General features: G+C 35.4%; 1 long non-coding RNA gene across 3 annotated transcripts; it reads left to right on the top strand.

The window, feature by feature from the left end:
- Window positions 1-26,888: 26,888 nt before the first annotated feature.
- Window positions 26,889-59,138, top strand: LOC105465078 (uncharacterized). 3 transcript variants are annotated; one of them, XR_011611308.1, is made up of 4 exons: window positions 26,889-27,180; window positions 28,470-28,541; window positions 50,296-50,372; window positions 59,039-59,138. It is a non-coding gene; the product is annotated as an uncharacterized lncRNA (long non-coding RNA). The 3 variants fall into 3 exon arrangements; XR_977267.3 differs by lacking the exon at window positions 59,039-59,138 and adding an exon at window positions 53,379-53,557; XR_011611307.1 differs by lacking the exons at window positions 50,296-50,372; window positions 59,039-59,138 and adding an exon at window positions 28,903-29,482.
- The last annotated feature ends 12,951 nt before the right edge of the window (window positions 59,139-72,089 follow it).

Raw genomic sequence — 72,089 nt, 5'->3', positions numbered from 1 at the left:
TTTTTATTTCATGTAGATAAGTGTCCAGGAGTTGAATTACTGGGTCATATGGTTAGTATATATTTAATTTTATTAGAAACTTCCAAACAGCTTTCAAAGAGTTTATAACAATTTGCATTCCCACCAGTAATGTATGAGGATTCTAGTTTTTCTGCATCCACATCAGGAACTGGTAATGTCAGTGTTTTATTTTTTTTTTTTAAATCTATTCAAATAGGTATGTAGTAGTATCTCATTATAATTTTAATTTGCCTTTCCCTAATTACTAATGATCTTGAACACGTTTTCATGTGCATATTTGCCATATGTTTATTTTCATTTGCGAAGTATTTGTTCAGAGTTTTGACCATTTATATTGGATTGTTTGTTCTCTTACTGAGTTTTGAGAGTTCTTTGTATATTCTGGATACAAGTACTTTATCAGATACATAATTTACATAGATTTTTTCTTGGTTTGTGGTTTGTTGTTTTATTATAAGCACCTTCAGAGAGAAGAAATTTTTAATTTTGATAAAGTTCCATTTGTTAACTTTTCTTATAATATTTTATGCTTTTGATATTTCATTTGTTTTCCCATGTGTGTTTTCTCTGATTTCAGGTTTTACTTTTAAGTCTGTCATCCATTTGGATTTAATTTTTGCATATGGTGTGAGGTAGGAAAGGAAGTTTATATTTTTTTGCATGTGTATATCCAGTTTTTTCAACACAATTTTAAAAAAAGATTATCCTTTTTCTAATAATTACTTTTGCATTTTTGTCAAAATCAATTGTCAAAAATCAGTTGAGACTGGGCGTGGTGATTTATGTCTGTAATCCCAGCACTTTGGGAGGCCAAGGCGGGCAGATCACTTGAGGTCAGGAGTTCGAGACCAGCCTGGACAACATGGTAAAACCCCATCTTTACTAATAATACAAAAATTAGCTGGGTGTGGTGGCGAGCATCTGTAATTCCAGCTGCTTGGGAAGCTGAGGCAGGAGAATTGCTTGAACCTGGGAGGCAGAGGTTGCAGTGAGCCGAGATCATGCCACTGCATTCCTGCCTGGGAGACAGAGTGAGACTCCATCTCAAAGAAAAACAAACAAACAAACAAACAAAGAATTGAACTATGTATTCGTGGTTCTATTTCTTTTTTTTTTTTTTTTTGAGACGGAGTCTCGCTCTACCGCCCAGGCTGGAGTGCAGTGGCCGGATCTCAGCTCACTGCAAGCTCCGCCTCCCGGGTTCCCGCCATTCTCCTGCCTCAGCCTCCCGAGCAGTTGGGACTACAGGCGCCTGCCACCGCGCCCGGCTAGTTTTTTGTATTTTTTAGTAGAGACGGGGTTTCACCCTGTTAACCAGGATGGTCTCGATCTCCTGACCTCGTGATCCGCCCGTCTCGGCCTCCCAAAGTGCTGGGATTACAGGCTTGAGCCACCGCGCCCGGCCTCGTGGTTCTATTTCTGAAGTCTTTTTTTGTTGCAAATATATGTAGTATATCGCTTTATAGTCTTGATATCAGGTAGTATAAGTCTTCAAATATTATTCTTTTTTCAAAATTGTTTTGGTCTTTCTAATTCCCTGGCTTTCCATATAAATTTCAGAATTAATGTGTTGATTTCTATAAAGAAATCTTGCTGGGATTTTGATTGGAAATGTATTGAATCTATATTGAGTCCAAAATCTATATTAGATCTATCAGTTTGAATAAGCTTATATTTAAAGAATATTGAATCTTAACAACTTTATGTCTTCCAGTCTATGAGCATGGTATATTTTTCTATTTGTTTTGGTATTCTTTTTTTTTTTTTTTAAGATATAGAAGAGAGATGACTTGATTCAAGTTAACTATTCTTCTGCTTTCTTGAATCCGGTTTGTAAGTTTTCTTTCTGCTTCTCTCCCAAGTCGAACACTCACAGGATAAAATTTCCATTTCTTGCTCTGCTTTATGCTTCAAGGTATATAAGAACATAATCTTTTTAAGTAGTTTACAAAAGGCAGGCATCTAAAGGCATTCTGTAATTTTTCCTACCATTGGTTTTGTAATTTTCAGCATATAGTCCATATTTAGTTGGATTTATGTCTAATTAATGTAAATGATACTGTTTTAGTTGAATTTGCAATTGTTCATTGCTACTATATATAAGATACGGTTTTTTTCATATTGACTTTGTATTCTTTGTGCTTGTTAGTTCTAGTAGTGTTTTAGTGGATTCCTTAGGATTTTCTACATGATAATCCTATTGCTCATGAATAGTGGCAGTTTTATTTTGAATTTTCCAATATGGATGCCTTTTATTTCTTTTTGTTGCCTTCTTACCTACTGAAGCTACGACCTTCAGTATGATTTTGAATAGGATGAGTGAGAGCAGAACATCCTTATTTTGGTTCTGGTCTTAGGGAAAAATCATTCAGTGTTTCACCAGTAAGTATAATGTTGGCTGTAGGTTTCTTGTAAATGTACTTTATTAAGTTAAGGATATGATATCATATATATAGGAGCAATATTAAAACATGTTTGGTAAAGAAACCAAAAAATGTCAAAAGAGTGGTTGGCTCTGGGGAGGACTGGAGAAGGAATGGAATTAGAGGAAAATATTAACGAATTTCAGATTTGTGTTTAATATTTTATTTACAAAATATCCACAGAAAATATGTTTAGTCTTTACGTTTATTAATTCTAAGTTTTGAGCTTATACATATTTGTAGTTTTACCCTCCTTTTCTCTAAATATTAGAAATATGTCACAAGGAAAGTCTTGCTGCAATGTATGAACATCTTAACAAAAATTTCATTAACCTTTAGACTTCATGGTTGTATTAGTGAATTGCAGAAATCCAAATATTTATATAATTCAAAATTTAACTATTAAAATTAAGTTTTACCCAATATTTGTCTATTTATCACTCTATCCATCTACCTTCCATACATCCACTTCAGCAAGAGACTTATTTTTTATGATATGCTTCAAATGATCAGAAAATCAGAGAATAATATAACAAATCTGCACAATGACTTAATGTTGACTTTTTAATCCCCCTCATAACATTTTTTTAGTTTTTATATATATATTTATAAATATATAAATATATATATTTATATATAAAAATATATATTTATATATTTATAAATATATATACATATTTATATATATTTAATTTTTAATATATCTTTATTTTTATATTTAAAAAATATTCATTCCTATTTAATTATATCTTCCAGCTTGCTTTTGCTAAAAGGAAAGCTATTGAATTTTAAATGCTTATTTTATAATGATCCCTTTTAATAATTTTAATACTTTCTAGTTGTTTTTCTTTTTTGGGGTCAACAGTAATAGTAACCAAAAATATATCATTTAGTTTTCTTCTTTTCAAAATGTGTATCTCATCATTGTCCTCATCTAATTAGTTGGGCTGGAACTACAAGGACAATGTCAATGTACTGAGCATCTGTTTTTCCCCTGGTGTTAAAAGGATTTAATTCAGTGTGTCATTGTCAGGTATACTGGGTTGAGGTAGGCATCTTTATTATGTTAAACAAGGATCCTCCCTTTGCTAGTTTAGTAAGAAGCTTGCGTTTTATCAAACTTTTAAAAGTGTGTGCCATAGTTAGCTAAAAATACAATGCCTTTTAGCACTTATCCATACAATTATATGGTTTTTCTTCTCTTACCAGAGATTAATTGTATTGATATATTTCCCACTCTTGGATTCTAGAAGTGACCTACTTGGTCACTGAGTATTTTTCTCTTAACACACTTAAAACACTTTGCTACGAGGGTTTTTTCCTCTCATTTTCAATGATACATTTAGTTGTACTGCACAGTGTTTTTTATTGTTGTTTGCTTTACTTTTTTGTTAGGTTGTGATATCAAGGTGTTCTTGATTGTCACTTTTAAAAAAACTATTCATATGGAACAATTATGTTCATATTTAATATTAGACTCTAAAAATTACATTTAGACAATACATCAGCACTTTTTCTATGGCTGCTTTATTGCCACAATTGTAGAGTTGAGTAGTTGTGATGAAGACAGTATGAAACTCAAAGTCTTTAATATTTACTCTCTGGTCCTTTATAGAAAAAGTTTGCTAGCTCTTGGCTTAGAGTATCAGCCACGCAAGAAACACATGGGAACTCCAGTGATCTTTTTTGATGTCCCCCTATCTTGCCATCTCCTAACTTATCCAATTCCCTCAAAGCTGTTATATCAATATTGATGACTTTATCTTTGATTGGCTAATTTTGTATTAAGTATTGATCAAAGAAAAACGGTCTAACAATTATTTCATCAACTATTTTCTAACTGACTTTAATATTATTGTCATACTAAGTATCACTGTGTTGAATCCTCCAAATTTTCATCATGATAGTTATTGTAATCATTATTTCAGCCAAGATTTATTTGATTTTCTAACATGTTTTTGTGCAGCATTGTATGCACTCTCCCTTGCAGGCTCTTAATTCCCTCTTATTGACAGTAAACTTTTCAGCAGGAGAAATAAATGCCAAAACACAACATGTGAAAGGAAGGCAAACACTTTCAATCTAGAATCCACCATTAGTTTTTTCCATGTCTTTCCCTCCCATTTTCTTCATACTTATATGACACTTTGGCTGGGTTTGTGGTAGCATAATGACATCCCAAGTATGTCTATGCCCTAATCTCTGAAACCTGTGAATATGTTATCTTACATGGAAAAAGGAACTTTGCAGATGTGATTAAGGCTATGAACCTTGAGATAGGAAAATTATCCCAGATTACCCAGGCGGGCCCAATCTAATCAAATGAGTCCTTAAAAGCTGAGAACCTTTCCTGGCTACGGTCAGAGGAAGTATATATGAAAAAAGGGTTAAAGAAATACGTTATTGCTGGCTTTAAAGATAGAGAGAGAGAGCCAAGGTGGCTGACTAGATACAGCCAGGAAGACCTTCACCCACGAGAGAAACTAGGCCCTCAAGTAGATCAGCATACTCGGAACAGATGTTCAGAAAGAAGGCTTTGAGAGTGGACAGAGGGAGGACACAGATCTGGACTAAAAGAGGAAGAAGTTGGAAACTCTGGACAGAGTGACCCAGTGTCAGGATCCATTTCTTGGCCCTGAGCAGCTCCTAGGGAAGGGGTGAATGAAATAAGTGTGGCGCGGTTCATGGACCTCTGGGGTCCTAGCTGCAGGACACCCCACAATACCCAAAGACATCTGAGCTGGCAAGGAGGACTACCTAGAGAGTTGGCAGAGACAGAAGTCTAGCCTGTGTGGAGCCTTGATTGTTTGGTGTGGGAACGGCTGCACTGGAGCATGGCCATGGTTACCTCTTCCCCAAGGTTCACCATAATCCCCAGGTGGCTATAGCCTTTGCTGGCTGCCAGACCTGGATAGTGCAGGGCTGTCTTGCTTGTGGGACAGGGTAAGTCTGATCTGAGTGTCCTCTATTCTCCACATCTGCCAGCCCCTCCTAGGTTTCCTGCCTTGCTGCACCTGCTTGCCACTGGCCACTCCTCTAGCTCTTTCATCAGCAGACCCCATCTAACCTTCAGAGTGCTTTTGCAGATGGATCCCTGCCAATGTACACCAGCCTGCAGCCACCCGCAGCCAGTGCATATCTGCATGCAGCCTTCCCCCACTGGGAAGCACCTGCATGCAGCCTTCTCCTGCTGGTGTGCAGCTGCCCACAGCCTGCTTCAGTCACTTTGGTGAAGTGACACTAGTGCTTTTGCATGCAAAGACCTACTGCAGCTCCTGCTGGCACACATGTGTATGCATGAACTCAACACCACCATCCACCCAGAGCACTTTTGCCAGCAGCCCCCATTAGAGGGCTGTTGCCAGTAAACTGGGAATACCTCAGCCCCTCCAATGCAGCAGGTGCTTAACCTGAAAAAGCCAGAGAGCAAAGCTGCAGACCTGGTTCCAGCCTCCCAGGCTTAGAGCACATAGCCCAGGAGTGCTGAGCTGAACCTTGGCCCCTGAAAGCATCCAGAATGAAGCCAATTGACTAAACCCAACTTGTACCACAGTCAAACCTTCAAGGGCATCAAAGAATATAAAAGCAAAAGGCCCCATCCAAAAGACATAAACTTCAAAGATTAAAGGAGCATCAACCCACACAGATGAGAAAGAACCAGTGCAAGAACTCTGACAACTCTAAAAACCAGAGTGTTTTCTTTACTCCAAATGACTGCACTAGTTCCCCAGCAATTGCTTCTAACCAGACTAAAATGGCTGAAATGATAGACATCGAGTTCATAATCTGGATGGCAAGGAAGCTCACTGACATACAGGAGAAGGTTGAAACCTAATCCAAGGACCACAGTAAAATGGCCTAACAGCTGAAAGATGACATAGTCATTTTGAAAAAGAACCAAATTGAACTTCTGGAAATTGAATAAAATCTTCAAGAAATATGGGATTATGTAAAGAAACCAAACTTATGACTCATTGGCACTCCTGAAAGAGATGGAGAGAAAGCAAGCAATGTGGAAAATGTGTTTTAGAATATTGTCCACAAAAATTTCCTCAACCTCACTAGAGAGGTTGACATGCAAATTCATAAAATTCAGGGAACCTCTGCCAGATACTTCACAAGTTGACTCATCCCCAAGACACATAGTCATCAGATTCTCCGAAGTCAACATGAAATAAAAAATCTTAAAGGCAGCAAGAGAGAAGGGGTAGGTCATATAAAAAAGGAACACTGTCAACTTAACAGCAAACTTTTCAGCAGGAACCGTACAAATCAGAATAGATTGGGGTCTACATTCTACCCACCCAGGGTAGAATTTCCACCCAGGAGTTCCATGTCTGGCCAAACCAAGCTTCATAAGTGAAAGAGAAATAGAATCCTTTTTCAGACCAGCAAATACTAAGGAATTCATTACCACGGGAGCTGCCTTATAAAAGGTCCTTAAGGGAGTGCTAAACATAGAAATGAAGGACCAATACCTGCCACCACAAAAATTCACTTAAGTTCATAGCCCACTGACATTATAAAGCAACTATACAATCAAATCTTCGTAAAAACTAACTATTAATAAGAACACAATGACACGATCAAATCCTAACATGTCAATATTAACTTTGAATGTAAGTGGGCTAAGTGCCTCACTTAAAAGACACAGTGGCAAGCTGGATAAAGAAGCAATACCCAACTGTATGCTGTCTTCCAGAGTCACATCTCATATGCAATGACATCCATAGGCTCAAAGTGAAGAGATGGAGAAAGATCTATCAAGCAAACAGAAAAGGAAAAAAGCAAGGGTTGCTATCCTTATTTTAGGCAAAACAGACTTTAAACCGACAATGATCAAAAAGGACAAAGAAGGGCATTACATATTGATAAAGGGTTCAATTCAACAAGAAGACTTAACAATCCTAAATATATATGCACCCAATACTGAAGCACCCAGATTCATAAAACAAATTTCTATAGACCTTGAAGAGACACATAACCACAAAATAATAGTGGAAATTTCAACACAAATTGATAGTATTGGACAAATCATTGAGACAGAAAACTTACAAAGATATTCAGTACCTAAATTTGATATTTCACCAAATGGCCCTGAGAGACATCTACAAAATACTTCACCCAACAGCAGAATATATATATATATTTTCATCTGCACACAGATGAAAACATACTCCAAGGTTGACCACATGCTCTGCTATAAAGCAATTCTCAACAAATTTAAAAAAAAGTCATACTAATCACACTCTCAGACCACAGTGCAATAAAATTAAAAATTCATGCCAAGAAGTTCTCTCAAAAACCATACAATTACATGGAAATTTAACAACCTGTTCCTGGATGATTTTGAGTAAAGAATGAATTGAAGGCAAAAATAAAAAAAAATTCATTGAAATTCATGAAAACAAAGATAAATATACCAGAATCTCCAGGACACAGCTAAAATAGTGTTAAGACAAAAGTTTATAGTGCTAAAAGCCTGCATCAAGAAGTTAGAAAGATCTCAAATTAACGATCTAACAGCACATCTAGAAGTACTTGAAAAATAAGAGCAAACCAACCCCAAAGGTAGCAGAAAAAGAAATAACCAAAATCAAAGCCAAACTGAAGAAAATTGAGATGCAGAGATTCATGAAAAAAGTCAATGAAACCCAAAATTTGTTCTTTGAAAGAATTAATAAGATTGATAGACTCATGGCTAGATTAACAAAAAAAAAGAATTCAAATAAACGTAATCAGAAATGACAAAGGGAGCATTACCACAAATCCCACAGAAATACAAAAAACCCTCAGAGACTATTATGAACATCTCCATGCACACAAACTAGGAAACCTACAATAAATGAACAAATTCCTGGAAACACAACCTTCCAAGATTGAACCAAGAAGAAAGTGAAATCCTGAACAGACGAATAACAAGTTCTGAAATTGAATTAGTAATAAAAACCCTACCAATCAGAAAAATCCCTGGACTAGACACACTCACAACTGAATTTTAGCAGATATATAAAGAAGAGAGGGTGCCTGTGCTGGGGTTAAATTATTCCAAAAAATCAAGGAGGAGGGACTCCTCCCTAACTTATTCTATGAGGCCAATATCATTCTAATACCAAATCTGACAGAGACACATGAAAAAGGAAAATTTCAGGCCAATATCCCTGATGAATATAGATGCAATATTCTCAACAAAATAATATCAAATTGAACCCAGCAGCACACATTAAAAAGCTAATTCACATGCAAATCAAAGCCACAATGAGATACCATCTCATGCCAGTCAGAATGGCGATTACTAAAAAGACAGGAAACAATAGATGCTGGTGAGGCTATGGAGAAATAGGAATGCTTTTACACTGTTGGTGGTAATGTAAATTAGTTCAATCATTGTGGAAGACATTATGTATGGTAATTCCTCAAGGATCTAGAACCAGAAATACCATTTGACCCAGCAATTCCATTTATGGGTATGTATGCAAAGGAATATAAATCATTCTACTATAAAAACACTTGCATACGTATGTTTATTGGAGTATTATTTACAGTAGCAAAACATGGAACCAACCCAAATGCCCATCAATGACAGACTGGATAAAGAAAATGTGGTACATATACCACATGGAATACTATGCAACTATGAAAAGAAAAAGTCAGGAAACAATAGATCATGTCCTTTGCAGGGACATGGATGAAACTGGAAGTAATCATCTTCACCAACTAACACAGGAACAGAAAACCAAACACCTCATGTTCTCACTCATAATTGGGAGTTGAACATTGAGAACACATGGACATGGAGAGGGGAACAACATACACCAGGGCCTGTTATAGGGTCGGGAGTGAGGGGAGGGAACTTAGAGGACAGGTCAATAGGTGCAGCAAACCACCATGGCACATGTATACGTATGAAACAAACCTGCATGTTCTGAAAGAGGGAGGGAGGAAGGGAAGGAGGGAGGGAGGGAAGAAGGAAGGAAAGAAGGAAGGAAGGAAGGAAGGGAGGGAGGGAGGGAAGGAAGGAAGGAGAAAGAGAGAGAGAGAAAGAAAGAAAGAAAGAAAGAAAGAAAGAAAGAAAGAAGAAAGAAAATAAGCCAATACTTTCAAAAAAAAAAAAAAGATACTTGGCCTGAGGGATTGCGTGATCCATGTCTCTTGTGATGTGGCACCCAATATGTCAATCAATATGATTTAGATCTGGATGGTGAGTTGGCAGCATGTTTGAAATCTCATAAAGATTGGTCTGCTTGCCTTAATTGTATGATGTCAATGAATTAAATTTCATAAAATGTTTATTAAGCAAGTGACTGGCTTTTTAGATCTTCTGTTATCAAGGCTTGGAAGTGGACATGACTGAGATATAGAATGTAGCTCTGAGGCAAATCAAAAGTAAAGCATTATGTCCCACATTGTAAATTTGTAGGAATTGCTGTAATATTTTTTTTCTAATTGTTTCTGACTATGTCCATTTGTAACCTGGTTATTGATTAACACATTTTTGGATATGTTCAATTTTTTAAGAATCACCCGAACTTTATACTTACTGAATGATATTTTACTTTATGCTTTGGAATCAGCACCAAGTATGTAATGAATTATTTTTTTCAGGCATTAAGTCCTTTTTTTTTGTAACATACATTATTAAAAAATACTCTTAAAGTAGAAAGAAAGGCTAATTCCCTAAGATTAACTAGGCTTTATTGCTACTTCAGCATATGCAAATCAATACATGTGATTCACCACATAAACGGAAATAAAAACAAAAGCCACAGGATCATCTCAATAGATGCAGAAAGGGCTTTAGATAAGATTCAACACCCTTCATGTTAAAAACGCTCAACAAACTAGTCATTGAAGGGACATGCCACAAAATGATTAGCGCCACCTCTGACAAACCTACAGCCAGCAACATACTGAATGAGCAAAAGCTGGAATCATTCCGCCTGAAAACCAGAAAAAGACAAGGATGCCCACTGTCACCGTTTCTATTCAACATCATACTGGAAGTCCTAAACAGAGCCATCAGGCAATAAAAAGAAATAAAAGGCATCCAAATAGGAAGAGTGGAAATCAAACTCTCTCTCTTTGCAGATGATATGAGTCTATATGTAGAAAACATCATAGACTCTGTTCAAAGGTTCCTAGAATTGATAAACAACTTCAGTAAAATTTCAGAACACAGAATTAACGTACAAAAATTGGTAGCATTTCTATATACCAGCAATGTCTAACCTGAGAGCCAAATCTAAAACCCAATCTCACTCACAAAAGCCACAAAAAAAAAAAAAAACCTAAGAATACAGCTAACCAGGGATGTGAAAGATCTCTACAATGAGAACTACAAAACACTGCTGAAAGAAATCAGAGACTACAAAATACACGAAACAATATTCTATGCTTATGGATAGCAAAAATCAATATTGTTGAAATGGCCATACTACCCAAAGCAGTTAATAGATTTAATACTATTCCTATCAAAGTGCCAATGTTATTTTTCACAGAATTAGAAGAAAATGATTCTATAATTCGTTTGGAAACAAACAAACCAATAAACAAAATCCCAAATAGCCAAAGCAATCCTAAATTAAAAGAACAAAGCCAGAGGCATCACACTACTTAACTTCAAATTATACTACAAGACTACAGTAACCACAGCAGCAGATACTGGTACAAAAACAGACCCATAGACCAATGGAGCAGGTTAGAGAACCAAGAGATAAAGCCACATGCCTAAAACCATCTGATCTTTGACAAAGTTGACAATAGGGAAAGGACTCTCTATTCAATAAGTGGTACTGGGGAAACTGACTAGCCATGAATATTGAAACTGATTCCCTTTCTTTCACCATATACAAAAATCAACTCAAGAGGAATTAAAGATTTAACTATAAGACCTAAAACTATAAAAACTTTGGAAGACAATCTAGGACATACCATTGTGGACATAGGTATTGGCAAATATTTCATGACAAAGTCTCCAAAAGCAATTGCAATGAAAACAAAAGTAGACAAGTGGGACCTAAGTAAACTAAAGAGCTTCTGCACAGCAAAGGAAACTTTCAGCAGAGTAAATAGACAACCTACAGTATGGAAGAATATATTTGCAAACTATGCATGCAAAAAAGACCTAATATCCAGAAATGATAAGAAATCTCTAAGGAACTTAAATTTATAAGCAAAAAACAACCCTATTAAAAAGTGGGTAAATGACATGAAGAGATACTTCTCAAAGGAAGACATACAAGTGGCCAACAAGCGTATGAAAAAATGCTCAACCAGTCAGAATGGCTATTATTTAAAAAGTCAGAAAACAACAGACGTTCAGACATTTGCGAGGTTACAGAGCAAAGGAAATACTTACACACTGCTGGTGGGAATGTAAATTAGTTCCGCCACTGTGGAAAGTAGTTTTGAGATTTCTCAAAGAACTTAAAACAGAACTACTATTTGACCCAGCAATTCTATACTGGATATATACCCAAAGGAATACAAATCATTCTACCAAAAGGCACATGCTCTTGTATGTTCGTCACAACACTATTCACAATAGCGAAGACATAGAATCAACCTAGATGCTGAACAGTGGACTGAATAAAGAAATGTGGCACATATACAACGTGGAATACTACTACACAGCCACAAAAGAATGAAATCATGTCCTTTGCAGCAACATGAATGCAGCTTGAGGCCATTATCCTAAGTAAATTATCACAGAAACAGAAAACCAAATACCACACACTCTCACTTACAAGTGGGAGCTAAACATTGAGTGCATGTGGACACAAACGGGAGCCTACCTGAAGGTGGAGGGTGAAACGAGGGTGAGGGTCAAAAACTACCTATCAGATACTATACTCACTACCTGGGTGAAGAAATCATTTGTATATCAAACCCCAGTGACATGCAACTTACCAATGTAACAAATCTGCACATGTACCCAACTGAACCAAAAATAAATTAAAAAAAAAAAAGAAAAAAAAAAACAAATATGGGACGTTCTCACTTATAAGTAGGAGCCAAATCTTGGGTACATGGTTGGGGACAGATGTTAGGGACTCCAAAAGGAAGGAGGGAGGAGTACAAGGCCTGAAAAATTTCCTACTGGGTGGTATGTTTGCAGTCTGGATGACAGGATCAATAGAAGACCAAACCTAGCATCATGTAATATCCCCTTGCAACAAACATGCACGTGTACCCCACCCCAAATCTAAAATAAAATTGAAACTGAAAAAATAGAGATGGAGGAAGGGGGTCAGAGCCAAAAACTTCAAGATAATACATTTGTGTTATTTGAAACCACAAAGTTTGTGGTAATTTGTTAAGGCGGCAGTAGAAAACTAATATAAAAAGTCTATAGAGTATATCCTTGTTTTGGGGCACTTACTGTTGCTTCTAAGAAATTTACTGTCATTCTGATTTTGTTTAGCATTTTTATGTGTTTGGACCATGGTTGATTGGGGGTGTGTTTCATCTCAGTCACTGATATGAATACCTTGATATTAAATGTATCTTTGTTATTAATTTCTTGGTAACAGTATTTTTTTCATTGTGATTATAGAATATCGTTTTCACAAATTTTACTTTAAAAATGTTAGGGGTTGTCTATGGTCTAAAATATGATGAAATAATTTTGTATATAATTCATAAAACATAATAAATAACATGTAATCTCTGTAATTTACGATATTCTGTATACAATTTAACATCTTAAAACTGACATTGTTTAAATTATCTTGATCAATTTGTATAGCCTACCTGATCTCTGAAACCTATTAGATGATCAATTCTTTCATTATTATTATATAATTTTTAAGTTTCTGTGTGTGTATATAAATAGCTTTTATATTGTTTGATGGCATTATTTATCAAGTAAGGGTTGGTTGTTTTATCTTCAATATGTTTTTGCAATTTATTATTTTCTGCTTTTATCTTCATTAATTCTTTTTACTGTCTAGTTTTTGATTTCCTTTGATGTATGTTTTCTAGTTTTACAGTGGGCTGTTTCCTTAATTTTTAAATGTTTTGTATTTAATAATTAAAGTACATATTCCTATGCATTTTTCTCTGAAGTGTCTTTGCCTTTATCTTACAGTTTATATGTTCACATTTTCACTGAATTCTAAAGATTAAAATTACTTTCAGCTAATTTTTTAGAAGTTTTTTTTCTATTTTTAAGAAATTAGATTTATAATTTTATATTTAATTTTTTGTTCATTGCACTGTAATAGGAGAATATGGCCTGTCTGCCTTTTTGAATTTAGTGGGATTTTGCTATACATCTTAGTATGTAGACAATTTGTAAAAAATATCCAATATATACTTTAAAACTGTATTTTATGTTAGTTTGTTTTAGAATTATCAATATTTTAATCTGTCAGACTTTTGTGATCAATTAAATCTTGTTTAATTGTCAAGTTCCCACTTGATTTGACGATTTTGGAAAGAAAGATATTGTAAAATATTTCTTTATGATTAAACCTCTATAAGTTTTTCTTTTGATCCATTTATTTCACAGCAGAAACAATAGCTTTAAATAAATATAGAAACCTTATATGGCTTTCCATTTTTCTTAGAATAAAACATTAACTTGTTTCTGTTATCTTACCCAGCATCCTTTAATCTGCAGCAAACACTGAGCTAACTTCTTACTCAGAGTCTTTGCACATGACACTCTCATTTTCTGGAACACGTCTACCTCCTCACCTTCCACCCTACACTTTGTTTTTGGCATCTTGCTTCTCTATCTCCTTCTCATCTTACAGTTTCAGGTGCTTAAGTGTTTCTCCATCATATAAGCCCTCCTAGAACTAAAATGGGCTCTTGCTTAAAACAGAGCAATTTTCAACTAATTTTTTTTTCTCCACTAGATACTGGCCTCAGCTGCTTTGAACGCAGAGGTTCCTCTGAGACTTTTGGGGATATCTATCTATCTATCTATCTATCTATCTATCTATCTGTCTGTCTGTCTGTCTGTCTATCTATCTATCTATCTATCTATCTATCTATCTATCTATCTATCTATCTATCTGTCATCTATCTATCAAGAAGTAAAAACCTCTCAGGAAGCTGTCCTTTATCATTAAATTTCAGCTCTTGGAAATGATGTGCTTCTTTGCGATTTTAATCATAGTTTCATCATGTCTTCCACAAAATCCTAAAATTTACTTCTGTTTTGATGGCCCACTTGATAGTTTGACAGTGCGGCTAGATAATTATTATTTTGTAGCTATTTTCCTTTCATCTTATTAAGAGGTAAGGAGGCAAGAGGGGTAAATATATAAGGAGAATTTGTTATATAGAAATTCAGATTTTAAAGTGAAAAAATTCAAAGGAATGGGTATTGAATGACATGTTGGCAAATGGTTTTTAGACTATTTTGAGTAAACACATTTAAATTTGATACACTTATGTATTATAATCTGTTTCTTATTAGTCAACACTCTTGTTTAGTTGGAATAAATTTACTTGTTAATAAGAGATCATACTTTTTATATTTTGTACTTGCATTTCCTTGGCCCTTAAAAATAGGAAAAAATGTTCAAATGTATCCATAAGATAAATGCCAATTAAAATTACACTGCGTTATTACTTCTCCCCTATCAGGTTGGCAAAAACCCAAAAGTTTGACAACTGTTGGCAAGGCTGTGAGAAAATAGGCACTCTTATATATTGCTGGTGATAATACAAAATGGTACAACCCCCATGGAAGAAAATTTGGCAATATCTAAAAAAACTCATGAGCATTTACCCTTTGACCCAGAAAACTAATTACTAGGAATCTATTCCAAAGATATTCAGGAAAAATATGAAAAGACGTTCACAAGACTATTTACTAGAGAACCATTTATAATAGTAAAAACTAGAAAGAACCCAAATGCTCATCAATGGAGGATTGATTGAACTACTGTACACAATGGAAATATGTAGCTATAAACAGAAATGAGGAATATTTTTATATATACATATGGAATAATTATTAGTACAGGTTTTTAAGTGAAAAGGAAAAGCATGTTGTGGAAAACAATGAATGATTATCTATAGGGCCAAAAGAAGAAATAAAGAACAAAAATATTTAAGATAAACAATTTGTATATTGTGTTTCTTTACATATTTGATTTTTTAATCATGGATGTGTTTTACATAAATATTAAAAATTAAAGTAAAGAATACAAACAGTTAAAAACAAAATTAAAATGAGACAAATGAATCTAATTCTGTATTGAATTCATGGCATAATCTCCCAGAAACTAATCATTCCAAGGGATTTTAAAATATAACAAACTGGCTGAACTTTCTTAATGGGTTATATGCTAAAGACCAAAATAATGCAGAAAAAAATAAACTGTTTTTGGTAATCTGCTGTTAGTGGTATTATTGTGTAACTGTTGCATGTGTATAGTAGGATAAAGCAAATAAGCACACTAATGTCATTAGGAATTAAAATTTTTCATAAGAGAGGAATAGATAAAAAATTAAGGAAGTTGAATCTGAAATTATACATTGGAGTTAGAAATATCAGTATTATGTCATAATGTATTTTTTGACGAAACAATCAAACAAACAAAAAACATGTTTCATAGATTTGTCTACTGAAAAGCCTAGAAACAATAACAAACTTGATAGTAATGAACACCCACAATTGCCAAATTGTGGCCTCTAAGTACCATTTCTCAGTAAAACAAATCAAGGCTCCTTGAATACATGGCTGAATTCAGGTCTGAAGCAGAAAATATGCAAGATAAACTGGAATACTGTGTCAAGCCATAGAGCAAGGATACTGTAAAAAACTACAGTGGTCAACAGGACCCCAGAGCCAACCTGAAGAAGCTCTCATTGGCCAAAGAAAATTCAATGTAAGCAGTAATTAGGTTAACTGCAATGAGTTGGATACATGAAATATGTTTAAATGCATGAATACATAATAATAATTTTTAAAAATCTTACCAATTACCTTTGAGATTGCTAAGGAATGAGTTGAAGCATTTTTGATTTTGCCTTTCCTATGTAAAGTAGACTTTCCTGTATTTTTTATTTTATTAAATTGCCTTCTTTTCATGTTTGTATTCCAACTAATAAGTGAAAAGTAATATAATATCATAATTTTTCAACCCTAAATGAAATAAATGGATTTAGGCATTAAGTATAAATGGATACTATCATCACAAAAATAGATATAAGCAGGAATTGTGAGCCTCCCAGAAAAAGATTTTACCTACAAAGTAATCTCTCAAAATACATAAATAGATAAATAAAATTACGAGCATGTAGAAAAACGTTAGCAGTCCTGAAACATCTTATCCTTAGAGAAAGCCCTGCTTGCAAGGTGGGTTGATTCTTGACTGGTGTCTGGACGCTGAATTTCAAGGGAGTTACCATCATTACCTACTAAGAATGCTTACTGTGCTTAAACTGTTTAAACAAACAATGTGGTTTATGGTGAACCCTGCTTTCTTTATGGAAGTCTTGAATTGTATATACCAGGCAGAGGGTGCCTCCATGACAATCCTCAATGGTATACAACATTTTACATGTGCTGTCATTTGCTGCTAAGTGAGTACTGTGTTATCCCACTAGGAGAGGGCTCTTGCAAGTTTGCACCTGATTTCCTCTGGATTTTGTCCCAGATACCTTTTCCCTTTGCTGATTTTTCTTTGTATTATTTCTCTGTAATAAATGATGACCATGAGTATGGCTGTATGTTGAGTCCCGTGAGTTTTAGTGAATTACTGAAACTAGAGACCCCAACGCTAAGGCTCTCTACCTTACCACCAGTTTATAAGAATTACATGGAATAGCCGGGCGTGGTGGCTCACGCCTGTAATCCCAGCACTTTGGGAGGCCGAGGCAGGCGGATCACGAGGTCAGGAGATCGAGACCATCCTGGCTAACACAATGAAACCCCGTCTCTACTAAAAATACAAAAAATTAGCCGGGTGCTGTGGCGGGCGCCTGTAGTCCCAGCTACTCGGGGGGCTGAGGCAGGAGAATGGCGTGAACCCGGGAGGCGGAGCTTGCAGTGAGCCGAGATCGCGCTACTGCACTCCAGCCTGGGCGACAGAGCGAGACTCCGTCTCAAAAAAAAAAAAAAAAAAAAGAAATACATGGAATAGAGCAACATATAAATAATACTACAGAGATGCAATCAGCAGAGTCCAGAGTGTGAAAAGTTCTGTAGTATCTTTAACAAATAACTGGCAAGACAAACAAAAGAGGGAAAAAAATCCTATCAATTAAGAGTCTTCTGAAATATTTAAAGATAAAATGTAACAATGTGTGAGACTGGTTTTAATGTAATCTAGCAATGGTAGTAGAAGGGAGAAGAGAGTGGAATTATAGAGGAAACAAGATTAGTCATGAGTTGACTTTTGTTAAAATTTAGTGATGGGTTACACAGATTTATTGTGCTTTATAATACATTTTAATGATATTATTATGTAAGACATTGTAATTAAAGTTGAATTTAATAATTTTTAAATTAAATAAAAATTTGAAATTATATTTGCTAATATTTTAAAATACTCTTGCATATATGTTTATATGAGGTTTTCTCCAATATCCTTTTATCATTGACTGCTTTCAAAATTAAATTTATGTTTTCTTTATATTTTCTCTATGCTAAATTTATGTTTTCTTTGTATTTTCTCTACATGCTAAGAAAAATATATATTAAAAGAATGATCTGTTTCATGAAGATAAAAATAATCCACGAATAATTTAAGCCAAAGTCTTTTTAAGTAGACAATTCTTTAACATTTGTTTTTATTTTTAATTTCTGAGTTACCATGATACTTCTTTGTAACTATGTAGTAATGGCTTATATTTTTACAGAAAATGTCCATTTCAGAAAATTCTGATTTGGGGAAAATGTACAATGGTCTCATATAATTAACATTAATTAATAGTCTCATATAGTTTTTTTAGTGTGAATGTGAATATATATGTGTATGTGTAAATATAAATATTAATATTATTCATAATTTATAATATATTTATGATTATATATTTACATCATAAATAATATGATACATATTATATACATTATAAAAATGTACATTCTGTGTATATAAATATAAATGTATATATTCATTTTATATGCCCTTTGTCATTTGTAATTATTCCATCTTCCCTCCCATACTCAAATAAACCTAAGATTCTGGACCTTAGCTACAGAAAGTGGAATATAGCATTATATGAAAAAAAATAGGTTATGGGAGGGAAACTGAAATTGAAACACATCCATACCAAGGGATCAATGGAATTCTTTTATAGCGAAGCTGAAAGACCTCGGCATATGGACAGAAAACATGTTTGAAGCTATAAGGTGGACAATGGGGCTACCAAATCAAAGCAAGGGTGCTCCAAAGGCAGAATAAGAGGAGAGATTTCTTAAGCTGCTTAAGCATAGCCTCAGCTGACTCCAATACAAGAAATCATCCCAAAGCTTTTGTTTCTGTGATTTCCTCAGTTTTTCTGTTTTAGATTTCATTTATTTTTGATTTGATATTTACTATTTCCTTTCTCTTCATTTCCTTAGGACTTCTGGAAGTATTGTTTCTAAATTCTTGAAATAAAGTTTAATTCATTTAATTTTTGATTCCTTTTTTTAATAAAAGTTGTGCATAAGATGTGAATTTACTTTTGATGCAGCTTTAGTTCTACTCCAAAAACTTAGATATATAAATAATCCTAATATCATAATTCTTCTAAATTGTTATTTTTTAAAATTAAAGGTGTAAATAAAATAACAACTAAATTTATAATTTATTTTCTCCTTGATCTGCAGTTAGGCAAATGCATTTAAAGTTTTCAGTGTTTGATTTCCAAAACCATTTTTAAACTTATATTTATCTTCTTACAATTAAAAAAAAATTGATTTCTTCAAATGGAAGATGAAAATCGTATGTGTTGCTTTGTCTACTTTATTAGTTCCCAATACATTATCCATCCCCTCTTTGTCATCTTCATCTTTGTTATGTTGATCCCCTCTTTTTCTTTTTAACAAGTATTTCTTTATAATTTTTGTCTCTTATGTTTAATTTTTAGGTCCATTTATCACAATTATTTAGGCTAGCATTTCCCAATTCGTGACTCCCCCAAAACACTCTATTTTATAATATATTAATAAGTGTTTTGAAAAAAAATCTTTGATGGTAAGGGAAGCCTGTCAATGAGGCTTGCCTGAGGTAAGCACAATTATATTGACATCTTTATTTTAAAAGAGATTTTAAAGAGAGATTAATATAATCATAAATATTGTGGCTTGTCTTCAGGAAGTTGCATTATGCAAACTTTCTCAAAATTGTTTGACTATGGAGTCAATTTGTCCTAGAATATTTTTTAACATTCCATGAAGTTGATGTTTTTGTAACAGAACAACATTGCTTTGGGCTTATTTCTAGATTTTTAACTAATATCGATGCTCACTGCCAGTCAAACTTCCAATTTCTTTCTCACTATTCAGTTTTTAGTTTTGATTTATCTCCTGGTGATGTGGAGCAAATTTTTATATTTCTCTGTGTGAAAAATTACAAAATGGTATATTCTCTGATACATGGATAATCTTAAAACAGCATTCACATACTAACAATAATAACGACAACTTGCTTGGGTATAAAAATCCTTGAGTCATCATAACTGTTTTCTTTCAAGGTACTACAAATGTTTATTTTCTTTTAGCATTCTGAGACCAATTTAGCTGTTGTTCCTCTGATATGAGTCTAGCCTTACACTAAGGAATCAAGCATTTCACTAGAATATGTTTTGATAAGTATCTATTTTTTCCTAAGTCATGGTGAGCCTCTTCCATGTCTAGATTCAGCATTTTTTTGGATGAGAGATGCTTTCTTCTGCACCTTGATTACTTAACTTTGGATTTCCTCTTATTTTTATTATTTATAGCTCATATGTTTATTCTTTTTCCATAGTTTTCTTTCTCTCGTGATTTACAATACTTTATCTTTTTCTTCAGCATACTAAAGGTACTTTTTTTATGTTTGTTCTACACACTGATAATTCAATTTTTTTGCAGTTTCAGGCTGGCTCTTCCGGTGCTTCTGAGATTTACTGAGATTTAGCTACCACAGTTTTATTTTGGGGCAATTGCTTCCTATAATGTTTTTTCTCTTCTTGTTTTAATCTTTGTTTATTATTTAATCTTATCTCATGTATAATTTATCTCAGTATGGCAGGTCCTACTTGTATAGAGATAATGTTCTTTTACATGCTGGGACACTTTTCCCCTTCTTTTTTGTTAATTTTAAGTTTCGTATTTGTTTTCTGGCTCACCCTTGAATGAAGAAATGTGTTGCTTCCTGTGGTGAACCAATCAGAATAGGTAGATTTTTTTTTTCTAATTCCCTTTTAATCTATTCCTGGTCAAATTCTTAGTACTGATCCTTCAAATATTCTTATTTGTTTAATAAAAAGCCCATCATAGAATTTTAGAGCAGAAAATAACTATACAAATCATCTAGCCCACTTCTCCTTCTTCTATAGATAAGTTCCTGAGATCCAGGAAGGATAATTGCTTAAGTTCTCTAGCCTTAGCAATGGTAGAACAAAACACTAGAATGTAGGTCAGGTACCTTTGTACTATATCAACTGCCTCACACAAGATTTTTGTTTTCTTATATTTTTATTTTCTATGATTTATTGAAAAGCTTTAAAAGCTGAGATTGAGAAAGAAAACTAGCTTTTTTCTCCCTAAGGGTGATTAAATTAGTACTGAATATTAAAAACCACCCTTGTAAATTGTTGGCTTAATCTTCTGATGTGTTTAAAAAAAAAACAGAACGCAAACTACATGAGATTACATACTTATTATTATTATTATATTTTAAGTTCTAGGGTACATGTGTAGAACATGCATGTTTGTTACATAGCTATACATGTACCATGGTGATTTGCTGCACCCATCAACCCATCATCTACATTAGGTATTTCTCCTAATGCTATCCCTCCCCTAGCCTCCCACACACCGACAGACCCTGGTGTGTGATGTTCCCCTCCCTGTGTCCATGTGTTCTCATTGTTTAATTCCCGCTTGCGAGTGAGAATGTGCAGTGTTTGGTTTTCTGTTCTTGCGTTACTTTGATAATACCATTTATATCAGTGAACAAATTGAGGATATAACTTATTTATCTAGGATGAATATGTAAAAACTTCCCCATGTAATCTCTGAATTTTAAACATAGACACCTAAATAATTTCTCTCAAACCCAACATTTCTACTAGACTCTCTCCTGCTGATCACATGCTGATCCTTCCCATAGACCTTCACTACTCTCTGGTTCACTGCTAACCGTTCTATTGGGATAAGTAAAAAGTTCGTGAATGAATCTTTTGGGTCACTTTTTATTAGTCAGTATACATTTAATATTTCCATAGTTTCTTGGAAGATTTTTGTTCCTGAAAAACTTCCATAAACTAGTAACTCTCTCTTAAAAAAAAATTCTAAAGGATTGATAACTATTATTTTATTTTGTATCTGTTTTTATTTTGTTAAGTTTCCAGAATTATTCGACCTTCACTTATTTGCCTTGTTTTTTCTGAAAAGCTTTTGTACATATATTTAATACTTTCTACAATTATTTGATTAGATAATGGAGTAAGCAACTTCTAAAATTTCTTGTGAGTTGTCACCGAAAAAGAGCCATAGATAATAATATTGTTTATAGAATACAATTTTTAATTTGGAACTGGACATATGCTAAGTGAACCAAACTGGAAGTCAATCCTTAGGAGTTGTAAACTCAAAAACAAAAACATAACAGCTTATTACCTATATACTTACTTCCCTTTTACCTGTCTCATGATACTGAACAAATTATGTAGCTGGTCATATAGGGAAGCTAAGTTGGTCAAAGTGACCACAATGTGACTACTAACTTGTTTGCTGCTTGCCGTTGATCCTGTATTCCTCAGCTGCAACCCAACCCACTGTGTGCAAATCATCCATTTGGCTCATCACAATGCCCATGGGCCTTGGGAGGCAAGGGAAACCTGTACAAGACGGTAGAATGATGACATGCTTTCTGTTTGCTGAGTGTGAGTAATAAACTGTCTTGCTCTGGTGTAGTAAGTCTTGTTGTCTACTTCTGGCATCTATGGAGTGGTAGCAGGTTCACTCCTTGCCATCCTTTGTGAGGCTGGAGTTTTTCCCTGACAAAGAGGTTAAAGCTTCTGAATGTATGTCTGTTATTTTAACTTGAGATAACTTGAAAATACTTCAAAAAGAAGTGAAAGATTGCAGTCCTTGGTGAGATATAAAGGATTGTATAACAATAATGCATACATCTTAATGTACTTTTCATCAATGAAATTAGTGAATCCATTCATGTATGCTATACAAGAGTATGACCAATGAAGTCTGGCTGGTCACAATGCTGACAGGGTCTCTATATTGGATCACTTGAGTCTGGGGTCTGGACCTCAGCCTTGGAATTTCGTGAAATGAATGTTGTCATATGCTGAAAATGAGGTAGCCTCTCATGGATGAAGTTAGTCTAATAAAGGTCATGTTTAAATCAGAAATACAGTTTATTAATTTTTTTTTTTTTTTTTTTTTTTTAGACGGAGTCTCACGCTGTTGCCCAGGCTGGAGTGCAGTGGCGCGATCTCGGCTCACTGCAAGCTCCGCCTCCCGGGTTCCCGCCATTCTCCTGCCTCAGCCTCCTGAGTAGCTGGGACTACAGGCGCCCGCCACCGCGCCCGGCTGATTTTTTTTTTGTATTTTTAGTAGAGACGGGGTTTCACTGTGGTCTCGATCTCCTGACCTTGTGATCCGCCCGCCTCGGCCTCCCAAAGTGCTGGGATTACAGGCTTGAGCCACCGCGCCCGGCCAGTTTATTAATTTTTAATGAGAGATACTCTTTCTAGATAAAATAATGGAAGTATTCACTAAGCAAGAAAAGCTCCCTCCGCCTTATCAAGAAGCAAATTCATAATCAAAAGACTGCTTTGTATGATCAGAATCAGAGTCGAGACCGATGGTAATAAGTGAGGCTTGATGAAGCAGCCCTGTCTTTCTTCTCCAGTGCTGTGGTTACTCTGGTTCTTATACATTATTGACTGGCACATTGCCAACTTTCAAATTTCTGGTTCCTATTCTACACTTCTAATGCCTTCTATTCCTGTTTACCTGATACATTGTTTTTCTTGAATGTGTTATTATAACAGATTTAGCTATTTTCCCATGAATGTATTTTTTGAAAGAACCTGACCAGAAAAATATTTCCAGGTCTCACCCTCACCTGTAGAGGTCTTCAGGCTTTTTAAGATGACTTTGTAAACCCAATCTAACATTTGTTTGTTTATTTCATTGTATAATGATCAGTTTTCAAGGTAACCTAATGCCAAATAATACAGTATATACCTATGATTGAGTATATGCATAATGTCCCAACTTAATGTTAGGTATATCTGTTTACAATCACATATAAATGGTCCAGAGTTTATTTATGTATTTAACAAATATGTATTTTGCATCTACTGTGTGATTAATGCTTTTATAAGTGCTGGTGATATAGTGATTAGACAGTCAAGGTTTCCACCTTCATGTAACACTTCACATTATAGTGACAGTTTTTTTTTTTTTTGAGATGGAGTCTCATTCTGTCACCCAGGCTAGAGTGCAGTGGTGCGATATTGACTCACTGCAACTTTCGCCTCTCAAGTAGCTGGGACTGCAGGTGCGTGCCACCACAACTGGCTAATTTTTGTATTTTTAGTAGAGACTGGGTTTCACCATATTGGCCAGGCTGCTCTCCCAACTTCTGACCTCAGGTGATCTGCCCACCTCAACCTCCCACAGTGCTAGGATTACAGGTGTGAGCCACCTCGCCTGGTCTATAGTGACAGTTACCGAGTATGAACATACATTTGGCTCTTGAACAACACAGTTTTGCACTTCATGAGTCCACTTATACATGGATTTTTTTCAATACAAATTGCTTTGAGTGTACTTGCCTTTCCTGTCTCCCCTTCTACCTCCTCCATCTCTTCCACCTCCACCACTCTGAGACAGCAAGACCAATCCCTCCTCTTCCTACTCCTCTTCAGTCTACTCAACGTGAAGATGATGAGGATGAAAACCTTTATGATGATCCATGTTCACTTAACGAATAGTAAATATATTTTCTCTACCTTATGATTTTCTTAATAATATTTTTCTTTTCTCTAGCTTACTTTACTGTAAGAATACAGTATATAATACATATAATATATGAAATCTGTTTTAGTTGACTGCTTATGTTATCAGTTAGGCTTCCAGTCAACAGTAGGTTATTAGTTTCTAAGTTTTGGGGGAGTCAAAAGTTATATGTGGATTTTCAACCTACTGTGTGGGGGGAGGGGGGAGGGGGCTAGCTCCCTGACCCTCATCTTTGTTTGAGGCTGAATCATATATTTATAGCATAATTTCAGATAGTAATAAGCTTAGGAAGAAAAATGAAGCCAAGTAAAAACTGAAGAAAGATAAAGGTGGCTATTTTAGATGGTATCATGACAGTGTAAATGGTTCTTGGAGCACTAAAGACTACAATGGGAATGTCATTAAACAAACAGATGTATTTGCAAATTCTCTTATATCCAATTTGATCATAAAAACATTGTAATAACTGTAATGTAAATATGCAACATCAGTCAGCAAATCTTGTATTCACTTATCTTTGTGATACAGACATTACTATTGATTGGTTATAAAAAGAAAATATAAAAATGTTTATTCAAAGGCAGTCAATATGTAAATACTTTGAAGGCACTGTTAATGGGACTGATACTTGAATGTGTGATTAAATGGAGTGGATGCTATAGAAATTCAGACAATGTTCAGAAATTCTCAAACTTCAGTTAGTATATTAGTCTTTTGTTCTTTCATAAGCCACAAAAAGCATGCAGCATACGGTAATGTGTCGAGAATTTTTTAAAAAATCCTATTTATGTGTATAAGTTCACATAAGATGTATCTTCCTTTGCGTATTATATAATAATGCTAAAATATGAGGTCATTTAAGGATTTGCCAAACATGGTAAAAGAAATATATTTGCAGTTTTTACATTAGGATACAATTATGCTTTGGAAAAGTACTATTGCCTAAATACATCTTGAAAATATGCTTTTGAGAAGGAATGAATAGCACACAAATTCTGATTTCTTTTAAGTCATCTTGAAAAACAGACTACAGACACGAGCTGAGCTTTAATAAAATGCTAATTAGGAGTGCATGCTACAATTTGAATGGTGGCTATATAAAATGTACAGAAATAACAGTAGAGGACGGGTGTCTGGCTTTGGGGAACTACCTGTGATATCTAGGTGCTACTCCTTTGATGGCATGACTCTAAAACCTCTAGTGCTGCCAGGGACTTTGATATTATCTATTCAAACTCTCAATTTGCAGAAGAGGAACTAAGGTGTAGCATGGGTAAATGACTTGTTCAAATCCCGTAGCAAGCTGGCCATTACTGGTGATTTGGTGCCACACCTTTTGTCCCATGCTGCCTCTCATCCCTCATCCCCTCCCATTCGATTTTCCACCATTTTGTTGAACTTCACAGCACAAAGGCTTAGAAAGAAAGTGCAATTCACAGGTGTAAATTATCCTTTTGTTTGCTAGTTCCTCCAGCGAAATACTTTGAAGAAGAAAACGATGACAGTAAAATGAAAAATGAGGTTTAGGAATTTTATTTATCCATCTTTTTCTTATGTTTCTGCCATAAGAAATTTTAAAAATTCATAAACGTGAATAAGATGATATCAGACATAGAGACTGGAAATACCCCATGTTCTTACTTATAGATTGGAGCTAAACGCTGAGTACACATGGACTTAAAGAAGGAAGCAACAGACACAGGGGCCTACTTGAAGATGGAGGGAGGGAGGAGGCAGAGGATCGAAAAACTACCTATCAAGTACTACGCTTACTACCTAGGTGATTAAATAATCTCTACACCAAGCTTCTGTGACATACAATTTACCTATATAACAAACCTGCACATGTACCCTCAACCTAAAATAAGAGTTAAAAAACAAAAAAAGAAATAGAGGTTGGGAGGAGAGGATTGGGGCAGTGTTGGTCAGACAAGGAAGAAAAGGTGAAAAGGGGTCTGCCGGACCCTGAGGTTGATCATAGTTCGTTGCCCACTAATTCTCTCTCTGGGAGTTTATTTTTCTTTTCTGAATTTGAAAAGGAAAATATTAACCATTCTGGGTCTTCCTTTCCTTATCTGTAGGATGAAGAGGGTTGACTAACCTCTGAAGTCCTTTCTAGTCTCACTAATCAAGGACTGGATATGTACTCAGCCTTTTGGAAATGTTATTGGAAGATACACAGAATACTGGTTTTTTTTGTTTGTTTTGGAGACAATGTCTCACTCTGTTGCCCAGGTTGGAATGCAGTGATGCAATCAAGGCTTAGTATAGCCTCAACCTCTTGGGCTCAAACGATACTCCCACTTCAGCCTCCCAAGTTGCTGGGACTACAGGCATTCGCCATCATGCCCAACTAATTTTTGTCTATTTTGTAGAGACAGGGTTTCACCATGATGCCCAGGCTGTGTGTCTAACTTCTGGACTCAAGCAATCTTCCTGTCTCAGCCTCTCAAACTGCTGGGATTAGAGGCGTGAGCCACTGCCCACAGCCCACACATAATTCTTGACTGAGCCTCTATCAATGCTGTCTATGTACAACTGGAAAGTATTGATGTCTGTGTCCAAGTAGATATAAAGCTATCCTTGCTGGTCAGTTAATAAGTCAGTTAATTTGGAATTACAGTCAACTATTGATTAGCCAGAGTAGTAAGTGGAGGGGGAGTGGGTACAGTGAGAGACAGCATAGATGACCACAAATCCTATGTGAAACAAGCCCTTGTTTTCAATTATCAGTACAGCATGGTGGTTAGTAGCATGCAGTTAGTCTTGTGTTTAAAACCCAAATCTACACTTCCTAGCTGTGTGACTCTTATCAATGCCTGTAAGGGCTTACATTATATATATTTTTTCTTACTATATCTGTGACTTAATGTCTTGCCTCATCCTCCTGTTCTCACTTTTTTCTCTTGCTCTGCTGTGGTCAGGCCAAGCATGCTCTCATCTCAGGGGGTTTGCATAGGCTGCTTCTCCCTGGACAGCCCTTCCTCCTTCCCTGGACAGATAACTGCATGAAGCATCACTCTTCTCTTTCCAATTTTCTTCATATGTCACCTTTTTAGGGAAACTATCCTGGCTATGCTAAAGATAATGACAGAAATCCAACTATTTGTATTCTTACCTTACTTAATGTTTCTTTATAGTTACTTCCTGAGATATTATTAATACATATGTATTTTTGTTTGTTTGTCTTTTGTCTGTTCACGTAAGGAAGTAAACTCTTTGATGACATCCTTGTGTCTATTTTTACCATTTCCATATCACCAGGGTCTAAAACAATGCCTTCACACAGTAACTGTTCAGTACATATTTGTTGAGTAAATGCATGCTACCCAGTGGAAGAGCTGGTAACAGAAATGGTTACATGTTTCTCCTCTGGGAAGAAAGACTGGTGATAATGGAGGAGGGCAGGGCCCTTACTTCCCATCTGTTACGTTTGTTTTTACCCTGTGCATATTACACTCGTTATAAATTATTTTGAAGAGATTATGGCTGGATCCTGGTCTAAAATATGCCACCACACTATGCACATTTAATCTGTATTTAATTTCATTTCTTCCACTTCAATCTACTTTGCTTCTGATCATAAATGGAAATGAGCCAGCAGAAAGGAGATGGCATCTATCCACCCTGTATGTGTGTGGGAGTTCACTGTTCTGGAACCTGAACGCCATGAACCCTCACTAATGACCATAGATATGAACCTAGGAAAATACTTGTAAATGAATTAATTGAAATGATACACATTAAAAATGTTGCTAATGTGAATGTGAATGCAAATACAAGTAGATACAATCAATTTAAGTGAATGCACCAGACCATTCACGTGGCCACAATTTCTCAAGCCCCACTAACTTCAAATATTTTCTGTATCTGGCTAGCTTTATTTATGTCTCTTCAGCGGTTTGCCTTAGTGTGGAAGAACCGTATTAGAAGAAAAGACTGATGACATGGTGAGCAACACTGGAGGTGGGGGTTGGAGTATAACATGTGACAAATTAACTTCTCCCTGATTGTTATCTCTGGCAGGTGTTTTGTCTTCCAATATGAAGTATGTAAAAAAATATTCAGATCTGCACTCTGTTTGGTTGTATGATATTAGAGACATGAAAAACAGACAACCAATTAAAGAACACCTTTACACAAGGGCACGGAAGCATTTATATCAGTGAAAAAGAGAAAAATGCCTTTGCTTTTCTCCCCCCCGCCCCCGTTACCACCTCCCCCACCCCCAACAGACACACACACCTCTCCCTCACACATCTAATTCACACACACACACCCATGCACACACATCCCAATTTCTCACCCCAGGGCTTGGATGATCAATGCTCAGACTCGGCCTTGCTCCTGCTGAAGTCACAAGTGAGTTCTAACAAACCCCCCTCTAAGACTGCCTCCTATCGCCTGCTCTTCAGGACATGAGGAACACATCCACTGAAAACCATGTTTTCTTTGCATCCTAACTAAAACAGCATTAAAGGGGGAAATGGGAATTCAGCTCTGCCAGCTACAGTATCTCTCCTATCAGTTCACCAATAAGGCCTGGTAGGGACCTGCCGAGCCTCTGGATAAATTGTATTTTCCAAGGGTTAATTAAGCTGTCTTGAGCTTCTGCATGAAGAGGAACAAACTGGCACTTGCAGCGCTTTCTGAAACCTGCTGTCGACATTACAGTCCCTGCTGCTTTTAGCTATATCGATCCGATGCCTGACCTGTGAAATCCTTGATGGCTGCTAACACTAGAAGCTTACTGGAGCTTTCCAAGGGAGCTTCGGGACAGCTTGTGTAGTCAGGTACAATTACCTATCCCTCCAGGAGAGCCAATTAGTTCACAAAGAGCTGGAGCAGAACAAATGTTTTGTATGTGATTTAGAATCCTAAAAAAGAAAAGGAAAAAAAGAGAAAAAAAGGCTTTGTTCTGTCTGATTCTTTTGTTCCTAATTTTATGATTATTGTTCGATTCACAGTGGTCCTCACATTTCCTCACATGTTTCTGAAAGAATGTTAAGAACATGATAAACCAGATTTACAGTCTTCTCTCTTTAAACTATGAAAATTGCCTTGTGCTATTTAAGACCCAGTTTCTGGACTAATTGTATGAACTCAAAGATAGAAAACCCAAGTTTGTTCTACTTTCTGCGTTTCAGAAACTTTTCTTCTAAATGATACAATAAATTTTAGTCATAGTGAATTGCTCCCAAAAAATAGGATGAATGGCAATGACTCCTGCCTCTTAGTTTTGCAGGTAGAATGTAAAAATAAGAGATTCCTAGATAGAAATACGCTACACATATCCAGGCCTATATTAACATTAGCAAGATTGGTTTTTAAGTACAGCTAAACTTTACAGACTGTCAACTAATACTGTAGTGGCCTTTGAATACAAGCAATGACACAACTGATCTACATCTGTATGCCCTGAGTCCAAGACTGTTTCCCCAATAATAAATATCAGTGTTACTGAGATATTCACATTCCCTTGACCATTTTCCTTTTTGACCAATGATATTAATTTATGAACTAACCATAGGATGTGGTCTGTTCATTGAATACATTAAAAAATTTTATTCTGAATACTATCTAAATCATGCAGGGATCAATAATTAGCTCTTAAAACATAATGGAGCAGTAGAATTAACTGCACATGAAATTTAATGTACTCAAATATCGAATAAACATCAAAATGAGGGAAAAATAAAAATCAGTTATTATTTTTAATGATAGAAAACAAAAAACATGGTTTTGAATCTTCCAGTAAATACAATCACATATATGTGATATATATCATATGATACATATGTGTGTGTATATATGCACATACACACATATATGCATATAACTGTGTGGTAGCTATCAAACTAACTGGGACCAGATGCCTCGGTACCAGCTTAGAAGAGGCTTCTATTTCTTTTTCTGGAAAGAAGTACAATGAAGCTGTTAAAAAGGTTTCATTATATTTTAAGTAATCTAAGTAAAAGTAGTTTCTTGACCTAAATTAGAGTCACAAGTTCAAAGACATTAAAAACAAAACATAACAAAAATATCAGTCAGTTGTGTCTTACTTTAGCTCCTCTTAGTAAAATCTGATTTTATTAATTTATAATAAAATGATAATTGCACAAGGAGAAGTAAGGACCTAATATGGACCTGAGGTAGGGGAACTAGAGGCCTCCATACATGGGGGTAGAAGGCAGGAACCCAGATGTATGTCAATGCCTGAGTGCCTGAGATCCTCCTGTGTCCTGAGAAGGTCTGATGTTTGTCTCATGGACACAGTCAGTGTCAGTGAAAGTAGATTCACTTTGCCTCAACCTCTCTATATGAGGGAATAACTGCACAGCCTCAGTCTTTTGTTGTTCTATTTGTAAAATGGATGGGGAATTTGGCAGCAATGATAGTCTACTGTTTCAAATGCTTTCCTCTCTCCCTTGTTAATGTCAGGTAGTGTTGAGAAGACTCCAGTTAGGGTGAGATAGTTCATTCCATTTGTGGTTTTATATATATATATAATATATTATTTATATATAAATACATAAATTTATATAATATATAGTATATATGTCTACATATACTTTTAAATATATATGTATATATGTCCACATATACTTTTGTTGGTTAGAAAATACATGTTTTGAAAATGAGATCAAAAACATAAGATTTTAATTCCTCTGGAGTCCTCAGTTTATTGCATGATCACTGATCACAGCCTTATCCAATCTAGGTGATTTTTACATGTTACAAGTTATGCTCTGAGAAAGCATGGGGTAGGTAATGCAAATCCTTCACTATCACTGGAAACGCAATCTAACGCTGGTTTCAGTAGTATGACCCTGAAATATGAGCTACATGGTACTTATTTATTTTTCAAAATGTATCTTTTTACAAGAGATAATTTAAAGCACCAATGAGAATTATTTGAGTTAGTAAAAATTTAGTAAATTCTTCCTCAATGTATAAATAGGTCTTCTGAATAGATTATAGCTTTTGTTCTACTTCAATTATAAGAGATTATCATCAAAAGTGAGCCTGGAACCTGCAGATATGAATTAAAGACCATCAATAAACCTTCCTATTTTTTTTTCTCACCTCCTCTATTGAGTCTTGTAGTAAGAGGGAAAATAGTTTCCTAAGGATTCAAGTTGAAAGCTTTCAATCTGTTTAACAGTATAAAGTACATGATCATCTGATTTTTGTAAATTGTAAGAGGACTTAGAGCTACGTGCTGAAGATACAAATGAGATCCCAAACTATATTTGCATGTTTGAAATATAAATGTCCATGATATTTAATACAGTGGCAGACATTTTAAAACTGTGTTTTAATAAGGAAGTAGCAAGTTAGTGAAACCTGGAGACTCTTCTGAAAGCTTCATTTCTAAAATATCAAGAATATTCTTCCTATTGAAAAATTGCTGCTGATATTTGTACAATGCCTACTTTCTTCTCCAAATAAGGCATAAATAATCCATGCTTTTGCCCTCCGAGACATGCCTATAATTCTAACTAAGTATGGTTCTTCATATGAAGACCTAAAGAAGAGAAAGAATGGATTCCCCAAACTTAATATATGTAGTGTTCAAATGAGAAAGTGAATAAAGCCTCAAATCCAAACATAGAAAAAGAGAATTAAAGAACCACATAGAGGGGAGAGTGCTTGTACAAGTCTAAATGTTTACTGCTTCACAGTCCATTAGGACTGGAAGAAGGCTTAGTGCAAAACGAATGAATACTATTATTTTATTTTATATTTTATAGTATTTTTCAGATAGGGTCTCACTCTGTTACTTAGGCTGGAATGCAGTCTCATGATCACAGGTAACAGCAGCCTCTAACTTCTGGGCTCAAGCAATCCTCCTGCCTCAGCCTCCCAAGTAACTAGTACTACAGGCATGCATTACCATACCCAGCAAATTTTTTATTTTTTCTTTTGTAGAGGTGGAGCCTTGCTATGTTGCCCAGGCTGGTTTTGAATTCCTGGCCTCAAGCAATCCTCCGTCCTTGGCCTCCCAAAGCAGCATTAGCCACCTCACCTGGCCCGAATACTATTTTAAATGCTGCAGGGTGCTTATTTCTTTTATAAATCTATTGTTATACGTTGAACATATTGGAATGTATTTATTATTAACAGTGAAAATAGGACACTTTTAGTTTCAAGTTAATTTCTACATTAATCCAAATTCATCTCTAATGCAATCTTCCTAATGGTGAAAAACTCACCAAAAGGATATCTGTCCTTATACCCAAAATAAAATTTTTACTTTTTGCTAAATTATAGTCATAGTATTTCTAATGTGCAAAAATTCTCATTGCTAATCTCTCACAGTAAACTTTTTTTTTTTTAAATTTAATTCTCAGTTCTGGAGGATACATGTGCAGGATGTGTGGGTTTTTTCCATAGGTAAACGTGTATGGTGGTGGTTTGCTGCACCTATCAACCCATGAACTGGGTATTAAGCCTTGCATTTTTTTAAATAGAGATTTTTTTTGATAATTTGTAGTCTGGTAGTCTATGGGAAAATTAACTGTTTTATTCTGTTGTGCCTCCGGTTGTTCAGCACTTTCAGATTTTGCTGTCAATTATATTCCATCTGCATTATATCTTCCAAAATTCAGCAAATCTGATAATACTTTTTAATGTTTTCTAATGTAACTCCTGATCTACTCTCATTTTTATATTTTGCTAACATTATCAATGGGATTTAGGGAGTGGGTAGAGATACATTTATGTGTTTGCATATATTTAGATTTATGTGTTTGCATATATTTATAGAAATTTCACATTTGACACATCTTTATATTCTGGATATATAGGCCTCTTATAATATACATCATTATTTTTCATGGTGTCAAAGATTGCATTATGTAGTGTTTAAGACTCTATGATGGTATTAAATTAATCTTGTTCAAATAATTTTAATTGAAGTTTACTTTGTTCAGGAGACAATGTTGAGATGATGCTCTTCATTTCTTTCCTCATATCTTCTATCCTATTCTAGGCCATAAGATGTTCTTCACCAATTCTTATAGGCTGTCTCTCTTACCCCATGTCCCAGTTTTGGTAAATATACCATAAACATTATTTAATAGTTCATGATATCTATGCTTTATACTTAATTGGGGGAAAATATCAAGTTAATTTAACATCTCTAATAATCCACATAATTTCCAGACATAAACAATGCACAGTTTCTTTTTCCTGTGAGATTCTATCTTTCCATGTTGCTGACTTCTGTGTAAAAATTGGTGGCACTATCAGTAGGCAATGTCTTACCTTTTCTCCCCGACTAGTGATAATAAATTCACCCTTACATACTGAGAATTACCTTTCAAGTTCCATCAGGCTCATGATTTTAAAATGTACGGGTGAGCCTGGGTGTATGCATACTATGATTAGGAAATTGACCCTATAATCTAGTATCATCATCGACATCATCATATAGCAACACTCTGAACTTGGTAACACTAAGTGCAAAGATGAGAGAAACCTTATACTTTTAGTGTATTTAGTTTTAGGAACTTTTTTATTTCCTAAAAGATGTAACTTAGCTTAAGAAAAAAATTTACTACATATTGAAAATTCAGCTTTTGCAGAATAGAAGAAAGAAAACATTAGACTGGTAGGAGTCAAGAAACAATGTGTTGAGTTGAGTCTGGTGCTAATTGAATGGTTTTGAGGAGGGCAGTTAGCCTATCTGGACCTTTGTTGCCTCATATTTAATCTGAAGGGGTTGGATGAGGTGATATTTACTTCTCCTTGCATACAATTTCCACTGTATAGAACTCAGTGTGAATAGAATCAAATCCATAATGAGGTCATATGGATTACTTTCTTCAGTGGCTTAAGATTTCTAGATGATTTGGGGAAAAATACGTATTGCATAATACTTCTTGTCTAGTGTTGAAAAGCCCACTAAATGCAAGTCTATGACGCGAAGCCCTCAAATTAGTAAGAAGTAAATAAAAGATGGAAGAAATATAAATATGTAGAGTCAAATAGTAAATTTACCAAGGGGCTACAGTGTTCTAAACACTGAAACAAGTGCTGGAATGTTGGGAGGACATGGTGGTGCGATGGGGGAGAATATAACATGGGAAAAGAAGTTTTGCCATGGAAAGACCGAATTCAAGCTGTTATCTTAAGTAATATTATCTGTTGTTAACTCTTTTTGTGATACTATTTTATTCAGTTTTTTTGAATAACCTTTTTACTTATAAAAATTTCAGATAATATAATAATATCAGTTGCTGTTAATTTCTTTGTAATGCACAAAGGATGGAATATAGAGTCAGAAGGACTTTTTTTTCCCCTCTCTTCATTCTGGGCCTCTTAGTGGAAATATCTTCCTCTGATAGCATGGCCATGAATATGTTACTCTTCATAGCTCACTTTAAAAAAATCTATAAATGAGAATTATATTTAACTTTCCTACATCACAGAAATAGTGTGAAAACAAGTAAATGACTGTATGTAAAAGATGAATATGGGAACTATAATAAATACCTTAATATGCAGAAAAGTGTTTAAGTATGTAACTGCAGTTCTAATATTTTTTCACAATTTAATAACAATTGCCATTTTTTGTGGGATATATGCAAAGTGATTACCCTTTTTTCATTACTGGAACTACCTAGTTCATTCCTGGGCTAATGAATCAAAAGAAAAATGCCCTATCAATAGTTAGAATCTGTATTATAGACATGAAACAATGAGGAAAGTGGTGGCAAATCCATCACAAAGATATGTTAAGACAAATGCTCAAAATGAGCTTAGATGGAGAAAAAGTGCATTACAATCAAGACAAAAGTAACAGCACCAATTCCAACAAATCAGATAAGAGCAAAAGTTATCTCTGTTTCTCCTTTATAAGCAGGTCAAAGCTGGCAACAGAGATGGGAAAATAAATTTTCTGGATCATCATCTTCTGAAGTTTTGAAAAAAGGAATATTCTGCTCCCTCTTCTCCTCCTCACCTTTTTGTCTTTAAGACTTCTAAACTCTGAGTTGCTTGGATATAATTTGCATGAAGTTATCATGGCCACACATCAGTCTGTTCTTGGGGAATGTAACAGACACGCATCATTCCATGACATCTGACAAGAAGCTCAGAAAATGAAGTTGGTGAAGGTATCATTGTCTTCTAAATCAAGGCCCAAATTGTCAGAAAAAGTGAAGGTGGCACATCCACAGTGAAATCCATGGCCAACTTTAGGCTTCAGTGGAGATGGCCCTGGCTTTCACCCAGAAGTCCTAGATTGGGTTGCAATTAACAATGCAATATTTAACATCACTCTATGTTTTTTTCATTTTCAGTTTCCTTATCTGTAGTAAAGATTAACACCTACTCTCTCTGTCACCTTAGGTTATTCTGAGAGGCAAATGAGATCATGAATCTGAGAATACTTACATAAATGTTACTTTAATTCACTTTTATGTATGTATCCTTGCTTTATGAACAATGTTTCTTCCAGGTAAGGATGTGTATGTTCAGGATATATACCTAGTAAAATTCCTGGTGCAGAGTATTTGTTAAATGTTTGTTAAATCTGAGTGAACTCAAAGCAACTTGGAAAAACCAGAGTTTGGAAGAAATAACAATGAAGCGAACCAAAATGTTAATTCCCTCTTTCATTTTTGTTATCTCCTTTCTTTCTTCTCTTTAATTTCTATTGAGATCTCTAAAAATGTGGAAGGTTTTACTTTTCAAAGGAGAAGCCATTGCATTTCCCTTCCCTTATGGGTATTATCAATTTCTCTCTGCCTTTATACAGGCAACCTTGGAGGTATTGTGGGTTTGTTTCCAGACCACCAAAATAAAGTGAGTCACACTAATTTTTGGTTTCCCAGTACATGTAAAAGTTATGTTTACATTATACTGTGTCTATTAAGTGTGCAATAGAATTATGTGTCTCTCTATATCTATATATATATGAATTAAGGTATAAATACATAGATACATATGTCTTAATTGAAAAATACTTGCTGAGTGTAGTGGTTCACATCAGTAATCTCAGCTACTCAGGAGGCTGTGCGGGAAGATCTCTTGAGGCTAGGAGTGCAACACCAGCTTGAGCAACATAGTGAGACCTCATCTCTTAAAAAAAAAAAAAAAGAAAGAAAGAAAAAAAAAGAAAAGAAAAAACTTATCTGGGCATGGTGGTATGCTTCTATAGTTTTAAGTACTTGGGAGGCTGATGTGGAAGGATTGCTTGAGCCCGGGAGTCTGAGGCTGCCATGAGCTATGATTGCCCCACTGCACTCCATCCTGGGCAACAGACAGAGACCACAACTCAGAAAAAAAATACTTTATTGCTTAAAAATGCTATCATCTGAGCCTTCAGCAAGTCATAATTGTTTTTCTGGTAGAGGGTCTTGCCTCAATGTGCATGACTGCTGATGATGACAGTGATAGTGTTGAAGATTAGTGTGTCTGTAGCAATTTCTTCAAATGAGACAAAGTTTGCAGCATCAATTGACTCTTCCTTTCATGAAAGATTTCTCTATGGCTTGTGAAGCAGTTTGATAGCATTTTACCTCTGGTAGAACTTTTTTCAAAATTAGAGTCAATCCTCTCACATCCTGCTGCTGCTTTATAAAATAAGTTTATGTGATATTCTAAATCCTTTGTTGTCATTTCAACAGTATTCACAGTATCTTCACTAGGAGTAGATACTATCTCAAGAAACCACTTTCTTTGCTCATCTACATGAAGCAATTCTTCATTTGCTCGATCATGAGATTGCAGCAATTCAGTCACATCTTCAGGCTGCACTTTAATTCTAGTTCTCTTGCTATTTCCACCACATCTGCCGTTACTTTCTCCACTGAAGTCTTAACCACCTCAAAGTCATTAATGAGGATTGGATCAACTTTTTCTAAAACTCATGTTAATATTGATATTTATTTTTACCTCTTCCCATGAATCACCAATGTTTGTTTATTTATTTATGTATTTAAGATGGAGTCTTGCTCTGTCACCAGGCTGGAATACATGGAGTGCAGTGGCGCAATCTTGGCTCACTACAACCTTCACCTCCCGGGTTCAAGTGATTTCCCTGCTTCAGCCTCCCGAGTAGCTGGGACTACAGGCACACACCACCACACCTGGCTAATTTTTTGTATTTTGGTAGAGATGGGATTTCACCATGTTGACCAGGATGGTCTTGATTTCCTGACCTCGTGATCCACCCGCCTTGGCCTCCCAAAGTGCGTGGATTTCAGGCATGAGCCACCACACCCAGCCAGATCACCAGTGTTCTTAAAGGCATCTAGAATGGAGAATCCTTTACAGAGGTTTTAAATTTATTTTCCCCAGATTCATCTGAAGAATCACTATCTATGACAGCTGTAGCATTAAGAAATGTATTTCTTAAATAATGACTTGAAATTTGAAATTACTCCTAGATCCATGAGCAGCAGAATGAATGTTATGTTAGCAGGCATGAAGACAACATTAATCTCCTTGTACATCTCCATTGAGTTCTTGGGTGACAAGGTGGATTGTCAATGAGCAGTAATATTGTGAAAGGAATCTTTTTCTCTAAGCAGTGGGTCTCAATAGTGGGCTTAAAATGTTCAGTGAACCACGCTGTAAAGAGCTGAGCTGACATCCAGACTGTTGTTCCATTTATAGAGCAGAGACAAAGCATATTCAGCATAATTCTTAAGGGCCCCAAGATTTGCTGAATGGTAAGTGAGCATTGGCTCTGACTTAAAATCACCAACGGCATTAGTCCATAACAAGAGTCATCTTGTACTTTGAAGTTTTGAAGCCAGGAATTGACCTTTTCTCTTTAGCTATGGAAGTCCTAGATGGCATTGTTTTTCAACAGAAGGCTGTTTTATCTACACTGAAAATCTATTGTTTATTGTAGCATCCTATATCAATAATGTTAGCTTTATCTGGATAATTTGCTATAACTTCCACATCAGCACTTGCTACTTCATCTTGCACTTTTATGTTAAACAGATGACTTCTTTCCTTAAATCTCATGAACTAACCTCTTCTAGGTTCAGATGTTTCTTCTACAGCTTCCTCACCTCTCTCAACATTCGTAGAATTGAAGAGAGTTCAGGTATTGCTCTTGATTAGGCTTTGGTAAGGGGATGTTGTGGCTAGTTTGATTTTCTATCCAGACCACTCAAACTTTCTTCTTAGCAATAAGATTGTTTCACATTCTTATCATTTGTGTGTTCACTGGAGTAGCACTTTTTAAATTTATTTCAAGAACTTTTCCTTTGCATTCACATCTTGGCTAACTGGTGCAAGAGGCCTAGCTTTCAATCTATCTGGGCTTTTGATATGCCTTCCTCATTAAGTTTAATCATTTCTAGCTTTTGATTTAAAGTGACAGACACATAACTCTTCCTTTCACTTGAAAGCTTAGAGGCCATTGTGGGGTTATTAATTGGCATAATTTCAATATTATTGCGTCTCAAGGAACAGAGAAGTCCAAGGAGGGGGAGAGAAATAGGAGAATGGCCAGTTGGTGGAGCATTAAAAACACACAACATTTATCAATTAAGTTTGCCACTTTATATAGGCGTGGTCCATGGTGTCCCAAAACAATTACAATAATGACCCTGATCACAGATCACCATAACAGACATAATGATAATAAAAAAGTTTGAAGTATTGTGACCATGACCAAAATGTGATACAGAGACAAATGAGGACATGCTGTTGGAAAAATGGCCCTAATAGACTTACTCTATGCAGGCTTGCCACAAAGCTTCAATTCATAAAAAACATAATAAAATGAAGTGCAATAAAACAGGATATGCCTGAATGTAACTTTTAAGCATTATCAGAGCCCTTCTATTTTTGCAGAAAATTGTTCTTGACACTACAATTCTTCCAGCTATTTTGAAATCCTTTTTTCTTCCTAAGAAATCTCAATTTATTGATTGTCTAGTTTAAAAGAACTACTTCTATTCCCGCCACCCCCCACCCCCACCACCACTCCCAACTTAATGTTTTGCAATTTTACGTTCATAATTTTACTCTACCCCAACTATTCTCAGTAGGGTCACCAATGAATTCCTTCTAGATAAATTCACAGCCCCTTTTCTAGCTTTACCTTAGTGGTACTTTCTACTGCATTTTACTTCATCAGCTTTCCTTTCTTCCTTGCTACCCTTTTCCACTTAACTTCAATGACACCATAATATCTTGCTTCTCAGACCTTTCAAAATACTCATTTTGTGTCTCTTTTTCAGGTTCTTTCTGCCTCTTTTCCCATTAATGGCTATTTTGGGGTTGCTCAACTATGCTTTCTCCTACTTCTCTCTGATCCTCACCTTACCCAGAAAGCTTATGTGGGCTTTATTATTACCACTACACAGATGGTATCCAAATCTTTCTTCTCTCTAAGAATGTTTCTTATTCTGATCAATGTGTCACTTAAATTTTTTTTTGCCAGCATTTAAAACCCACAAGTTAAGATATTTTATTCATTGGAGAGGAATAACTAGAGGCCATCTAAGGACCAGAAACAAGAAAAGCTCCTTTGAATTAACTGTCATATTATCAGGAACTAAATGTACATGCCTGCAGAACTGGATACAGCTAAAAATTTTCTTGAAGGCCACTGTTTAGCTTTGAAGATAAACAGAAATGGAAATTTAAATGCACTTGCCTTTCTTTCCTTCCTGCAAATGGCTTATAAATGGTATTGCACATCGTAGACACTGATGTGTTCAACTAAATAAATATAGCAACAGTTAATGAGGACAGAAATAAAATGTTAATTAGAAGTACTATATGGTGAAAAGCAGACTTTCCTAACTCCAGATCTCTACTTACATCACATTTCAGTGGTGGACATTTGACCAAGTAGTAACAAGATTAAGTAAGACAAAATCAGTTTGGTCAGTTTAAAAAGAGTAAGTATAGGGCTTTGAGTATAAAACATCCTTGCATAAATGATAATATTTTAAGTCTAGTTTGGGAACTTAAACCTTATGACCTCATTTGAGCATGGCTTTGGACACTAGAATTATGAGTTTGTGATGGGTCAGAATTTCTCTGAGAATACATTTTTCAGGAGAGAGTACTTAGAGGCTCAGCAATGCTTATTTATAAATCTGGTTTAACAGAATAGGAAAATATACTAAATGTGGAGAAATTGCTGAAGAGAAAGAGAGAGAAAAGGAAAAGTGTATAGGAATGTTATGAGAATGATACAATTTGAGCCCATCTCATTTGAATAATATAGAAGGGACTGACTTGACTCTCAATGCCAGTGAAAAATTTTGTTAGACTACCAGCATACAGGGCTATACCGGAAAGTGTGAGTCAGGCAACAGGTACACAACTGATACAATAGATATGTTTGCATCCTGAGATATATTTGCTGCCTGCTCTGGTAGGATCTGTGTTGAACTGAGTTACTAAATGATTTATATGTAGGAAGAAATTGAAAACTGTTCACAGTACCCTCTGGGTGGCTCTGTAGCCCAGGAGATGAGTAATTAATAAATGAAAGCATTTTCCACTCCCAGTGGTCTGCCATGTGTCAAGCTGGGCTATTGGAAAGACCAGGGGGGAAATTACCCTTAAGTTTCTGAGGTTAAGATGATTTCATGAAACATGTTCCTAGAGTATCTGTGTTATTGATTTTATATACACATTGTGTTCGCATGTGCATGTGTAAATTTAAAAAATTATTTGGTGCCCAACAACATATTACATACTAATACTAATCCAGGAATACTAATGTATTCCTGAAGGGAATCATTCTACAGAGTTGCATTTTTAAAATTTCTAGACCCACTTCTACTTGGTTCTTCAGAAAATCATGACCTCTTTAACTCTGGTTGTAGTTACTTACATATTAGACCATCTGTTTTTGTTTACTTAATAAATGTCAGTTCTCTGGCATTGATGAAGTAATGAGTTTTGGAAAGCTGCTGATACACGTTAAATTTTTGAAGAATTTACTTTAACTAACTGAGATTCTTTACTATGGGAACTTTTCTCATCATTGTGTAGATTGGTGCTCATCAGTGAAGTATAATCAAAATGGACCAAAAAAATTTTTTTGGCATATCTTCTGCTCTTCATGAAGACTTCTTCATGAAGATCAGACACTATTATTTGCAAATTTCCTCTGCCTCATCGATCAGTATACCAGGCTATAGTAAACTGGAGTTGATTAAATCTCTCGTGCATCCTCACTTCTATCACACACATATGATCTTGCCTTTGATATCATTACTGTAGTAAGCTAGCAAACGTCCAGAAAACTCATAAATTTGGTTGAACAGAAAGTACTGATGTTAGATTTCAGAATATAATTTAGAATTCTCTGTTTTTTTAATCAAGTCTACAATAATTTTAATTGTTTGATGTCTTCTTGAATATCCTAAAATACTGAATCTCAAATTTGACCTATGAAATACCAATTGATTGATAATCAGGATTCTTTTAATGGGGGAAGCCAAATCGATAAATGGAATTTCTTTCTCTTGTTCTGGTAGTAAATGACAATGCAATGTAATCTTAAAGACTCTTTAAATGTACTAACTCCCATCTTTTATTTAGTAAACTGCAAAGTTACTAAAATTTGTACTTTAATAGTACAAATTTCATATTTAATATTAAGGGTTTGAATCAGAATTGTACTAAGAGATCTTTTTGCTGCATAATACGTGCAATTGTTACAAATGCTCGTGGCATGTAAACACTTATAAAAAGTTGAAATTTCCAAAAATAACAGAAGAGACAGTTGTCCTGAGTTGTTCATGGCTTCTCATAGCTGATTTTTTATTTTTAAATTACTTAATAATAAAACATAGTTTTATTATAATCACTGTGTTTTGGTGAAAGTTGTCTGGTTAACTCTAGATTTTGTAGTGATACATATTGTAATCAGTATTTTAGACCTATATCTAGACTTTAAGACATATATGTGTTAGATTTTGGATATAAATAAATTATTCCTCTTCTAATGCAAATGTATGTATAACCTTGCAAAATATATAGATAATACTTGCTTGTAGAATGATACTTCTTTGTTAATACCGAATTCTATTCGGTAGTGGACCTTAGGGTCTTTTGCTCCTCTTAAGTTGGTCTAAATATATTAAGAACTACTATTTTAAATCATTCATTATAATAACTTGTATCACTTTGTCAAATCACTATTTACATGTCTTACTTAAGTTGCTTCTTTCTATTTTATACTAACCTTTCTCCTCCTGTGATATTGATGAATAGTTATAGCTATGGATGCAACCAGCAAGGAATAATTTTGGTGCTAGTAAGCCTACATATTGCTGAGTTTTCATTTAATATCACATTAAGGCAAAATTTCTGTAATTGGTAGTTCAGGAGCAACAATATGTACCTTGGCTACATTAGTGCTATTCCATCTTACATTAAACAATATACCAAGTGTGATCGAGTAAGGAGGCCATGTAAAGGTCTGAGTGTATCTTAGATCAGACAATCTGGCTAAACATAACCTCCATGTGGCCAAGATATTTGGCAGTACAAAACATTGCTTGTAAGTGGGGCATAATGTAAATTACTTTGTTGCTTGGTTGCTGAATTATCCTGAAATTATTGTTTATCATATCCTATTGTATTGTAAGTAGACCATATTATGTCCTTTAGTTTATAAATATCTTCAACATTATTTTTAATTCATATGATTGCATTGAAGTGATATCACTAAGAGGGACCTTGAAGACCATCTAATTGTTTATTTCTCAAACTTGGCTTTGTCCTCCTGTCTGGTATAGGAGGTGCTTAGGTTACTCAAAGCTAAAGTATTTTTGAAACATTATATTCTAAGATATAGCATTCAATAAATGATTTTTAATAAGGCGTTTAAAACATTATTTTGGAGTCAAACAACAGTTCTATGTTACGTTTCGTGTAAAATTCATATTATCTTTTTAGATCACACATGTTATTTCAAAAACATTCCTATGTGTGTAGATTGTGTTTGAAGATCCTGTTAGTTTCCTGTTTCTATCATAACAAATATCCATAAATATGGAGACTTAAAACAGTGCTCATTTCTTCCTCACAGTTCTGTAGGTTGGATGTCTGGAGTGGCTCTAATATTTCTCTGTCCGAGTTTCATGAGCAGAGTGCCATTCAGGTGTTGACTGTTTGATCTCTTACCAGGAGGCCACCAGAAGAATCTGTTTCCAGGTCACTTAGGTTGTTGGTAGAATTTACTTCTTTTCAGTCGTAGAAGTCTTTGCTTGTATAGGCTGCCTGTATTCCTTCTTGTGCTTAGCCATAAACCCCTGCTTGGCCCTGACTCTTTCAGCAATGATGAATCAATTTTTTTTTTTCTTTACAGCTGAAATATTTTTTGACTTCCCCTTTTGCTATATCTCACCTGCTTCTTCTCTAGCTGGAGAAACGTCCAGGAACTTTTAAGGGCACATATGATTGATTTGGCTCACTTAAATAATGCAGGATACTCACCTTATCTTAAGGTTCCTAAACATAATTACATCTGCAAAGGCTGTTTTGACATATGAAGTGACATGATAGGTTCCAGGGATTAGGACATAGACATCTTTGGGGGACCATTATTCAGCCTACCACAGGAATCACTCTGACTCTTAGTGGGAGAGCTTGTGAGGCACTGATATTTTAATGTTAAAGATAAGGGAAGTCAGGACCAGAGAAAGTGAAGTAACATGATGGAGGGCTAGAGTTTATAGTTTACACAACTTTTTTGTTTTTTTTTTTGAGACAAGCTCTCACTTTGTCATCCAGGCTGGAGTGCAGTGATGCAATCATGGCTCACTACGGTTTTGACTTCCTGGGCCTCAGTGATCCTCCCACTTCAGCCTCCTGAGTTGTTGGGACTATAGGCATGCGCCATCACACCTGGTTAAGTTATTCTATTTTTTTTTTTTTTTTTTTTTTTTTTTTTTTGTAGAGATGTGGTCTCTGTATGTTGCCTAAGCTGGCCTCAAACTCCTGAGTTCAAGTAATTCTCCTGCCTAGGCCTCTCAAACTACAGAGATTACAAATGTGAGCCACCGTGCCCAGCCTATACACCCATTTAATGATAGTTCTGCAATTAGAACTTTGTGATTTTGAATTGCAGCATAACAATCTTTTCTACCAAAAGCATGCTGTCATTCAATTTAATAAAATATTTGTAGTCTGTGAAGCAATAGCATTTAGATTTTGTCCATACTATGCTAAATGAAAAATCAAAAAAGCAAAATAACTGCAATTGTAAATATCTAATTATATTCAGTTGTTTAATGAGAAAAATATTATGATATTCATCAATATTTTCCCTTATTCCTCTAGATTATTTAGATTCAATCTGCTGAACCTGAGAATTTACTAAAGTAAGTCATACTCTGAAAAGGAGAATTTTAGTTGGTGTTATCCAAAAAGAAGTGTCCAAATGTTAAACCCCTTATGATTTGTTGAATGTCCAAATGTTAAACCCCTTATGATTTGTTGAAAGTTCAGCGTTGATACTTATCATAACTGTGCTTAAATTAAAAAAATCTCCGTGGCAGTTATTTATATTATCTTATAAATGCTATTGTACAACTGTGGCATGCAATCTCATACTTCACAAGTATAGCAGTACACTTAGGTGAATCTATAAAACTTTATACTGGTACATCAAATTAACCTTATATCACTGTGCTCAAGTGAAGCATGTCTTGAATTTTTCAATAATTCTTCAGTGCATGGAAGGAAACTAACTAACTCTAGGAACTATTTGGGAGACAGAGATGTTCAATCCCTGAAGGAAAAAAAAATTTGCCTCAGATGGGCTTTCACAAAATACAAATAAGCTGATCCTCTGGCTTTTCTTGTTTTTCCTTCTTCCCTTAGGCTTTCCTCCTTTTTCTCCTATTCATACCTTGGTTCTGCTCTGTTTGCTTCTCAGTTATTTTTCCTAAAACCCTTGCTTTTTCCTCCTAATTCTTACAAGGAATCAACAATGAGACTGGTTAACTACAAGAGTATATACAGCAGGCTGGGCGCAGTGGCTCATGCCGATAATCCCAGCACTTTGGGAGACTGAGGCGGGTGGATCACAAGGTCAGGAGATCGAGACCCTCCCGGACAACATGGTGAAACTCCGTCTCTACTGAAAATACAAAAATTAGCTGGGCTTGGTGGTACATGCCTGTAATCCCAGCTACTCGGGAGGTTGAGGCTGGAGAATGGCTTGAACCAGGGAGTTGGAGGTTGCAGTGAGCTGAGATCGTGCCACTGCACTCCAGCCTGGTGACAGAGCAAGACTCTGTCTCGGGGGGAAAAAAAAAATATATATATATATATATATATATATATATATGAAATATAAAATATATATATATTTCACCCTTCTCTTTAGATTGGAGTCATGTGACTAGATCTATCCAATGGGCTATAAGCGGAAGTGATTATGTGTCACTTCTAGGTCATGGCAGTTAAATCCAATGTGCCTCTTGCATCTCTCTCTTTTCCTACTGTACCATGATGGTTCTGATGTTCATGACCAATTCAGAAATTGAATAGCAGTTGGCAGAAGTGGTATAATGTCATCACAAAAATGTAAAATATGTCCTATTGACTTATGGCTGGAGAAACAGACAATGAGAAAGCAGATATTGTAGGCAGGAAAACATGGCAGATTTTGATCTACAGTGACCAACAAATTATTTGATAAAACAGTCATCAGCAGTAATTTGGGAAGCAGACCCTGGCTAAGCAGGCAGCTCCAAGTGAAGGGATTGGAAAAGAAAACATCAGTAGTGTATCTTAGTTACTATTGACTGTGTGTGGTAAGTTGTTATAAAAATTAGATTAGCCGAGGAAAAATCTGTCTAATTTGTGAAAGGAATAAAAGAAAATACAGGGTTTGGAAATGTGGGGTTTTGCTCAGTTAGAAAAGCCTATTGCTTCTAGAACCCAATCAGAAACAGTGTTAATAAAGGTTACGAGGATCAAATAAAAGCTACCAGCTAGGGGCAAAAATAAAAATAACTTTGAGCCTTCCCTTTCAGTAATAAAAGTCTCAAAAAAGCTGTCATTTTATTGAAAGAGAGTATATTGGTTTTTTATTGCTGTGCAATTAATTACCACAAACTTATTGGCTTAAACTACATACATAATTTTATGGTATATATATTACATCTCAATAAAGCTGTTAAAATAAAAATATTTATTTATTTTTCTGATAGTTTCTATGAGTCAGGATCTGGCCATGACTTAGCTTGATCTTTTGTTCAAAGCTGCAATCAAGATGTCAGCTGGGGCTATGGTCTCTGATGCTTGGAGTTCTCTTCCATACTCGTGTAGTGTTGGTATAATTCATTTCTTTGCATCTGTTGAATTCATAGCAACTTGCTTCTTCAGGACCAGCAGTAAAGAGACATTCTATGCTGTTCCAAGTGTCTGATCCACAGACTTTCTTTTAAAGGGCTCATCTGATTAGGTGAGATCTAACCAGGATAATCTCCCCTTTGATTAACTCAAATTCAGCTGATTAGGCATCATAATTACATTTACAAAAATTTCTTCAGCTTTCACATATAACATAACTTTATGTCAGTAATGACATCTATTGCATTCACTCACTGTCAATTACATGTACACCAGGAGTTGGTAATCTTCGGGGTCATCTTAGAATTCTATCACAGAGGAATAAGGTGGGGTGGAGAGAAAGAGAAAGCTAGAATGATGACAAAGTACATCAGAGAATAGTATTTTGAAATTAAGTTTGGATGTAAAAACTGACAGGCACATGTGACTGGATGTAAATAGATTACATGTCTAGTAAATTCTTAAGGAAAATGTATTGGCAATAAAATAATGACTTCATATATATTTTGTAAAACTATTTTAAATTTAAAATGACCATGAGCACATATCTCTCAGAAGCAAAATGTGTGCAGCCACCAAGGAGGGCCTCTTGGCCCTGATTCTATGAAAAATGAAGAACTTTCTCAGGGGCCATGGAAAACAACGGGAAAAAGATCTCCTTTTAGAGTAGAATCAGAGTTTAATTAAGGAAACTCCTCACCACCAGAGTAGAAGGCTTTTTAGACCAGTGACTACTGTACTTTTTCCATTTGTTATAGACAGAATGGTGTCCTCTCAAAATTCATATATTCAAGCCCTAATCTCTAGTACTCAGAATGTGACAGTGTTTGAATATAGGGTGATTAAGTTAAACTGAGGCTGTTAAGGAGGGCCCTAATCCAATCTGACAAGTGTTCTTAGAAGAAGAAAAAAATTAGGACACACAGAAACCAGGCATGAGTGAGCAGAGAAAAACCATGAAAACAGTGAAAGGTGGTCCCCTGCAAGCTAAGGATAGAGGCCATCCAAAGAAACCAAACTGCTGACACCCTAATCTTGGACTTCTAGTCTCTAAAACTTCAAGAAAATACATTTCTGTTATTTAAGCCACTCAGTCTGTGGCATTTTGTTATGTCAGCCATCACAAATTAATACACCTTGCTTCCATTTTTTTTCATTCAAAAATAACTTCAAATTTTATTTTAGATTCAGAGAATGCATATGCAGGTTTGTTATTAACACTTGGGTATATTACATGATGCTGAGGTTTGGGGTATGGATCCCATCACCCAGGTAGTGAGCATAGTACCAAATAGATACTTTTTCAACTCACACTCCCCTCTCTCCCTCACCCATCTAGTAGTCTCTATTGTCTGTTGTTCCAATCTTTATGTCTATGTGTATTTAATGTATTCAATGTTTAGCTCCCATTTATAAGTAAGAACACACAGTATTTGGTTTTCTTTTCCTGAGATAATTCTCTTAGGATAATGGCCTCCAGTTACATCTGTGTTGATGCATAGGACACGATTTCATTATTTTTTACAGCTGCGTAGTATTCAACGGTGTAAATGTACCACATTTTCTTCATCCAATCCATGGATGATGGGCACCCAGACTGATTCCATGTCTTCGCTATTATGAATAGTGCTGCAATGAACATATGAGTGCATGTGTCTTTTTGGTAGAACAGTCTCTTTTCCTTTGGGTATACACCTGGTGATAAGATTACTGGGTTGAATGGTAGCTGTTTTAGCTCTTTGAGAAATATTCATACTGCTTTCCACAGTGGCTGAACTGATTTACATTCCCACCAACAGTGCATAAGGATTCCCTTTTCTCCATAGCCCTGCTGGTGTATGCTATTTTTTGACTTTTTAATAATAACCATTCTGACTGGAGTGAGATGGTATCTCATTGTGATTTTGATTTGCGTTTCACTAATGACTAGTGTTGTTAAGCATTTTTTCATGTTTGTTGGCCACTGGTATATCATCCTTTGAAAAGTGTCTCTTTATGTTCTTTGCCCGTTTTTTAATGGAGTTATTTGGTTTTTCCTTGTTGATTTGTTTAACTTCCTTATAGATTCTGGGTATTAGGCCTTTTTTTAGATGCATAGTTTGTGAATATTTTCTCCCACTCTGTAGGTTGTCTGTTTACTCTGTTGATAGTTCTTTTGCTGTGTAGAACCTCTTTAATTTAATTAGGTCCTACTTTTCAACTTTTGTTTTTGTTGCAATTGCTTCTGGGGACTTAGCCAAAAATTTGTTGCCAAGGCCATTGTCAAGAAGGAAATATCCTAGGTTTTCTTCCAGGACTTTCATAGTTTGAGGTCTTACATAAAAATCTTTAATCCATCTTGAGTTCATTTTTGTATATGGTGAAAAGAAGGGGTCCAGTTTCATTGTTCTGCATATGGTTAGTCAGTTATCCCAGCACCAGCACCACTTATTGAATAGAAGGTCCTTTTTCCATTGCCTGCTTTTGTCAGCTTTGTTGAAGATCAGATAGTGGTAGATGTGCAGCTTTATTTCTGGGTTCTATATTTTGTTCCTTTGGTCTGTGTATCTGTTTCTATACCAGTACTATGCTGTTTTAGTTACTGTAACCTTATAGTACAGTTAGAAGTGGGGCAGTGTGATGCCTCTGGCTTTGTCCTTTTTGCTTAGGCTTGCATTGGCTATTTGGGCTCTTTTTTTTGGTTTCATTTTAATTTTAGAATATTTTTCTCTAATTCTGTGAAAAATGACATTGGTAGTTTAATATGAATAACATTGAATCTATAAATTGCTTTAGGCAGTGTGGTCGTTTTAATGATATTGATTCTTCCAATTTGTGAGCATGAAATGTTTGTTTCCTTTATTTATGTAATCCATGATATTTTTCAGCAGTATTTTATAGTTCTCATAGAGATCTTTTACTTCCATGGTTAACTGTATTCCTAGATATTTTATTTTCTTTGTGGCTCTTGTAAATGGGGCTGTGTTTTTGATTTGGCTCTCAGCTTAAACATTACTGGTTTATAGAAATGTTAGATTTGTGTACATTGATTGTATATCCTAAAACTTCATTGAAGTTGCTTATCAGTCATAGGAGCCTTTTGGCTGACTTTGTGGATTTTTCTAAGTATATAATCATAGCATAAGGCAAGAGAGATGGTCTGACTTATTCTTTTCCTTTTTGGATGCCCTTTCTTTTTTTTTCTTTTGTTTTTCTTGCCTGATTGCTCTCTCTATGACTTCCTAATTACTACTGTGTTGAATAGGAGTGATGAGATTGGTGACACCCTGATCTTGGACTTCTACTCTCCTCTGGCATCCTTGTCTTATTATCCTGTTCCTATGTCTGTTCTTGTGTGTGATGTGGGTATTAGGGTTTGAATGATAAAGATTTTTATTTTCTTCCATTACATAGGTCTCCCAATGAAGAAAAACCACATCTGGACCAGATGCAGAGATTATTACATCACCCTGGAACTCCTAGACTTTGAGGTAGATGAAGGATTTCATGTAATGCCTCCCTTGGAGAGGCATTGAGTATATTCTGTGTGTGGGAAAAAGGAAGAAAATGCATATTGAAGACAAGAAGTGTGGATTGTGACAATGATTACAAAAGAAGAGCCAGTTTTCTATGTTCTTTATGTTTCCTAACCAAAATCTTGTTGCTCTGAAAGGTCATTTTATTATTCTCAAATATTATCTCTTCCCATATGAGAGAATTAGACATTCCTGCCCATTGCCAAGAGCTTGCAGTCCTTTCTTGTTGAGGAGTATACATCCATGTCCATGTGACTAGCTTTTAACAATGAAGTATAAGTAGAAATGATGGGGTCAATTTTGAGCAGAAGTTTAAAAAGCCAATTTTTAAATATTAATTTATTTTGAATCCATGAAGAGGACTAGGTTGTAGGAAAGATATTTCAAGTAGAGTAAATAGCATGATGAGAATTTGAAATATATTTCTCAGCAAACTTTACAGGTATGGTGAACAGAACTGACTGGCAGGAAAGAGTAATTATGCTCTGCTTTATATTTTCTCAGAAAAATAGCTATTATGTGCCAGACCTTATACTGGTATATATGGTGACAGTTGATGGACTCGACCTAGGCAAGAGCCATTTACATAAGAGATTTGAAAAGGGGTAATGAATGGTGCTATCATTGGGAAATCTTGATGATGGAAATTTAAGGAGGCGCATACATACTTATATTCTGATTATACATATAACTCAGGATCTAAAGCATATCAAAGATAAATTATAGCCAACTTAATACAAGATTTTTTTCAAGTTAAAAATTATGGGTCTTTTATTGACCTACTTGATATTTCTTTATTTGAAAATTTTGTATGTGAATTGGTGAATTCACATTATGCTTGTTTTCCATGTAAATACTGATCAGTTATTTCCAGAGTATTCCCATTCTGTCACTGGCTTGTTTGACCTTGAGCAAGTTTCTGAACCCATGCTGAGTCTCTGTTTCCTCCTATATAAATTCGCTTTAACAACAGAGTCTAATTTACAAGATTCTTTCTAGAAATAAATTGCTAGAATAAATGCATGGAAAACACTTTGCACTGCGCCTGGTACACTGTAGGGATTATTCCTGCGCCACGTTTTTCTTCTTTCTCCTCTTTGTTCGCCTTCTTGAAGAAAAAGGGAACAAGGAGGACGACTGTTTGACTGTTTTGCCATTTCACTTGTTTACCTGATGCATGAATTAATGAATTAATATTTTTCCTTTTTTTTTTTTTTTGAGACAGAGTCTCGCTCTGTTGCCCAGGCTGGAACGCAGTGGCGCAATCTCAACTCACTGCAAGCTCAGCCTCCCGGGTTCACGCCAGTCTCCTGCCTCAGCCTCCCGAGTAGCTGAGTAACTGGGACTATAGGCGCCCGCCACCACGCCTGGTAATTTTTTTGTATTTTTAGTAGAGATGGGGTTTCACCGTGTTACCCAGGATGATTTCGATATTCTGACCTCGTGATCCACCCGTCTCGGCCTCCCAAAGTGCTAGGATTACAGGCGTGAGCCACTGCGCCCAGCCATGTTTTTACTTTTAAAAAATTATTTTCTATCCTAATACTTCTAAGAATTTCCTGGGTTTCTTTGTTTTACATTCTTTGTCCATCCATAGCTAAAGTGCTCTCTTAAATGGTCCCTCAGACCCCCAGTGTGTAACACCCTCCTCCCCCCCCACACATAATTAATTATTGTTTATCTGTTGGTAACAATTGGAATAAGGGATATAATGCTGAGAAATAAGGAAAGAGAAACATTGAGTTCATAACCCCACACATGGCTGTAGCTGTACACACCTCCAAAATGTGGATGTCATGAAGCAGGAAGATGTGAGTATTAACATTGGCAAAGATTCCCTATTACCCTTATAATATTGATTTTCTTCAAGCTCAAAAAGGTTTTTGTTTTGTTTGTTTGTTTTTGTTTTTCATTTAGATCAACTGTCAGCAAACTACACTCTGGCCCACTGCCTGTCCTTGTAAATAAAATTTTCTTGAACACAGATACACCCATTTCATTTACGAATTGTCTATGGCTGCTGTTTTGCTACAATGGCAGAATTGAATTGTTGCAACAGACACCATATGGCCTGCCAAGCATAAAATGTTTGCTGTCTGACGGTTTACAGAAAGACTTTGCTGACCTCTGTTTCGGAGGAATGACACTGTGCGTGTAGAACATTATTATTTCTTTAACCTCTAGGGCAAGCTATGCCTTACCCTTTCCTCGGCCAAAAGACTAAGTCTAGTTGGAAAAAGGAAAAAAGTCTGCTCCTTATGCTTCCTTCCCTTTTGTTGTCTGGTGATTTCAAGTTTATCATACCCTTGACCTTCAAGTAGCTGACTTTAAGTCACAGTCTTATGTCCATCTTCTTCACTATACCTAGTAAATGACAATGTATCAGTAGCAAACTTTGTCCTTATGGAAGTGCCAGAAGCTCCATTATCATTAGGTAATCACGTGACAACTTCTAGGTCCCCTTTCTAGAGCCTCAAGAGAGAAACAAGACGTTCCATTCCCTGATTTTGAAACAGCCTCACTTGTAAATATAAAGTCTACTCATTACCATAAACTTTTCTCATACAGTTGCCTGGAATAAAAATTGACAAATATACTATGCTATTTGCCATAAAATTAGCAAGTAATGAAGTTCAATTGGATACTTTTGCTTGAAATTTTGCTTCTTAGATATGTGCCTAGTGGTGTGGTTTGCTGGGTTGATCATGTCTCGTATACCTTCTTGGATATTTAATGATAAATAATAGGCCAGTAAGCAGTATTCAAGCATTCAGTTTGATAGCTTCAGAATGACTAGCTACTATATGCAGTGGGATTATAAAAATGGATTCAGGGGTTTGCTTCAGTTTATTGAAAAGCTGTAAAGTGTCCTTGAAACACTGTGGATTTTAATTGCTTATAATGCCTATATAAAATGATCATATGAAAAGTGAATTTGATATTTTCCCTTTTCCATGCAAGTAACAATTGAAAAATATATATGGAGAGAAAAAAACCTAAGGCATTGTCAGAAGTGCTGCATTCCACTTTATGAACCCTGAAGTAATGGATCTACAAGAGGTATATGCAGGAGCCTGTTATTGACTGTGAAGACATTCTGCATTGGTTGACTGTGAACTGAAGTATCATTTTCTCTCTCATCCTGGCACCTGGATAATATTAAATTTGAACCTTTGATTTGATTGATACATCTCAGCAGCAGGACATTTAGACATTTATGTCATAAAACCAAAATGAAATATTTTATATCATTGAACATGGCCCTGCAAGGTACAGTAGTTAAAACCAAATAAAGTTAGCATCAATTTTACAGTTATTTAAAAGGCATATACACAGGCACACACATGCCCACATACACATAAACCCACCATAGAAATGCCCCCCCCCTTTTTTTGTTTTGGAATCACATTTAGTAAAACATAAAGTTTACCTAAAGAAGCTGAGGTAGCAGCTTTAAATGCAATAAACAGGGACATACTTACATATGCAAAACAGGGACTCACAGGTGCAAGAAAGGTAATTGCTGGTACAAAATATGCCATTACCTGCTTTACATGCACAACTGCCTGATCTGTAATGGCAACTAGCTGATCTTCCTCTGCATAATTTTTATACACAAATTAGTCGCTTTGGAAAATTTGGCACGGATATTTCTCCGTTCTTAAAATATATTATATACAGAAGACAATAGAAGCATTAGAATCAGTCAGTAGAACACATTTTCTGTTTATTTTTATTTATTAAAAACTAGGAAACCTCTTTTGGAATCTTATTTTTCTTCCCCTGCTAAAAAGTTTTTGTCGTTGTTGTTCTTTTGTACAATGTGTTTCATTAGTGCTTTAAAATCTGCTGAAGCCAGGCAGCAACTTGCCTGCCTATTAGTTTAACTGAAGGCCCATCACAGCAGTGTGTTATGCATTGTCTTGGGAACAATTAAGACATGCCATCCCCACAATGCAGTTTTTAAGTGGGCAAAATATATTTAATGGTAGGGTTTGTGGCACCCAGAATGGAAATACAATGCAAACTATAGGGAATATGTACTTGCCCTAACATTAAACAGGTTTCTTATAATTCACATATACACTCTGGGGGATATGGTGTCCTGTGTGTACATTTCGAGTGTTGCTAATGAAATGTTTTTTGTCTATGGCAGCCTATGCATAAGAGTGTAATCTGTGGCCAGCCAAAGGGCACTGTTAACAGCAGCAATAATGCAAATTTAATATGCACATAATGATTGATCTCTTTAGTAAAAAGCTTATGAATAATATTCACATTTAGGACTAAGAGCTAAAGTACCCTGGGAATCAGGCATCAAGAGTCTAGCTATTGATGGATTTAGACAGGTCAGACAATGTCAGTCTAACAGCATTTGATCGATATAGACAAATGTGTCAGAAAGGTGATTTGAGAAATACCTTTATAATATATACAAACATCAGATTTAGTATCCTCTTTCTTATCATAATGTGATCCACATATGTTTCTAAAGCAAGGGTGTTTTTTATTATTTCTATTTCGGGTGCTCATGGTAGGTCAAATTAAAACACAGTATGTGTCCAGTTCAGCCATCCTGCTCACAATATCATATGATATGTAAAAAAAGTAGTGTTGATTTCATGTAGAACTTATATGTCACTCTTAATATGTTTTTTAACACTGAAATTTGGGAGCCGACTTTAGTCGAGGTCACTGTGTGCTTCATTTAATACAATTAACAGGTTTCTTAGTTTAGAGGACATATTTCTTGTAACTGAAAAGATTATCCACAGCTTTGTGGCATTTCAGTGTCCAGATTTATTACAAAAGAGTGAGTTTAAAGTTTTTCTAGGAAACTGATGGAAGAAGTTTGGTATTAAAGTTGAATTTCTACTCTAGGAGTCATCATTGCAGAGAATCAGAATCAGTATTTGTTCTCAGGAGGCATTTAGATCCAGATGGCATTCTTGGGTTACTCTCTAAGATCTGTAATAATAAATTGTGCAAAATGTTTTTGATGACTTTCTTAGTGGTAATTTTTATTTGTTTATTTGTTTTTATTTTTTTCGAGACCAGGATGCAGATGAGTTCTAGTATATAAATTTAATATCTAAATGTATTTCATAATATTTCTATGTGAAGTAATAGTTTAGTTAGCATTATTTGTTTCATTGCCTCATGTGAAACTGTGAGAGCAGAAGTTGAGTTTTAATTGTTTCTTTAGTTGAAGTAAGTAGCCATGATAATAATGTTCTTTCAAAAGAACTAACATACAAATAAATATATGTAAAATAATATAGGAAGGGAGGGAAAGAAGAAAGACTGGAAAATGTTTGATTTTTTTTTTCCCATTTGTATGAGAACATGTTACAGTGTGGACAGTGCTCTTCTAAATAGACTGTATGACAGTTAATTCTGTGTCAACTTGACTGGGCCATGCAGTGCCCAGATTAAATATTATTTCAGGTTTTGTCTGTGAGGGTGTTTCCATATCAGATTAACACTTTAATCAGTGAACTCAGCAAAGCAAATTGTCCTCCTCAACATGGGTGGGCACCATCCAACCTGTTGAGGTCCTGAGTTGAATAATAAAATGGAGGATAGGAGGACTTGAACTCCTTCTCTTCTTGCCTGCTTGCTTGAGCTCGGACATGAGTCTTCTCTTGCCCTTGACTGGGATTTATATTATCTATTCCCCTGGGTCTCGGGCCTTGAGACTCAGACTGGAATTACACCACAGGATCTCCTGGGGCATCATCCTGCAGATAGCGGATCATGGGACTTAGATTCCATAATTATATGAGCCGATTCATCATAATAAATCTATATCTGTATAGTCTATGTACTATATCTAAACTATTAGTTCTGTTTGTCTGGAGAACTTTGACTAATACAATAATGTTTATGAAAGTATAAGATATCTAAATACTGTGAGATTTCTATTTTGAGAACAATTAGTATTTTAAATATTAAAAAAGGTACAATCTCAACATCTCATTGTCAGTTGTGAGGGATGCAATGGGCATCTTTACTAATTAATGAAACTGCATGTCAAAAAATTTATCAATACCCAATAAAAGGCTGTTTCTTGATATTTCAAATTAATTATTCTGATCTTTTCCAAGAGATGTTAAAGAACACATAAGAACTAAGTGTTCTACCTAATTTCAAGCAAGTGTAAACAGAAAAATATACCATCAGCTTCAATAGTTAACGATGGGCAAAATAAAATGTAATATTATTGTTAACGGATACACTTTTTGCTGAGATGTGCATTTACTTTCACATAATTCTATTCTTTCTCAATCAAAGTAACTTTCTGTATGGATGGGTGAATGTCATATAATTTTTATAACACTATATACTTTTTGTGGAAAAAGACATATAAACCAAAGAAAATGTGCTCTGTGGAGCCATGTGTCCTCATTTTTTAATCTGAATACATGAACAACCTGTATATACCTTTCATACAAAATATACATCAGGTATGGAAAGTAATGTGTCTGTTTTATTATAGAAAAAAGTGGTTGGTAGCTGGAGATGATATAGGAATAATAATATCATTGAAGAAAAAAAATGAAAGTGAAGCCCTTTACAAAACAAGAATTGATTTTGAGCGGGATCAATACATGTTTGCATATAAAAATTATACCAACTTTGGAAAATACAGTGAAAGTGCTGAAATCTGGAAATCGCTAATGGAAAATGAACACTTGAGAATAAAAGGCGCAAAATGGAGACTTAAATAAAGTGGTGCAAAGTTGTTTCTGAAAATATTCGTTATGATTCAATAAAACTAAGATAATTGGCTCTAAGCATATATACATTCTGTTTGGACCTAGATTGCTTCCTTCTCTGCTCTTCCTTTATCTACTCTTGGCTTTTCTTCCAGATCCCTCTTCAAGTGTAGTTTCAGGCTTCACTATTGTCTGTTTCTGTTTGAACTGCCAATGTTGCTCACACTCTGGAATTTCTCTAATATTATGTCTCATTGTTGCATCTCTGAATGAGGAATTGTTACTAGTGAGTAAAGTTAGCCTAAACAGGGAGCATTTTCCAAAAGAAAAGGAAAGCAAGTTCTTCAGAGAAACAGACTTTCATAGAGGCCTTTTCCAGCTACTAGATGGGGGTAACCTAAAAGAAGTATAATGAAAGCCATGAAAGTTAGTAGTAAAAAACAATATTTAGAGAAAGCAAGAATAAGCTGTTATTTCAATCAGCATCAATCTGATAATGCATTAAGTGGTATCCTGTTTTCTAGAAAGTACAATTTCAATTACAAAAATTACAATGGATTCCCTCCTTTTAAGTCTCCTATCACCTCGTACTTTTGTTATGAACTTATTATATTCCACTTTGTATAATTGCTTCCAGTACCCAATTTTCTTCCACTGGGTTATAAGTTCCTTGAAGACTTCCAAGACTGTGTCTTGCCCATGATCCTCTCCAAAGTATTTAGTTCAGCATCTCAGTAAATATTTGTTAAAATAAAATTAATATATATTATTGATAAATATTTATTGAACATTATTATGTTATAGAGAAGGCAGCATGTGCTGGGGTCTGGAGAAAGAAAAAGAATAAATTTTAAATGGTTTAAAGTGTAGTTGAATTGGTAAGTATACATTAAAGAATGAAAGATAAACAATAAGGCCAGGCGCGGTGACTCATGCCTTTAATCCCAGCACTTTGGGAGGCCAAGTGGGTGGATCACAAGGACAGGAGTTTGAAATCAGCCTGGCCAATATGGTGAAACCCTGTCTCTACTGAAAATACAAAAATTAGCTGGGTGTGGTGGCAGGTGCCTATAGTACCAGCTACTTGGGAGGCTGAGACACGAGAATCACTTGAACCCAGGAGGTGGAGGTTGCAGTGAGCCGAGATCGTGCCATTGTACTCCAGCCCAGGAGACAGAGCAAGACTCCGCCTCAAATAATAATAATAATAATAATAATAATAGCTGATAGCATCTTCTAAATACCAGAAGAGATTGTTAAGGGCTGCAGAAGTTACCAAGAGTGAGTTGACCCTCAGAGTTGGAAGGGTAAAGAAAGTGTAGCTTTCTTACGTGCCTCTGCTATTGCTTCTAAAGAGAAAACTTCAACCCCTACACATTGCTGTGCAGATCTTTGAGTGGGATTCAAAACCACTGGGTCTGTTTACTTCCTGGCTTTCTAAATAGCAATGCTTAGTTCAAGGACAGACAGATTTATTTATATAATTACCATGTAAATAATGCACTTACACTATTCAAAATAGGTAAAGTAGAATACAATTATAACAAGTGTCCTAATTCTTTACAGTAAATAATTGATGCACTAAGAAAAGCTATGATTTGTGTCCTTAGTGTCAGAGAAGCAGTGCCATTTTCTTATTTTGTTCTGTTTGTTTTTCTGAAGGAAAGAAGGGAAAAAAATGAAAGAAAAGTGGGATTATTGAAAAAATGTCTTTCAAGAGCATGAGGGTTGGTTAGTATTTTTCTTCTGAACCCCAGAGTAAAGCCCCTGAACTCAAAATGAAGTATCCTAGGTCCCCAAAGCAATTAAGAAGTATTTGATACTTTATGTCTTTGTAATTAAAAGATTTCATAGCATGTGTTCATTTCTATTGCTTCTGAATTGGTCTATGGTACTTCTCAGAATGCTAACCCAGAAGCCACCTTTACTTATGCTATGTTGAAGAACAAGCCTGGTCTGCCAACCTCAGATGCTTCAGTATTATCACAAAAGAACAACCTGCCCGGAAGAAAGAACTAGAATCTGGGAATCCTACTGAGGAAAGAGCAGATATATTGTTTTAAACTGTGATCAGGTAAGGAAGGAGCTCGGTAAAATAGGATGTGGTATCTGGAGAGCAGAATAACCAGTAGCAGTAATCCAGAAGTGTTAGAGTTTTAGCAAGAACAAACTACACATAATTGAATGCAGAGCTGGATTACTAACAACTAAATTTTAGAAATTTTTATTGAGAGTTTAATATTCATTAATTCAATCATTTATTTATCCAGTCAATATTTAATGACTTCTCTGTAGGTATAAGGATAAGGAAGAGGTACAATAAAAGTACATCATATTCTACTATATTAATTAATAAATACAACAGGCAGAGGTTGCAGTGAGCTGAGATCCTGCCACTGCACTCCAGCCTGGACAAGAGAGGACACAGAGAGACTCTATCTCAAAAAAACAAAAATAAAAAACCAAAACAAAGCAAAAAAACAAAAGCAAAGAGTAAAAGTAAATTATTTAATTTTGCATACACTAATGTGGAATTCTCTATTGCTTAAGCATTGTGTGGCTTAATTGGGTTTTTATAAGGCAAATGAAACGTGAATACATTATGAGTCATTTAGTGCTCTTAAACTTACCATTTGATTTGCTAAGTAAAATGTTGGAAAAATCAGCCTGTAAGTTTCAAGAGAAATTATGTTGACAAATAAATGACTGATCTGGCTGAAAAAATTTACATTTTTTCAAATTGCGAGTAAGCTGGACAGTTAAAGATTTAACTTGGTCCCGTTGCTTGGCCTCAATCTAGCTTTTTGGGTAGATTTACTGTTTCACATCAAGAAGGTCTTGGAATGAGAACTTAATAAATATTTAATGAGGTAATAATGATTGGCAACATTAATAAAGATGATGGGAGTTACCTAAGCAAGTTGGTGGAATAGGAGCTTTCTACCATCACTTCCTTCTCCCGCACAGATGCAGCAATTTTGAGAATGACCTATCTAAAAATGCATCTTTGTAGGAGTCTTGGAGTCCAGAAAAGTCTCAGCACACATTGGAGCAAAATATCAAAAAGTTTATCCATTGAAGAGTTAATAAAACCATTTCACTTTATCTGTTACCCTTCCTCCAAGGCAGCACAGCTTAATGTCAAGAGAGTCCCTTTTAGTCTGCAGTTTCTCTAATGGGAGAAAGTAAGAACATAGTGAGGGAGCACCTTGTTCCTCCAGCCATGCAGGATATTTCCCAAAAGGTATACTTTTTTATTACCTCACCCAGATTACTAAGGTAATCAGCACAGTTGCAAGATTGGGAGAGAATGAGAGCAGAGAAGAGAGGTCACAGACCCTACTGACCACTTTGTGAACTCTGCCAGGAAGCTGGCCCATGAATTTTAACTCTGGACCCACAAGGGACACCCCCAAAACTCCATGTGTCTCACTCCTCTTCTCCCAGACCAGCATCCAGAGCACATATCTAAGGATAGGAAAAGAAAGCATCTCACACAGGTGATTTGACCCTACTGAATTGTAAGAAGGCCTAAAAACTTGAATATTTCAGAGCACTGCCCTAGAGAAAACAAATGGGAAGCTCTCAGCATCCAGCCTGGATTTTTGGGATTGGAAGAAGGCATACAGTCTTATGAATTCCCCTACATCCCACCAAGAGGAAGCAACAGATATAGAACAGCACAAACAGAAAAGATCTGAGACAGTTTAAGAATCTTTAGCTGGGCTGACTGATGAAGGTGTTTTTTTCTGCCAAAATTAGTCAGAAAAGACTGAAGGAGGTGGTTGTTTCCTCAAATGCAAAGACAGCAATGCAGGACCTCAAGAAACACAAAAATCAAGGCAATGTGACACCTCCCAAGGAAACCCCAAATATTCTCACATCCAAGTCCAAAGAAATGGAGATCTACCAATTTTCTGATAAAGAATTCAGAATAATTGTTTTATGAAAACTAAGCAAGCTACAAAAAGCACAGATAGACAGTTCGATGAAATCAGAAAAGCAATACGTGAACAAAACAAGAAATTCAATTAAAAAATAGAAATCATCAAAACAAGCCAAACAAATTCTGGAGATAAGGAATACAATAAATGAATGAAAGTGCAACAGAGAGTATCAACAGTAGACTTAATCAAGCGGTAGAATCAGTGAACTGAAATACAGACTATTTGAAATTATAAATACAGAGGAGAAAAAGGAAAAAAAAAAGAAGAATGAGAAGGAATAAAGAAAGGCTATGGGAGGTATGGGGACACCATGAAGAGAACTAGGTTTTGAATATTGAAATTTTCAGTAGAAAAGGAAAGAAACAAGCAGAAATCTTATTTAAAAAAAATGGTGGCTGAAAATGTCCCAAATCTGGGGGAACATATGAACACGTAGGTCCACGAAGCTCAAAGATTCCCAAATGGCTTCAACTTGAAGACTTTACCAAGACACAATAATATCAGAAAGTCTAAAATCAAACACAAAGAGAGAATTTTCAAAGGAACAAAAGAGGCTAGTTACATACTGGGGAAACTACCATAAGTCTATCTTTTGTCACAGGTGAGGAGAGAGTGGAATAATATATTCAACATGTTGGAAAAAAAGTACTTTCCCTGGCAAAGATGTCCTTCAGTAATAACAGACATCACCAGGAGGGAGTTCATCACCATTAGACGTGCCTTACAAGAAATGCTACAGAAAGTTCTTCAAGCTGATTCAAGGGTACTTATTAGTAACATAAAAACGTATGAAAGTATAAAACTCACAATGATTAGTATATAGTCAAATTCAGAATATTTTAGTACTGTAATGGTACTCTGTAAATTCTAACTCTAGTATAATGATTAAAAGACAAAGGTATTAAAAATAACTGTAGGTTCAATAATTTGTTAACAGATACACAATATAAAAATATGCAAATTATAACATCAAAAACATGGAATGCAAAGTTTCGCGTAGCAAAAGTATGGAGTTTTAGTACATGATCAAAGACAAGCAGTTATCAATCTAAAATAGACTGTTAGACTCTATAAAATGTTTTATTTAAACTTCATGGTCACAAAACAAACAAACAAACACCACTCAAACCTGTAGTAGATACACAAAAGATAAAGAGAATCCAAGGATTTCACTAAAGAAAATTTTCAAATCATAAAGAAAGACAGCAAGAGGAAAAGAAAGAAACAAAGAATCTTCAAAACAGCCAGAAAACATTGAACAAAATGGCAATTGTGAATCTCGATCTATCAATACTTTCCATCTAAATAGATTATATTTGCCAATCGAAAGACAGAATGGCTGAATGGATAAGAAAAACAAAAACAAAAACTCAACTACAAGCTAAGACTCACTTTAAATCTTAAGAAAGAAATAGGAGGTGGTGGCTCACGCCTGTCATCCCAGCACTTTGGGAGGCCGAGGTGGTTGGATCATGAGGTCAAGAAATCGAGACCATCCTGACAAACATGGTGAAACCCTGTCTCTACTAAAAATACAAAAAATTAGCTGGACGTGGTAGCAGGCGCCTGTAATCCCAGCTACTCGGGAGGCTGAGGCAGAAGAATCGCTTGAACCTGGGAGGCAGAGGTTGCAGAGAGCTGAGATCTGCCACTGCACTCCATTCTGGCAACAGAGTGAGACTCTGCTTCGAAAAAAAAGAAAAAGAAAGAAAGTAAGAAAGAAGAAATAGACAGCAATACAATAATTGATTACTCCAACACCCCACTTTCAACAATAACTGGATCATATAGAAAAAAAATAAGTAACAAAACATTGGACTTGAACTACACTTTAGACCGAAAAGATATATACAAATCATTTTATCCAAACACAGCAGAATACATATTCGTCTTAGGCACACACAGATCATTCGGCAAAATAGGTCATATCTTAGTCCGCAAAGTTTAAGAAGACTGAAATCATATCAAGGACCTTTTCCAAAAATAAAAATATAAAACTAGAAATCAATAACAGGAAGAAAACTGAAATATTCACAATATGTGGAAATTAAACAACATGCTCCTGAAAACTAAAGGGTCAAAAAAGAAATAAGAAATTATCTTGAGACAAATGAAAGTTGAAACTCAAAATAACAAAGCAGCAAAAGCAGTACTAAGGGAGGTTTATAAGGTTAAATGCCTACATGAAGAACAAAGAAAAATATCAAATAAAAACTTTAGTTTACACCACAAGGAACTTGATAAAGAAGAACAAACAAACTAAGCCCAAAGTGAGTAGAATAAAGGAAATAATAAAGATCAGAGCAGAAATAAATCACATAGAGACTAGAAAAATGATAGAAAAGATTAATTAAACAAAGAGTAAATTTTTTAAAAAGAGAAACAACACGACAAACCTTAGCTGGACTAAGTAAAAAAAGAGAAGGTTAATAAAATATAAAATCAGGAATGAAAGAGGAGACATTACAGCTGATTCCACAGAAATTCAAAGCGTCATAAGAAACTCCTTTGAATGTTTATATGGCAATAAAATAGGATAACCTAGAATAAGTTGATAAATTCCTTTAAACAGATAATCAATAAGATTGAATTATATATTTAAAAAGGTGAAATCTGAACAGATGAATAACGAGTAAGGATTTTGAATAGGTAATCAAAAATCTCCAGACAAATGAGAGCTCAGAACTTGATGGCTTCCCTGGTAAGTTCCATCAGACATCTGAAGAGAAATTTCAGTCTTCCTCAAACTCTTCCAAAAATTTGAAGAGGAGGGAACACTTCTAGTGTATTTTATGAGGAAGGCTAGCATTACCTTCAAACCAAAGCCAGACAAAGACACAACAAGGAAAACAATGCTGTCGAATAGAAAAATCCTAAAATTTGTATGAAAATTCAAAAGATCATAAATAGCTACAGCAATCTTATAGAGTAAGAAAAACAAAGTAGGCATCACACTTCTTGATTTCAAATTATTTACAAATCCATAGTAATCAAAGAAGCATGGTACTGCCATAAAAACAGACATATAGATCAATGCAACAGAATAGAAAGGTCAGAAACAAACCTATGTACATACATTCAACTAATTTTTGACAAAGGCACCAAAAATACACAGTAAGTAAAAGATAGTCTCTTCCACAAGTGATGTTGAGAAAACTGAATATACATATACCAAAAAAAGAAAGTTGATCCCTATGTTACACCACACACAAAAATCAACTCAAAATGGATGAAGAACTGAAGCACAAGATCGGAAGCTATAAATCTCTTAGATGAAAACGAGAAATTTTCCATGACATTGATCTTGGTGATAATTTTTTGGATATGATACCAAAAGCGTAGGTGACAAAAGCAAAAACAAAGTGGGACTATATTGAACTAATACATTTCTGCACAGCAAAATAACAAACAAAAGGCAAAGGCAAACTATGGAATGAGATAATATGTTTGCAAACCATATACCTGATATGGGGTTAATATTCAGAGAACTCATACAACTCAGTAGCAAAAAAACAAATAAACTGATTAAAAATTGGGCAAAGGATCTGAATAGATATTTCTCAAAAGAAGAATACAAATAGACAGCAGTTATATTAAAAGGGGCTCAACGTCACTAATCATCAGGGAAATTGAAATCAAAACCATAAAGAAATCTCGTAGAATGGTTTTAATAAAAAATTTAAAAGATAACAGCCAAGGATGTCAAGAAAAGGGAACTCTTGTACACTTTTGGTGGGAATGTAAATTGGTACAGCCATTATGAAAAACAATATATATCCTCAAAAAATCAAAAATAAAACTACTATATGGTCCAGCCATCTTACTACTGGGTATACATACAAAAAAATCACTGTCCTGAAAAGATATCCACATTCCCATGTTCATTGCAGCATTATTCACCATAGTCAACATATGGAAACAACTTAATTGTCCCTTGATGGATGAGTGGACATGAAAATATAATATATGAATGCATAATATATAATATGGATGAATATATAATAAAAATACTCAGTACATGTATACGTAATAAAAATTATTCAGCCTTAAAAGAGAAGAAAATCCTCTCATTTGCAAAAATATGGATAAACCAGGAGGATACTATGTTAAGTGAAATAAGCCAGACACAGAACGACAAATACTGCATGATATCTCTTATATGTGGTATTTAAAAAAGTTGAACTCATAGAAACAAGAATAGAAGGGGTGATTGCTAGGGTTTTGGGGTGGGCTGGGGGAGAAGTGAGGAGATGCTGGTCCATGGGTATAAGCTTTCAGTTGTAAGATGAATACATTCCAAAGAACTAATGTACAGCATGGTGACTATAGTTAATACATTGGGCTTGGAAGTGGAGCAAAAAGGCTAAATAGAAGCCTTCACAGATTGTTCTCCCTGCAGGAACACCAAATTGATTCAAATGTCCACACAAAAATGCACCTTTATAACCACTAAAAACCAGGTGAGCAATCACAGTACCAGATTTTAACTTCATATCACAGAAAGAAGCACCAAAGAAGATATAAAAGATGGTCTTGAATTGCTGATGCCACACCTCCCCAATCCCCTGGCAGTGGCTGCATTGCCCAGAAAGAGAATCTATGTGTTTGGGGGAGGGAGCACACAGTGATTGTGGGATTTTGCATTGAAACTCAGAGTTGTACTGTCACAGTGGAAAGCAACATGGGGCAGAACTCAGCTGGCACACATAGAGGAGCATTTAGACAAGCCGTAGCCAGAGGGGAATTGCCTATCACATCAGTTAGAACCTGAGTTCTGATAAGCCTTGCTATAACAGACTAAAGTACTCTGGAGTACTGAAGAAACTTGAAAGGCCATGTAGACCACAAGGTGCAATTCTTGGGCAAGTTCTAGTGCTGTGCTGGGCTTGGGGCCAGCAGATGTGCAGGGCCCACAACTTAGTGAGACACCAGGCAGGGCAGCCAAGGGAGTGCTTTTGCTACTCTTCCCCAACCCCAGGTGGTGCAACTCACAGCTCTGGGAGAAACTCCTGTCCTCTGCTTGAGGAGAGGAGAAGGAAGAGTAAAGAAGACTTTGCCTTGCAACCTGGATACTAGCTCAGCTGCAGTAGAATAGGGCACCAGGCAGAGTCCTACGGCCCCCATTTTAGGCCCTAGCTGCTGGGTAGCATTTCTAGACACTCCCTGGGCCAAAAGGGAACCCATTGCCTTAAAGGGAAGGACCTAGTTCTAGAAAAATTCATCACCTGCTGACTAAAGAGCTCTTGGACCTTGAATAATCAGCAGTGACACCCAGGCAGTACTTTCTGTGGGCCTTGGGTAGGACTCAGAGATGTGCTGACTTCAGGTGAGATCCAACACATTCCCAGTTTTGGTGGCTATAGGGAGAGACTCTTTCTGTTTGGGAAAAGGAGAGAGAAGAGTAAAGGGGACTTTGTCTTCCACCTTAGGTACCAGCTTGGCCACAGTAGGGTAGAGGACCAAGCAGGCTCCTATGGTCCCTGATTCCAGGTCTTGGTTCTTCGACAGCATTTCCAGACTTGTCCTAGGCCAGAGCAAAGCCCACTTTCCTGAAGGGAGGGTCCTAGGCCTGGAGGCAATCACCAAAAACTGACTGAAGAATACTTGGGCCTTGAGTGAACACTGGCAGTAGTTAGGCAGTACTCACCATAGGCCCAAGGCAGTGGTGGCCTTGGGGAGAGACTTCTCTGCTTATGGAAAGGGGAAAGAAAAGTCAGAAGGACTTTGTCATGTGGCTTGGGTGCAGCCACAGTAGAATAAAGCACCCAGTATATTCCTGAGGTTTTTGACTCCAAGTCCTGGCTCCTGGACAGCATTTCTGGACCTAGCTGGGTACAGGGAGAGTGTGCTTCCCTGAAGGGAAGGAGACAAGCTTGGCTGGCTTTGCTACCTGCTGATTGTAGAGCTCTTAGGCTTTGAGCAAACATAGGTGGTAGCCAGGCAGTGGTTATTGTGGGCCTTGGGCGAGACACAGACCATGGTGGCTTTAGGTCTGACCCAGCACAGTCCCAGTGTTGGTGGCCACTAGGGTGCTTGTGTCATCCCTCCCCCAGCTCAAGGAAGCTCAGCATGGAGAAAGAGACTCCATTTGTTTGGGAGAAAGTAAGGGAAGAGAACAAAAATCTCTGTCTGGTAATCTAGAGAATTCTTCTGGATCTTATCCAAGACCACTAAGGTAGTACTTCTATGAATCTACAAGAACCACAGCATTACTGGGCTTTGGATGCCACCAAAGCAAATGCAGATATGGCTGCAGAGACTAAAAACATAGATTATAACACCAAATTTCTTTGAATACTGAATACTGAGAACATCTTTCAAAGAAGGATGAGTACAAACAGGTCCAGACTGTGAAGACTACAGTAAATATTTAACTCTTGAATGCTGAGAAACTGACAAATATCCACAAGCATCAAGACCTTCCAGGAAAACCTGACCTCATCAAATGAACTAAATAAGGAGGCAAGGACCAATCCTGGAGAGACAGAGATATATGACCTTTCCAACAGAATTCAAAATAGTTGTTTTGAGGAAACTCAGCTAAATTCAAGATAACACAAAGAAAGAATTCAGAATCCTATCATATAAATTTAACAAAGAGATTTAATAGTTAAAAAAATCAAGCAGAAACTCTGGAGTTGAAAATGCATTTGATATACTAAAGAATGCATCAGAGTCTTTTAACAGCAGGATTAATCAAGCAGAAGAAGAGCTTGAAGACAGGCTATTTGAAAATTCAGGCAGAAGACAAAAGAAAAAGAATTTTAAAAAATGAAGATCTACAAGATCTATTTACAAGGTTTACCAGATAGCCTCAGAAGGGCAAATGTAAGTTATTAGCCTTAAAGAGAAGGTAGAGAGATAGGAGTAGAAAGTTTATTGAAAGGTATAATAACTGAGAACTTCCCAAGCCTAGAGAAAGACATCAAAAGTCATGTACAAGAAGGTTATACAACACCAAGGAGATTTAACCCAAAGAAGACATTTGATAATTAAACTCCCAAAGATCAATGATAAAGAAAGGATCCTAAAAGCAAGAAAAAATAAATAACATAGAATGGAACTTCAATACATCTGGCAGCAGACTTTTAGTGGAAACCTTACAGGTCACGAAACAGTGGCATGACATATTTAAAGTGCTAAAGGAATAAAACCTCACTTTTATCTTACAATTATAGATCCATTGAAAATATCCTTCAAATATAAAGAAGAAATAAAGACGTTCCCAGACCAACAAAAGCTGAGGGATTTCATCAACACCAGACCTGTCCTACAAAAAATGTTAAAGAGAGTTTTTTAATTTGAAAAAATGAAGACATTAATAAGCAATAAGAAATCATCTGAAGGTGTAAAACTCAGTGAGAAGAAAAGAAATAATGTAGATTAGAGGAGAAATAAATAAAATTGAAATGAAAAATAATAAAGGTCAGAGCAGAAATAAATGAAACTGAAATGAAAAAAAATTCAAAAGATCAATGAAATGAAAAGTTGATTTATTAAAAAGATAAATAAAGTAGACAAACCTTGAACCAGACCATTAAAAAAAGAGAGAAGACCCAAATAAATAAAAGCAGAAATGAAAAAGGAGAAATTTCAACCAATACCACAGAAATTTGCAGGATCATTAGAAGCTACTCTAAGCAACTGTATGCCAATAAATTGGAAAATCCAGAAGAAATGGATAAATACCTAAACACATACAGTGTACCAAGATTGAATCATGAGGAAATCCAAAACCTGAACAGACCAAGAACAAGTAATGAAATTGAAGCCATAATAAAATGTGCAAAGAAAAGCCCACAACCCAATGGCAGCACTGCTGAATTTTACCAAACATTTGAAGAAATAATATCAATCCTACTCAAACTATTCTGAAAAAATAGAGTAGGAGGGAATACTTTCAAACACATCTACCAGGTCAGTATTACCCAGATACCAAAACCAGACAAAGATACATCCAAAAAAGAAAACTACAGGCCAGTATTTCTGATGAATATTGATGCAAAAATCCTCAACAAAATATTTAACCAAATTCAACAACACATTAAAAAGATCATTAATCATCATGAACTGGAATTGCTCCCAGGGATGCAAAGTTGGAGCAACATATGCAAATCAATGAATGTGATACATCATATCAACAGAATGAAGGACAAAAATCTATATGATCATTTAATCGATGCTGAAAACGCATTTGATAATATTCAACATCCCTTCATGAATAAAACAAAAAACCTCAAAAAACGAGGTAGAAGCAACATACCTCAACATAATAAAGGCCATATATGACAGACCCACAGTTAGTATCACATAGAATGGGGAAAAACTAAAAGCCTTTCCTCTAAGATTTGGAACATGACAAGGATGGTCACTGGCACCACTATTATTCAACGTATTACTGGAAAGGCTAGCTAGAGCAATTAGACAAGAGAAAGAAGTAAAGGGCACCCAAATGGGATAGAAAGAAATCAAATTATCCTTACTTGCAGATTATATGATCTTATATTTGAAAAAACCTAAAGGCTGCATAGGAAAACTATTAGAACTAATAAATTCAGTAAAGTTTCAGAATACAAAATCAACATACAAAAATCAGTAGCATTTCTATATGCCAAAAGTGAACAATATGAAAAAAGAGTAAAGAAATTAATCTAACTTACAATAGCTACAAATAAAATACCTAGGAATTACTTTAACCAAAGGAGTGAAAGATCTCTGCAATGAAAACTATAAAACACTGATGTAAGAAATTGAAGACAAACAAAAAAATGGAAAGGCATTCCAAGTTCTTGGATTGGAAGAATCAATATTGTTAAAATGTCCAGTCTAGTGGAAACAGTCTACAGATTCAGTGCAATCCCTATCAAAATACCAATGACTTTCTTCACAAAATAGAAAAAATAATTCTACAATTTATATGGAATCACAAAAGACCTAGAATAGCCAAAGCTATGCTAAGCAAAAAGAACACAACTGGAGGAATCACATTACCTCACTTCAAAGTATACAGTAGAGCTATAGTAACCTAAATGGCATGGTCCTGGCATAAAAACAGACACACAGATCAGAAGAACAGAAGAGAGAACACAGAAATAAATTCACCCATCTAGAATAGACTCATTTTTGACAAAGGTGCCAAGAACATACATTATGGAAAGGAAAGTCTCTTCAATAAATGTTGCTGGTAAAACTGGATATTCATTTGCATAAGAAAGAAACTAGACCCCTATCTCTCACCATACAAAAATCAAATAAAAATAAATTAAAGACTTAAATCTAAGATCTAAAACTGAAACTACTAAGAGAAACCTTGGAGAAATTCTCCAGCCATTGGAATGGGCAAAAATTTATTGAGTAATACCCACAAGCAAAGGCAACCAAAGCAAAAGGGGATAAATGGGATCACATCTAACTAAAAACCTTCAGCACAGCAAAGGAAACCAAAAAATGGTGAAGAGACAACCCACAGAATGTAAGAAAATATTTGCAAACTATGTATCTGATAAGGGATTAATAATCAGAATATATAAGGATCTCAACTTTATAGGAAAAAAAATCTAATAATCTGATTTAAAAACAGACAAAAGATCTGAATAGATATTTCTCAAAAAAGGAAAACATACAAATGGCAAACAGGCATATGAAAAGTTACTCAACATCATTGGTCATCAGGAAAATGCAAATCAAAGCTACAAAGATTTATCATCTCAGTTCAGTTAAAATGGCTTTTATCTAAAAAACAGGAAATAACAAATACTGGTGAGGATATGGAGAAAAGAGAACCCTCATACAGTATTGGTGGGAATGTAAACTAGTACAACCACTATGGAGAACAGTTTGGAAGTTCCTCAGAAAACTAAAAATGGAGCTAAAAATAGAGCTACCATGTGATCCAGCAATCTCACAGCTAGGTATGTATCCCATAGAAATCAGTATATAGGAGAGAGATCTGCACTCCTGTGTTTATTGCAGCACCTTTCACTATAGTCAATATTTGGAAGCAACCTAAGTGTCCATCAGCAGATAAATGGATAACAAAAATGTGGTACGCATACACAATGCAGTACTATTCAGCCATAAAAGAGAATGAGATCCTGTCATTTGCAACAACATGGATGGAACTGGAGGACATTAAGTTAGTGAAATAAGCCAGGCACAGAAAGACAAACTTTTCATATTCTCACTCATTTGTGAAAACTAAAAATTAAAACAATTTAACTCATGGGGATATAGTTAGAATTATAGTTACTAGAGGCTGGAAAGCGTAGTGGGAATGATTATGAGTACAAAAATAGAATGAATAAAATTTGGTATTTGATAGCACAACAGGGTACCTATAATTGACAATAATTTATTATGTATTAAAAATAACTAAAAGTATAATTGGATTGTTTATATCACAAAGAGAGAATTAATTCTTGAGGTCATGAATGCCCCATTTACCCTGATGTTATTATTACACATTGTATGCTTGTATCAACATATCCCATATAACCCATAAATATATACACCTACATACCCACAAAAATTAAAATCTAAAAAAAATTGTATACTAATTGTGATGAGAATATTCAAAATCTACTCTCTTAGCTTACAATTGTATTTGAATATTCTCATCACACACCCACCCACCCACACACACACACACACACACACATAAGAAGGTAACTATGTGAGGTGGTTATGTTAATTAGCATGATTGTGGTAATTATTTCATAATGTATACATATATTAAAACATCACATTGTACACTTTAAACATATACAATTTTTCTTAGTTAAACCCCACTAAAGCTGAAAAAAGATGACGATGTTGACGACAATATATTGTTCTTCTGTATATACAGCAGAATTTTAGAATGTGTATCTTTCCTTTTTTTATTCCTTTCAATTTAAAGGCAGTAGTTCAATTTTTGATAGATCAGCTGTCCTTAGAAGAGTGAATTGTCAGGACTTTGTTAGGATCCAAATCCACTCAACTTATCTAAATCTCCTCAAACACAAGTA

Source organism: Macaca nemestrina, chromosome 13 (assembly GCF_043159975.1).
Source record: "Macaca nemestrina isolate mMacNem1 chromosome 13, mMacNem.hap1, whole genome shotgun sequence".
In the NCBI taxonomy this organism is placed as follows: domain Eukaryota; kingdom Metazoa; phylum Chordata; class Mammalia; order Primates; family Cercopithecidae; genus Macaca; species Macaca nemestrina.
This window is presented reverse-complemented; position numbering and strand designations above follow the sequence as displayed.